The sequence below is a fragment of the Papaver somniferum genome, chromosome 4 (genome assembly GCF_003573695.1).
Source record: "Papaver somniferum cultivar HN1 chromosome 4, ASM357369v1, whole genome shotgun sequence".
Taxonomy (NCBI): Eukaryota; Viridiplantae; Streptophyta; class Magnoliopsida; order Ranunculales; family Papaveraceae; genus Papaver; species Papaver somniferum.
Genome location: NC_039361.1, coordinates 68143508 through 68204455, shown reverse-complemented (window position 1 = coordinate 68204455; position 60948 = coordinate 68143508). Strand labels below are relative to the sequence as shown.

At 37.7% G+C, this 60948-nt stretch overlaps 2 protein-coding genes, 1 long non-coding RNA gene and 2 pseudogenes across 5 annotated transcripts; all 5 read left to right on the top strand.

Moving 5' to 3' along the window:
- Positions 1-9303: 9303 nt before the first annotated feature.
- Positions 9304-14400, top strand: LOC113275802 (annotated as a pseudogene).
- A 1095-nt stretch (positions 14401-15495) lies between these two features.
- Positions 15496-17224, top strand: LOC113273967. 2 transcript variants are annotated; one of them, XR_003322693.1, is made up of 4 exons: positions 15496-15719; positions 15808-15890; positions 16639-16735; positions 17133-17224. It is a non-coding gene; the product is annotated as an uncharacterized LOC113273967 (long non-coding RNA). The 2 variants fall into 2 exon arrangements; XR_003322692.1 differs by having other exon boundaries at positions 15496-15890.
- A 1434-nt stretch (positions 17225-18658) lies between these two features.
- Positions 18659-22121, top strand: LOC113272657 (zinc finger BED domain-containing protein RICESLEEPER 2-like). Its single transcript, XM_026522465.1, has 4 exons — positions 18659-18853; positions 18957-19263; positions 19504-20019; positions 22111-22121. The coding sequence occupies exons 1-4, from the start codon at positions 18659-18661 to the stop codon at positions 22119-22121; spliced, it is 1029 nt and encodes a 342-aa protein (XP_026378250.1).
- On the top strand, positions 21205-27375 carry LOC113275800 (cyclin-T1-4-like). 2 transcript variants are annotated; one of them, XM_026525372.1, is made up of 7 exons: positions 21205-21403; positions 22629-22968; positions 24034-24115; positions 24724-24858; positions 25407-25582; positions 25717-25868; positions 26054-27375. In XM_026525372.1, the coding sequence occupies exons 2-7, from the start codon at positions 22739-22741 to the stop codon at positions 27073-27075; spliced, it is 1797 nt and encodes a 598-aa protein (XP_026381157.1). In that variant the 5' UTR covers positions 21205-21403; positions 22629-22738; the 3' UTR covers positions 27076-27375. The 2 variants fall into 2 exon arrangements, with proteins under 2 accessions (XP_026381157.1, XP_026381156.1); XM_026525371.1 differs by having other exon boundaries at positions 21205-21473.
- Positions 27376-27646: 271 nt separating this feature from the next.
- LOC113275801 lies at positions 27647-32117 on the top strand (annotated as a pseudogene).
- The last annotated feature ends 28831 nt before the right edge of the window (positions 32118-60948 follow it).

The window sequence follows — 60948 nt, the reverse complement described above, 5'->3', positions numbered from 1 at the left end:
ATAGGCGAGGTATACTCGGCTCGAAATACCAAATGTGTATAATCAAAGTCTATATATATAACATACGACTTCTTGTCTCAAAGAGTAGGAGATAGAGTAGATATACTATTGAGTGATAGATAAGTTCAAGTCTTCACATACCTTTTTTTCGAAAAGTTCCACCGGTTCCTTGAGTAGTTCTTCTACTTGTATGATGAATCACCATGAAGTCCTTGAGCTTAACTACACTTTTTATCCTAGTCCGAGACTTAGCTATAATAGACCAGAAATAAAGATTTATAGTTTTTATCACTAACATTGACAAACATGCTTGAGATAGCAACGCATGCGAGTTCGACCGAGCAATGCTCTAACAATATCCCCCTTTGTCAATTTTAGTGACAAAACTATCAATACATATCGAATACAAAAAAAATACATAAACTTTAGTAGCTCCTATTCCACATGTCTAATCTTCAACATTCCTCGAAATCTTCGTCACTTCCAAGTACTCCAATGATCCCAAAGGTTGTAAGTTTAACATCACCGTTGTTGAAGATCCGTAGTTATAACAATGAGAAAACATAGTTCTCGATCATTGTTATACAGTGTCATAGTATTATTACACAACGTCAAAGTTCAATTGTATCATAACTTCAAAAATAATACTATGGTGATATGTATCACTCTCCCTTAGTCAATACTCCATCTCACATGGAAACCACTCCCCCTTACACAAGGATCCGAAAACCATATGTATTTGTAGTGTGAACTACATATTAATTCTCCCCCTTTTTGTCAATAAAATTGGCAAAGGTACAAGAACGGGATCATAATGAAATTTCCGAGAGAGCCATTTCATGACAAAAGAAAAAAATACATACCAACTAATTTAGATGCAATCATGAAGCCGAAGCTAAATGCATTCATCAAGGAGCTTAAAGATACAGGATAACCCCTCTAAAATTCCACAGCCGCACACCCCTCAAGATATGACCATTAAGCACAAGCTCAAAAGAACTCTCCCCCATTTGATGTCTTTCCCGAAGGAACAACAAGAGCGACCTTAATTTCGAAAAAAAAAAAGAAGGATTTTTATTGGACACAAAAAACCATGAGAATGATTTCCTATATCCAAAAACTCAATCAAATTAATCACAAGTAAACCCATGATTAATTTAATCGGAATACGCAATCAAATTAAACACAAAAAATGATCAATTCAATTGATTATGCTCAACATAAAAGAACTTATGGAAACACGAAAATACTCAACTAGATTAATTACAAGAGAACCCATAATTAATCTAATCGGAATACACAACCAAGCTAATCACAAAAGTAATCAATTTAATTGTCATTTATTTTGCTCGACATAAGAAAAACTTACGGAGAAATAATTAAATAACCAAACAAGATGATTAATTTAGTTCAATATGCTCGGTATAACATATCTCATGGAACAACAACTAAGCTAAAAAAATCAACTTGGTTGTATAGTGCTCAACACAAGATATATTACGGAGCCTCACAGTAATACATAAAACATGGATCAGGGACGATCAATACTGCGGAATACACAAGGATTCATTCTATTTTCCATCACTATTTGCATAACGATATTTAATAGACATAATCCTTGAAAACAAAAGATTTTAACCTATCTTCCATAAACTATTTGACTATGTAGGCTTAACTTTGGTATTTGTCAAAAGTCCATTCATTCTTTTATCAATACGTGAATACCGATCACGAACGACTTTACTTTTGACAAAGTATGGGACGAACATAGTTCACGGACGTAAACACAAATATCTCATAACAAATTGCAATATAACAAATCATAAAGATTAATACTGCAAAAACATCATCTTCCAAATAGTTTTTAGAATTTAAACCAATAAACCTAAAAAAAAGAACAAGAAGATGAAAAATAATAATAGCTATGTGTAGTCACAATCATTGCTATTCCATCAGTAGTTATTCTTCCAACTAAATCAAAAAGAATACATACTAGGCAAATATACAAAACTCGGTTTTCCTTGATGATTTCATACCTCTGGAATGGTCCATCGAAATAGGAATCACTGATATCCTTGATATTTTTGACCGTAGAGACCCCATGTTCATGAGTGAGAACATCAGTTTTTCGATCAATAATGCGAGCAAAATGTCGAGCCTTAGCGCAGTCAAGAATAACTTTCTTCTGATTCCTAATCAAGATTTTCTGAGTACCAAGGATTTTTGCATGTCCATCAATAAGCTGGTTTATCTGCAGTTGAAGGTTAGCAAGTTCGTTCTTTACTTTATTCTGAACGAGAATTAAATCCTTGACAGATTCTCCATTCCAAGAGTTATACTCTTTCCTTTCAAGCATCTTCTTCAGAATAAACTCTTGAGCATGATCACTTCCTTTGAGATCATCCTTTACAGTAGGGTTAACTTCTTCTTTGGGAACAATTTCCATCGAGTTCCTTTCTGAAGATTAATGAACGCATATATGAGATATATATATGTTCAAGTGTACACCCTAGATAGAAACCCTAGAGTTCCTTGAGGAGATATGGACGTTCGTGGACTAAGCCATACGCCAAAAGAATAATGTGGCCAACCAGGAAAACTGCATACTGTGTCGCTTTCAAAATTTTCTCCAGCCCTAAAAAGAAAGGTCACAGTGATGAAAGAAATAAATACTAAAAACTCACATCATAAGATATCAAACATACAAACCGATGAAAATCAACTAATTACTTGAGCATCTCTCAAACATCATCCTTGCATCTCTCAAGTTAGATACAAGAACAAAACATTATGCTACTAGGTAGCAGAGGGAGACATGGTCTCACCATAGGTTTTGAGAGAGTAGTTGTGATTTCCACCAGGATATCTGACCTCAACATTTATTATTTTCCCTTGGCAGTTTCCAAATATAGGAAAATTTCTCACAACCCTTCCCGAAGGTTCAAGAAAAGAGGCTTTCTGATTACCGAGTCTAGGACCTCTAGGGACCGGTTCTAGAGGATTTTCCGAAATAGGTCTCCATACTCTAGACTTAGATTTACTAGAGTTTTTCTTATAAGTACAGGACATGTTTTCATTAGCAGCACAAGGATTTATACCACTAGGATGCACAAGCGTCCTGTAATGATTTCTAGGGAAGAGATCATTTTTATAAGATGTCTGGTTTTCTGTGGACATAAGGTTCACTGCTGTAGTCGACTGACTGTTTGTTCCATTGACAGTGAAGCGAAGCAAATTGTGAAGTTTAGATATTTGTTTCCTCCTGGCAAAACAATGGATAGCATAGTGATTCCTTTTTCCACAGAAAGTACAGGTTCGTGGAGGAGAAGCAAAAAACGGCATATGTTTTAACTTCACAGCCCTGTGAGAAGATGGTAAGTTATGAAAACTTTTCTCGACACAATCTTCTCCCGAGGAGTATTTCTTCATGTATTGTATGTCAGGAACAGTTTGAACAGAAGAATTTATCCTTAGGAAAGGGTTATCCTTTTCCAAGGACTTGCACAGTTCATGGGCTAGTGAAAGGGATGCTGCTAGTTTCTCTTTTTCAACACGAATTCTGTCAAGATCAGATGAATGCGTCTTGATCAAACGTTTCTCTTTAATTGAGCCTTCTTTGACCATCTTTTCGAGAACACTAATTTTTTCACGTTATAAATTAGTTTCTTAAAGGAGTTTCTCAATATCTTTAGAAAATGACTCAATAATGTTATAGAGTACACGTTCTCGATCAATAGACTTTTCAAATTCATCGATGAGTTGATCATGATTCTGAAGATCAACAAACTCAGTAGAATTTTTTGCGATTCTGGTGAGCTCCATTTTAGATTTTTCCATTGTGTCCAATGTCTCATTGGAGGAAGAGTGGTCAACACAAGATGAAACAATCTTCCAACCTCGTGATTCAGAAGAATCAACTAAGGAGCAATCGTTTGAGGTATTCCCGAGATAATTTTCATAGTTGAAAGCTTTAGGAGACATCTTGGTATGCGTAAGAGATTTTGTCCTCAGACTCAGATTACTACAAACACAGACTTGTAAGGTCTTGAACGTGTTTGCCTGCTCTGATACCAATTGAAACAGCGGGGGTCTAACAACACCACCCAATATTTCGCATAGCAATTTGTATGGACTAACTCCAATATACTTTGCTAGAGAATCAACTAGATAGTCAAACTCAATCTAGATTAAAGTATATCGAGGAGTTAATATCTCTCTCTTGTTTTGATTTGCTCGAGCTAACAGAAATCAGTGAGTCCTTAATCAAACACAAGGAATAACTTGGATGGTACCAATGACCAATATCCAAGGATCAATCAATGACAATCAACAACCAAAGGTTAGATTACTCTAATTGATGATCTAACACACAAACTGTATTATTTCAATTATAAAGATAATACGGAAATTGAAATAATACAGACACCAGAAATTTTGTTAACAAGGAAACCGCAAATGCAGGAAAACCCCGGGACCTAGTCCAGATTGAACACACACACTTTATTAGCCGCTACAGATACTAACATACTCCAATCTAACTTCAAACTGGACTGTAGTTGAACCCCAATCAGTCTCCCACTGATCCAAAGTACAGTTGTACTCCCTACGCCTCTGATCCCAGCAGGATACTGCGCACTTGATTCCCTTAGCTGATCTCACCCACAACTAAGAGTTGCTACGACCCAAAGTCGAAGACTTAACAATAAACAAATCTGCCTCACACAGACAAGTCTATCAAAGGATCAGTCTGTCTCCCACAGATAAACCCTAAAAGGTTTTGTTCCGTATTTTGATAATAATCAAGGTGAACAGGAACCAATTGTTAATCCGGTCTTATATTCCCGAAGAACATCCTAGAGTTATCAATCACCTCACGACAATCTTAATCGTATGGTAGCGAAACAAGATGTTGCGGAATCACAAACAATGAGACGAAGATGTTTGTGATTAGTTTTTATATCTTGCTTATCGGAGATACCAATCTCAAGCCAATCAATCTGATTGTACTCGTACGATAGAAGATGCAAGATCATATCACACAACTACGATAAAAGTAGTATCGGTATGGCTTCACAATCCCAATGAAGTCTTTAAGTAGTTAACCTGGTTTTAGAAGAATAAAACCAAAGGTCAAAGGAGAACCGACTCTAGTATGCAAACTCGCATCACAGTGAGGTGTGGGGATTATATTTGCACAGATACTAGAGTTCCCCTTATATAGTCTTTCAAATCAGGGTTTGCAATTAAGTTACCTTGGTAACAAAGCAATCAATATCTACCGTTAGATGAAAACCTGATTTAGATTCAAGCTAATATTTCTCAACCGTTAGATCGAAAACTTAGCTTGTTACACACACTTGACAATGCACGCTTCTAAGTTTGTTAATCGTACCCAAACGTATGCACTTGTTGGTTCAAAAATAGTTAACTAAATGGTTAGCCATATGAGCATTCCATATCAACCACATTCTTCTTCACCATAACTAGTTCAAATGATTTCAAATGAACTAGTTAAAGAGTTGTTCAATTGCAAGGAAATCTCATGTACTACACAAGACATAATTGAAGCAAAGGTGATTTGATTCACTTGAATCAGTTCATGAACTTCTATAGCCACGGTTTGCAAAATGCATTCCTTAGTCTTTTTAAGTTTAAGTTCAGAGATCATCTTCAGATATATTACCTTCTCAAGTTCGCAGACTAGGTTTGCGGACTTAAGTTACCGGGAAGAGTTTACAAACTCCAGCAGAAATTCTTGGGTATGAGAACTTCGCCGGTTCGCGGACTGAGTTTCACGCAAATAGTTTGTCAACTCCGGCATAAATTCTCGGGTTTGAGAACTTCGGCAGTTCGCAGACTGAGTTCGCGTACTTGGCTCACGCTATTCTTCCGGTTCTCTTGATCAACAAAGTTCGCAAACTTTTGTTCAAGGAATAAAACTTATACATAAATGTTTTTCCACAAAAATGCTTTTGTCCATGATTGGTTCTGTAATCTAAAGTCTCATTTCAATCATTGAAACATTCTTAGAGGACGTTATATAGTTGTTACAACATTTCTCGTCAAAGCAATTTTCGAGATGATTAAAACGTATCATGACTTTCGTCACATGGTAAACATAAACTTGGTTAAAGATAAAAGCTTACAAACTCATATTTCGAGATATAGATAGGCGAGGTATACTCGGCTCGAAACACCAAATGTGTATAATCAAAGTTTATATATACAACATACGGCTTCTTGTCTCAGAGAGTAGGAGATAGAGTAGATAGACTTTTGAGTGATAGATAAGTTCAAGTCTTCACATACCTTTTTGTCGAGAAGTTCCACCGGTTCCTTGAGTAGTTCTTTTACTTGTATGATGAATTGCCATGAAGTCCTTGACCTCAACTACACTTTCTATCCTAGTCTGAGACTTAGCTACAATAGACTAGAAATCAAGACTTATAATTTTGATCACTAACATTGACAAACATACTTGAGATAGTAACGCATGCGAGTTCGACCGAGCAATGCTCTAACAAAAACAATGATAAATTTTTCTCTTATCTCATTTTTTTTTTTGAATTTTTCATTCTTCTGAATTTTAAAGATAAGAAAAATAAAATACAATAAAAAAATGAAAATAAAACAAACCATTGTCGTGGGAAAAGTACTTAACCGCTTGATTCTTCACAACTTGTATCGTCTCGAAATCATAAAGTTCAATAATTCTCACCTTTTAATTTTCTTTGCTTTCGTTGCTTGTTAACCTTGAACGTCTTCAACTTTACTTGTAGATTTTGATGTCGCTCCCTTGTTGACAATGATGCTGTTTCTATTGGACCCGTTGTTGATGAGAGAATGGTGCTAACTGCAAATCGAACTACAAGAAGGAGGTTTTCATCCATAGACGTCACCCTCATGATTGAAAAAATTAGCACTCAAGAGATCAAAAATAGTCTAAAATTGGTGCGAAGTAGGGTAGCTCACCATTCTACCCGGAATTAACGTACGGTGAAACACCCTCAAAACAAAGCTTTTTAGTCAGCTACAAAGAAGGAGACGTGGGCAATAACTTGTTCAGTACGTTATTTGAACCACATTCATTTAATTGGAACGTAACTCTTCTATCCCAAGTTTTTGCGCCTAACGTAACCAACTCAATCAGATGCATGCATATCCCAAACCCTTCAATCACAGATAAACCAATATGGCTACACTCCAAAATTGGACACTACACGGTGAAAAATGGAAATGAAGTGTTAACAAAGCCACCAACGCCGCACACCACGAGCAACCAACCATCTGCACCATCAGCAATTCCCAAACCTACAAACAAAAATGGAAGGCTAACTGCCCCCAAAAAATCAGACTTTTCTTATGGAAAATCAGTCATGAAAGTCTACCGACCTTTGAGACATTGCATACCAGAAGTATCACACCCACATGCCCAATCTGCAGCCAACACCCAGAGTCGGTGCAACATTGTATTTTTGAATGCGACAAAACAAGACAAACATGGGAAATCGTATGCAGACATTTCAACAACAATGGAAGCATACACAACCCATATAATAGCCTCACCATCCCCCCACATCCATTATCGGCTGCTATTTATCAACAGGGTAATCAGAACTTGCAAGTGCCACATAACCAACAACAACATCAGAGCAGCAGGAGACAACCAACAACATATGCACCACCAAAGAACTTTGATGAATTCATGGAAATGAGCCATAACAAAGACATGTTCACAACATACTGCCATACTCTATGGAACATATATGGCTGGCACGAAATGCAAAAGTCTACAAAAACATCATCCAGACCCCACATCAAACCTTCCATATAACACTCCTTCTCAGTCAGGAATACAAATGGTCCGTTGAACACAACTTAACCAAACAAAAAGAGTCTCGACAAAAGCAAACAACAGCTCCATCAGGTATGAACTCGAACATTGTTTGGGTAAAATGGAAACCACCGCCACATGACTGGTTGAAAATAAACACCGATAGAGCAATGACAACAGCTCCACCAGCTCCCCCCCCCGGAGGTGGCTGGTGCAGGATGGATTTGTAGAAATATGCAAGGGATGTTGATAATGCCTATGGCAGCACCAATTGGGATAACAACAACTTTAGTGGCAGAAACTTGGGCTTTCCTTCTGGCATCCAGAATGACGCTCTCCCGAGGATGGAAGAAGATATATCTTGAAACAGTCTCAACATCACTATTGATTCTATTGAAGAAAGATAGTTCATAGGCACCAAGGATCATTCAGAACATGATAAAGGAAATCCAAGGTCATCTACTACAAATTGAACAATTCACAATCACACACACATAAATGGAAGCGAACCAAGCGGCAGATGGCCTTGCAAACCTAACAACGCAACAACAACTACAAATAGGAAACAACATTCAAATTTACATATGGGATAACTCTTCTTCGGAATTCCTAAATGTAATTGTAACGAATGGGGCGTCTTTACCCCAAAGAAGTTCATAGTATTTAATAATGAGAACTACTCTTTCAAAAGAAAAATTAAGCCCAAATGATGAAAGTATCCATGGTTTTATAAAGATTTACATAGCTAAAAACAAACAAAAGAAATGTGGTCAGTTGACTTGATCTTCTTAGGCTAAGTCCTATGGGCTAGATTGAGCTGCTAGATTGGCAGTTAAGTGTTGCAATTCAAAAAAAAGTGTGTTCTAAAAGTTAACACTGGCATTTACTAGTTCTCTCTTCTAGCATTTGCTCGCAGTTCAACTAGCAGCGAGATTGAAACGCTGAATGATTCAGCGCTGAAAAAGTTACCTCCATTCAGCGCTCACAAAAATCACACGGACCACAAAAATTACAAAATTTGATCTAACGACAGAGATTGAAACGCTGAATGGTTCAACGCTCAAAAAGTTACCTTAACGCTGAATGGTTCAAAAATTACAAGAATCACACAAACCACAAAAATCACAAAACTTGATCTAACGGCTGAGATTTAAAGCGCTGAACCAAACAAACGTTGGACAGTGGTCCCAGATAACTTGGACTGCTAATCTAGCTGATAGATTAGCCATCCCATAAAATTTAGGAGGTTGTCCTAACTGACATGGATTTCTAATCTAGCTGCTAGATTAGAAGATCATAGGACTTGGTCTTATTTTGAAACACAAGATACCAAGTCACTTCAAAATAGTCAAAGAGATTGAACCGGGGTCGTAGGCCCCAATAATACCTAGGGTGGTTTTGCTACAAGTACGATCCATGCGGCCTTCTGGCGTAGTTCCCCAAACAATAAAGAAAGACTAGTAAAGCAAAGTAAACACTGACTTTTGTTAAAAGCTTCATTTCGTAGAGGGAGAGGGAAAAAAGAAAAAGGTTAGAACATTTTCCCTCCAAAACCAGAGAAATTCCTTCATTTTCATCAGCAGAATTCTCCAAGATTTCATAAAAGATGGAAGATTCTCTACCAAAACCAGTTCCTCCACGTGTTGGATTGATTTACGATGATAGGATGTGTGAACATACTGATCCTGATAGTGACTATCATCCTGAAACTCCAAATCGGATCAGAGTTATATGGAAAAAGCTTCAATCTGCTGGAATTCTTCAAAGGTAAAATCGTTCTTTCTCAAAACCCTAGTTTGAACTTATTAATTTCCATTCACTAGAAACTAAACCCTAGTTTGACTGTCCAACTAGCATGAAGGCAAAAGAAGCAGAAGATAAGCACATAGCATTAGTTCATAAGAAGAAACATATCGATTTGATACGGAATGTAAGTTCTCAAGAATTTGATTCTCGGAGGAGTAAAATTGCTTCTAAATTCAACTCCATATACCTCAATGAAGGATCATCTAAGTCTGCTTAGCTTGCTGCTGGTGCAGTTATTGAGGTAATGTTTCTGTCGTGGAGTAGTAGTTTTGCTTTTTTGTTATATATTTACATTTAGATTGCTTCATCATTGTGTCCTCCAGAGTCCAAAGCTAATTTTAGATGTCTTCTTGAGTAGGTTTCTGAGAAGGTTGCTAAAGGGGAACTTGATTCTGCGGTTGCAATTGTAAGACCTCCGGGGCATCATGCAGAACCAAATGAAGCAATGGGATTTTGTCTATTTAACAATGTGGCCATTGCAGCAAGTTATCTTCTAAATGAAAGAGTATGACTAGATTTTTTTGCTACAATACTATGGTTGTTTATTTTTAGTGTACTTTCAAATCTGTAATCTACTTCGTTTGGTTTGTTTTTTTGCAGCCCGAGTTAGGCATTCACAAAATATTGATCATGGATTGGGATGTCCATCATGGCAATGGTACTCAGAAGATGTTTTACGATGATCCTCGTGTGTTGTTCTTCTCTGTTCATAGGTATGTATATTTCAGAGTCTTACCTTTACTGCTTCTAAAACTGTATTAAGTATTTTATAACTTCTCTAATCGTGTATTGATGTGAAAGTGTCTGATTCGTACTTTGTGGTGTTTGCCTGGGGATCCAGTTCAATTATAGTACACCTAGACTTAGCAAAATGAATCCTGATCCTGTAATCTGGCAAAGTCACCTAACCAGGGAATTGGATAGATAGAGCATTTCATGTCCGTTGAAACTAGTTGATATGAACATCCCGAGTAACTCTAAATTTCTCATAATGGTGCTAAAGAGCATCCCAGTAACCTTATAAGCTTGAAGTATGAGTTAGTTCATAATTATGGGTTGAATATGGTAATTGTTGTATCACTAACTAGTGTTAGAGATGGGAGAGTACACCACAACAGTTGAAACTGAGTCGCTCTAGCTGGCTAACAGCGATCTGTTGCTGTCATGACTTTTCCTTAATTGTGCAGGCATGAAAATGGATGTTTCTATCCATCTGGTGGCGACGGTTCTTACACAATGATTGGAGAAGGATTAGGTTCAGGATATAATATTAATGTTCCATGGGAACATGCACGGTGTGGTGATGCTGATTATTTTGCTGTGTGGGAGCATGTACTGGTTCCTGCTGCAAAGGCTTTCAATCCAGACATGATCATAATATCTGGAGGATTTGATGCAGGTCTTTATTACTGAATAAGTGGTTTAGCACTTTAGCTGTTACTCATTTGTGTTATCTTCTAGTCCGTGACTTGCTCTTGTCTTTTTTTCAACTCTCTACATGATTCTTTTACAAGTGCAGAATTTCAGTTTGACATCTACAAGTATTAAAAAAGTAATTAACAGTTATAGAGGGTGAATAACTGTATGCTCTGCTAAGCCAAAAATATATTGCTGCAGTAATAGAGTAGGTTATATGGCCTTGTACTTTATCGTGGTGGAAAAAAGAGAAGGAATAATTTAATCATTGCCTTGTACTTTAAGTTTTCATCTCCGTACCCTCTAGTATGTTTACCAAATTGCGTAGTTCCTGAGGATGTAAATTTGGAATCATGTAATGCTTATTCTTTATGAGGGCTTAGTAGTGTTCATACTTCTCAGTTTCTTGATCTTTTTTTTCATTTTTATTTTGCTCTCTTGGAACAGCTATTGGCGATCCATTAGGTGGCTGTTGTATTACACCATATGGATATGCGGTTATGATGGAAAAGGTTAGCATTTCTTCAGAATCTGGGTATCTTCTTTTCTCTGTGGAAGTTATTGTTGACTTACCGTTCTTGAACATAAACAATATATGTTACATGGTCTTGACAGCATTGGAAGAGTTACTTTTGTGACCAGTTAGTTTAAAATGCTCCCGATGAAAGTTTCTGTACTATCCTCATATGAGCTCCTTTTCAGTCCTTTGTTATTACTTCTGTCTTTCAAATATTTCAGTTGATGGAGTTTGCTCAAGGAAGAGTTATGATGGCCTTGGAAGGTGGATATAATCTCGATTCTTTAGCTAAGTCTGTCCTTGCATGTGTTCAAACTTTACTGAAGGACAAGTATGCTGTTGCCTCTTGTAAGGCTTACCCATTTGAATCAACGTGGCGTGTAATACAAGCGGTAAATTGTCATTTGCTCCTACTTCTGTGGACTGTGCTTTAATTTTTTTGCATTAATGTTATATTGGCTTACTTAAAAATTCCACTTTCAGGTTCGTAAAGAGTTGAGCCGATTCTGGCCAACTCTTAGTGGCGAGTTACCGAGGAACTTATTTGTAACCACTAAAAAAGCACCTGTAGTTGAGGTGATTTATTTCCCTTTTGATTCTTTTGTGCATGCACTTTGACCTTATGTATCCTGGTTGCTAGATAATCTCCAAAGTTGGAAAGACATGCGGGTCAGTATTTGGTTGATATGGAACTAATGATCCTTGCTGACCAACGACACTCGTGGATTGAGTGCTTAGTTCTTGAATTAAGTTGTTTTAGTGCAAGAGGTTTGTAGGACAAATCATAGTTAAGAGTTTGGCAGGTATTGTTTGTATTTTTTCACACTTTATTCTCAGGATATGATTTTAATTGTACAGTGGTCTTAAATTTCAGTTGATCTCAAGTTCTGATTCTGATGCCGAGAATGATGAATTCGCATATGCTGGATCAGAAGCACAATGTTCTGTAAACTCGATTGAGGTTGTTGAGGATGTTATTGCATCCCTTTCAACACTAACTGTTGATGAAGATAACCATAGTAAAGTACCATTACATCTCATTTCTTATTCATAGAGAAAAACAAGAACAAAAACAAGCTAAGCAGTAATTTTAGCTACAGTTAATAGAAACTTTTTGAACACTCCTCTCACATGAAGCATGGCAAAATTAACCATGCTCCATGTTACTGTCCAGATCAAACGGTGTGCAGTTCTGCATCTTGGAGATCAATCTTTTCTAAGGTTGACGTTTGGTACGCGAGCTTTGGATCAAATATGTGGAAACCAAGGTTCCTTTGCTATATTGAAGGTGGACAGGTAATATGCTGGGTACTGTGTGCAATTTCAAGATCAATGTGGAATTCATGTGATGCAGTGGTGTTAGGACGTTGTTGTCGGTTTGTGTGTGTGTGATAGGGCTGTGAGTGTTCTGCAGAATATTCAAGAGGCTTCTAGTCCGCTCTTAATTGTATTCTGTTTACAAAATGGATATTTGAGCACGCACTGGCAGTACCAAAACACCAGACGTGACATGTATTCATGTGAAATAAGCCAATGACTTTGTTTTGCTACTTTATATTACATAATGTCAACTAACCTTGCAAAACAAGGGTCTCATATTCTGAAATGCTTTATAGGCGGAATTATGCAGGCGCCATGTTCTGGTTCAATGGATAAAAACCCACCAAAAGAGATTATGTGGAAGATTGTACCTCATCGTTTCTTTATCGGGCGATCTAAAACACGTACATGGGGTGCTGGAGGTGTTGCTTTCCTCCATCCTGAAAGTGACGATAACAGTGAATCCTACATGTGTTTATACAAGATAACGTATGTGACATTGTAAATTTTCTGCGGAAGCAAAATCTTTCATTCTGTGCTATGTAACTGGTGGTTTTATTCTACTCTTTTCTCACCAAAATGAGGCTCTAGTTTCTTTCCACATAACACCTGTGTATTTCTGTGGCTATGCTTTGGTCTTTGCAGGCTTGAGCAGTTCAATGATGTATTAGTTCAGGAGAATCGTTTGCGACCAGTGGAAGCAATCAATCCTTTGTTTGACTTATCAGATTTAGAGTCTGTTACAAAGAACAAATCTTTGAATTCTAAAGAGCTCAAGGTGTGGTCATTATCCTTTCATGTTCAGTTTTGTTGAGTTTGCTTGATGCCATCATGAAAATGTCTCAAGTCACTGAGACTAGTTACCCAGTCCAGTTGTCAACTTTGTTGGTACTTTAATTACTTTCTGATTCTCTCGCAGGATGGCTGGTACTCTAACGTTGTTTGTTTGGGAACAGAGAGAGAGCTTCCTATATTGACCATGACGTAATCATTCAAGATTTATCCTTCTTATTTCCACCACTGCTGGATCAATAGTGCATCATTTGCATTAAAGAATGTTCAGAATTTAAATGATATTATTGACCCAATTGTTTTTTTCTTTCTTTCATGCAGGTGTTCGATTTTATACATTGAGCTCTTTAAATCAGGGAAACTTCCATTAAATGCTCCATCTAAAGAATACAAGGATGTCTTAGTGAAAGGCTTGGTTGAAGGGAAACAACTTCCGGAGGAGGAAGCTGTGGCTTACATCAATGATGGTTTTACTAGACCACTTTGATTGACTTAAGCTGATTATTACTAGACCACTTTGATTGACTTAAGCTGATTATTATTTTGTACATCTTGAAAAGAAAACCAATCTAGTTGTTTGACAACATATTAGAAATTTATTACCTGATGTGTTTAAACATCATTATATTGTAAAGAATGATAAAATCAACTGCAAGTCTACAGCAGAAACAGGCCTAGATCTATTTATAGTTATAAGTGACTTTGTGTGCATAACGGCATAACCCTAGTTTTTTACTAACTATACTCGAACAAAGAATTAACTCCTGCTCTTCAAAACAGCTGAGGTTAATGACCTTAATTTAAAAAAAAAAACATTTTATGACTTTGATTTCTGAATGACTTTTAAAGTTTTAAAGCAAAAAAATTACCTTTTCGACATAATTTTTGAATGACTTTTTACACACAAAAAAGTTACTTTCTTATGAAAAAATTAAAGGGTGTTTGGATATTAAAAATTGAAATGCGGGTTTTCAACAAAAAGATTCCGCTTTACAATTTTCTCAATTACTTTTGTTTTTAGACGTTATTTTCAAAATTCATTCCCAATTTAACTTTTGATTTTCTTGCTTCTAAATATATGAAACAATTCTTTGTGGGATGGCATGGCTGAGAAGTGCCTGTGAATGTCTCCACTCTCCACAGTGCTCAGCCTAAGAGCGAGTCTTATGGTGGAAGAGTTCCATTTTCCATGTCACCTCAGCATTTGGAATTGTGGATGGAAGCGCAAGTGTAGTGGTGGAACAACAAAAACGCTAATCTTAATAGCGTTGAGCGCTAATCAGAATAACGCTAAAAAAAAACTATTCAGAATAGCACAAAATGCTATTCAGAATAACACAAAATGCTATTAAGATTAGCGCTTTTTTCTCAGCCATTAGATTTTCAATGACTCGTTTTAAATCTACGGACAAAAAAAAGCGCTATTTTGAATAGCGTTTTGTGCTATTCTGATTAGCGTTGAGCGTTATTTTGATTGGCGTTTTCCGTCTTCTAGTGCGCTATTTTGATTAGCGTTTTGTGCTATTCTAATTAGCACTCAAATGGATTCCACGTAAGGGTGCACAGGAACCGAGCCGGACCGACTGACCGAACCGGAACCGATGGAACCGTACCTGATTTTGGACCGAACCGAGGTACAAGGTACAAGTACCGGTTCCAAAAATAGGAACTGATCTCTGGGGGTACAGGTACACGGTCCAACACATGAACCGTCCCGTACCGGACCGAAGTCCCGAATAATTATGACCGTTAGATTTAGGGAACAAGGGATCTGTCTCAGCCATTGGATTAATAGGGGGTATATAAGCTCACTGTGAGAAGGAGAAGAAATTCTTAGGGTTTCAGTTCCCTTAATTTTTTCTCGCCTCTTCTCAGTACTTCTCTCTGAGAAGGAGAAGAAATTCTCCCCTTCTTCTGATCTTCATCTTCTCTGTTAACCTTCAATCAAACGATTAAAAGTTCAAACCGTATTACTTCGTCTGTCTCTTCGTTTTTAATTCCGGTGTGAAGAAAATTAGAAGAACAATTCCGGTGGTAAGTAATTTTTAATTTTTTGATTTTAATTTTTGTATGCATGTCTGTGAATCTGTGATTGAGATTAACGGATTTTTGTTTTCTCTAGCGAGTAGCGGCTTAAAGGATTTTCTTCATCTCCCACCAAACCTTCATAGCGAGTAGCGGCTTAAAGGATTCACTGCAATCACCGTAAGATCTTTTTCTTCTTCATATGGATGTTGTTTCTTTTACACTTCTGAAACTAAATCTAGGCTTTTAGTGTTCTGTCACATTTTTGGATGATTTTTTTTGCTTTTAGATCTTTGATTCATGAGCAGTAGTTTAGCCGTGAAGATGGAAAAATGCTATTCTAAAGCTAGGGTTACCTAAAATTTTTTGTAATAGACTAATAGTTGTTTTTTAGTTTTGTGAATGCTGATAAAATGTTAACATGGGTGTTGAATTTGACTCTGAGTATTTAGTTTACCATTCTTTTGATTGAGTTAGTTTAAAGGCTATTGATGAATGTTTTTGAACAGTTATTATGAATCATACTTGAAATAGAAAGCTAAATTGTTCACTTCCAGAGGTATTTGTATGGATTTTCACAAGTAATTAGATAACCAGTTCACAGAACCTTGTGTAGCCCACTCTTACCTCTGTAAGTATTCTTGCCTTTTGTTTCCGTGTCTCTATTTTGGGTTTGTTGAATTCCTGGCTAATTGTGTTTCATTAGCTTTTAATTTTAATTCTGGGAAATCGAAGTAGAACAGGCATTTTATCATACAATTTCAATGCATCTTTTTATAATTTTGAGCTTAACCACCAAATTTAGTGTTCCTATACGAGTTTTTAATTGACTGTATAAGATTGGGTCAGTCATTGTTAAGAGTGGCAATTTATAAGCAATGAGTTGCCAGATTTTGCTGATCATAAGCTACATTACCCCACTCTACAGGCCAAAGATTGAGACCAATTGAGAGCAATTGCCTGACAAGTAAAATCAAGGTACATTATCAAAGGCAGGAGCCGCAGGACTGCATCAATTGCACAAGGTAGAAAAATCCTGAACTTTATAATTTCATAACAGTAGAACATTTTTATCTTCTTCTATAGAATGGGAATCATTGTCTAAAGAATTTTATGGAACGCATTGTACATAGCCTCTTTCTGATTACTGAACTTTATGTTCTTTCTTAACTGCATGTCACACAAGTACTAGAAGCACATGTTAAACAGATTTCACAAATTACTAAACTTTAAATGTTCACATGTACTAGTTCACAGTAAATGATTGAAGCACTATAAATGATTGTCCACTGTTTACTAGATTACATGTTTTCTTCTTCTTATTCATGTACTAGTCCACTTTAAGGATTGAAGATAGTTAAATTTCATGTACTAGTTCACTGTTCACATGTATTATGTCTTATTCACTGAGCTCAAATACAGGAAGTGCCAACTTTGTCAGTGATGGAAATATGGCGTCATTTCACTCGGAGAAATGTTGAAGAACCCTCTTGCAATTACTGTGGAAGGACTTATAGGGCTAACATGTCCATAAATGGAACTTCTGCCTTGTGGAATGCTTAGAAGTTGCAATAATGCTTAGAAGTTGTAACTTATGCAGTTATGCAGTTATGCTTATGCTTAATGAAATTATGCTTAGAAGTTAGAACTTATGCAGTTATGCACTTATGCTTATGCAGTTATGCTTAGAAACAATGTTTTTAATATTTATGAACTTTTATATGTATGAAGTATGATACAATGCCTTTATTTCCTTTGAGGTCTTCATTTTATGCAGTTATGCTTTATGCATTTATGCTTCAGTTGAGTTCTTATTTCATTTCTTGTTTCATTTCATTTCATTTCTTGCAATTACTGTGGAAGGACTTATAGGGCTAACATGTCCAGAAATGGAACTTCTGCCTTGTGGAATGCTTAGAAGTTGTAACTTATGCAGTTATGCTTATGCTTAATGAAATTATGCTTAGAACTTATGCAGTTATGCATTTATGCTTATGCACTTATGCTTAGAACAATGTTTTTAATATTCATGAACTTTTATATGTATGATACAATGTCTTTATTTCCTTTAAGGTCTTCATTTTGTGCAGTTATGCTTTATGCATTTATGCTTCAGTTGAGTTCTTATTTCATTTCTTGTTTGATTTCATTTCTTGTTTCATTTCATTTCATTTCTTGTTTCATTTCTTGTTTCATTTCAGTCATAAGCTGTCATGGATGCATCAAGTCAAGCTCATGAAACAGCTACTCCTACACCTACAACTGCTACACCTACCACTGCCACAGATACAGTTGTTGGATCCTCAATGCAACCAACAAATGAAGCAGCACATCCAGATACAGCAGCAGTAGATGTAGAAGCTACTTCTACTCAAACGGGTGGTAGTAAGATAACTTCTAACGTTTGGAATTATTTCAAGAGGTTAAATGTTCAAGATGCTGCATGCAATTACTGCAAGAAGGTGATAAAGGCTCATACTGGAAAGAATGGTACAAGTGGAATGTGGAAGCACTTCAACAGATGCAAGCAGAATCCTAACAAGCCAAAGCCAAAAGGACAACAAACTCTGACATTAAATCCTGCAGCACTGGGTGAGGATGAAGGTCAGTTAGTCTGTACTAATTTCAGTCAGGATAAATGTAAAATGGCAGTTGTTGAATTTATTATAATTGATGAGATGTCATTTAGAGCAGTTGAGGGTGAAGGTTTTAGGAGAATGATGCATGTCTTAGAGCCTAGATTTGTTGTGCCAAGTAGAATGACTATTTATAGATGTTTATTAGACATGTATGTATTAGAGAAAGAAAAGTTGAAAAATTACTTCAAGTCAACCAAGCAGAGGGTTAGTTTGACAACAGACACATGGACTTCACCAAACAATTTCAACTACATCTGTGTAACAGTTCACTTTATTGATCAGCAGTAGAAGTATCAAAAGAGAATTATTATGTTTTGTGAGGTTAGTGGTCACAAAGGAATTGACATTGGTGAGATGTTAGAGAAGTGTTTGTCAGATTGGGAGCTTAAAGATGTGTTTACTGTCACTTTGGATAATGTGAGTGCCAACAAGGTAGCAATGGATTATTTGAAGACTAGTATTGTTTCAAAGACAGGGGCAGAAGAGAGAGATAAGTACTTGCATGTAAGTATATGTATATGAATATGGGTCATATGACTTATTTATTTATTTTACTTTCTACTTATTTATTAAAATATCTAATACTTGTTTGAATTCACCTTTTCAGGTAAGGTGTGCAGCTCATGTACTTGCACTTGTGGTAAAAGATGCTGTGAGGGTCTACAACAAATCAATTGCAAGAATCAGGTCAGTTGTCAAGTATATAAAAGGTTCTCCATCTAGGTTGGCTAAGCTTAAGCGTTGTGCAAAATTAGTTGGAATAGAGTCTAAGGTAACATTGATATTAGATGTTAAGACTAGGTGGAACAACACATGCTTGATGCTACAGGCTGCAGAAGTGTTTGAAAAAGCATTTATTAGGTTAGAAAGGTATGACAAGGAATATCGGCAGTTGTTTTATTACCCAAAACAGAGTGAGAAAGATCTACCTGATGCTAATGATTTTGATATTGATGTTAATGTTGGTGAAGAAGAAGAAGAATTTAGTGAAGAAGAACAAGAAGAAGTTGAGGTGACAGGGAAGAAGAAGGCACAAAAGAAGAAGAAGAAGGTAGTAGTGAGGAAACCTGCTCCATGTGAAGAGGACTGGATCTTTGCCAGAGGCCTTGTCAAATGTTTGAAAGTATTCTTTGATGCCACTGTTGCATTTTCAGCCTCGACTAAGGTAACAACAAACACTTTCTTATGGCAATTAGTTATCATATATGAGCAACTAGTTGAGTTTAGATATAATGTAGATGAAGATCCTTTTATTGCTACTATGGCTGGAAAAATGTTTAAGAAGTATAACAAATATTGGGGTGATTATGCAAAGATGAACCCTACAATCTTTTTTGCCATGTTGTTAGATCCTAGAGAGAAAGAAAAAGGACTACAATTTGCTCTTGATCTCTTGTATGGGAAGAGTTCTTCTAAGGTTGAATCTGTTATGAAGCTTGTTAAGTTGGATTTTAAGATTCTATTTGAAGAATATAAGGATGTTTATTCAGTTCATGAGGAGTCAAGTAGTTCTATCCAGGGACAAGCCAAAACAGTGGTAAGTAAACCAGTGACAGGGCCAAGTCGTATGAAAGAGTTGATGTCAAGGAGTAAGAGGTTCAAGAAAGGCCCAAATGATGATGAGGGAAAAACAGAGTTGGACAAATATTACATTGACGAGTATGAACAAGGTGAAGGAGAAGATGATGAGGAGGAGTTTGACTTATTGGGTTGGTGGAAGACCAACAGTACAAAGTATAAGATACTTGGACATATGGCTAAGGACATATTAGCCATTCTTGTGTCTTCTGTTGCCTCTGAGTCTGCTTTTAGCACAGGAAAGCGAGTCTTAAGTCCTTGTAGAAGCTCTTTATCTACAAGGACAGTTGAGGCATTGCTTTGCACACAAAGCTGGCTAAGGAAGCCAATACAACTTGATCTTCTATCTGATTACATACCAGATGATGATGTTGAAATTGAAGAAGGTAACATATTACATTATTACTTGTGTTTGGCAGTAATAGATAGTCTAATGGTTACTAACTGCTATTATTATTTTTTTGCAGCGTTACTTGGTCCTATCAACAATGATGACACCACAAGTGTTGCTGACATGGATTAGAAGATCAATATTCAAGGCTACTGCAGCACTGCTAGACTGCTAGTTGTTCTTTTATCAGATTTTCTCATTTTCAAGACTTAGTGTGTGTCTGTGACTACTGCTACTTCTTTTTTAAGATTTCAAGACATTGTTTGTTTGGTTTGCTATTAATATTGCTACTTATTAGTTGTTGCTTTGAGATATTGAAAAATAGGTAAAAAAACAGGTAAAAAAGTAAAAAACAGGGCAGTAGGTTTCTGTTTTTTTTTTTTTTTTCCCTGAAATGGAACCGGAACCGGTACCGACCGGAACCGACCGGAACCGGTCCATTTTTTTGGTACCGAAGGGTGTAAGGTACAAGTACTCGGTCTCGGCAAGAACCGAGCCGAACTGTACCGTGTGCACCCTTAATTCCACGGGACCTTCCACAAAATCATGGAACACTGCTTGGATTTTTCATGGAAAACACCAATTTGGAAACCACTAGACTTGACATTCCACAGTTTTTCCACACTTGAAATGGCTTGAATTCCACAAGACTTGCTCTAAGAACACAAGTCTCCCTCCAAACTGCACTTTACTCTGGTCAATTGTATATTTCGCCTAAGTTCAGGGGCTTTATAAGTGAGACATGTCAATCAGGGGGTATATCTAAAATCTTTAGGGGCTTTAAAAATAAAATAGTATAACCAGGGTGTATATACCAATTAACCAAAACATAATGTGCTTATACAAAACATTCAGTTGTTAAATATTTACGAACTCATCTACGTTTTTAGGTTACTTTCTTTTTCCCTTCTGTCGAAGGATTTTTTTCTTCTTCTTCGCAGAACCACTCAGAGGTTTAATGGCGGCTCATAATTAGGGTTTATATATCATCAGAAGATACTATTTATTGGTCTTCTGAGATTTATTTATTTGTTAGAGTCGAGCTTGGAACAACTGCTATCGAAGATTTGGCTGCGACAGATTTTGTAAGTTCGCCGTTCTGGGTTTTATCACTTCTTTGGTTTATTGACTTGCGGCGATCTAATTCCACATCAGGTTAGAAAATTTAGCCTTCTTTTTTAATTGATGGTTGAAAATCATGTTATCTTCAAAGTTCAGATCTTAGGGTTTGGTTTTTTGAGTGGGTATTTGAATTGAAGTTTTCTAATTGGATATATGCTTATTTGTTTCTTTTAGAAGATATAGTGTAAAGGTTGAATTTTGAACTTGTAAATTTATGATTTAGGTTTTCATATCCTTATTACATGGTAATATAATACTGTATTTCATCCAATTTGGCAATTTCCCTTCGAACCGCAAATGCTATGATAGTATTATGTGTCTGGTTTTATAGGAATTTTCTCTGTATCGAAAAGCTAAATTTTCTAACCTGATGTGGTATTATGGGTATGCTACAATAATACTGTTTTCAAAGAGATTCTTCATTCTTCGAAGTCATTTATTCAGCACTTATAACTAAATAGGTAGCTATGAAGAATCATAAAGCTGTGTGAGTTTAGTTGTTCATACTTATGTTACTATATGTATTGGTGTGAAAAGATCAAGAGAATACTTTGTTTTATACTTCAAACATTGTAATTCGTAGTATGGGAATGTATGTTCTAAGAAACTAACTTATCTTACTGCCAGAAGTTGTCTTTTTGAAAATAATGTCATTGCGTTATAACGTTAGGAATTCTTTGAATTTTTTGGAACCCAAGCTTATAAGAATATTATGATGCTGCTTCTAAAAGACATGGTAATAAAGATAAAATTAACATCTTAATGGATCATCTGTTTCGTAGAGGCTATGAAAACTTAATGCCCAAAGTTTGGAGAAGGTTGAGAAACTCAATCACCAGAATGTTTTCTTTAGATAGACTTGGGATGAGTTTGCTCAGGCCTACAACTTTGGTTTCAAGGCTTTTAATTAGTCTCTCTAAAAAAAAGGCTTTTAAGGAAAATTCTCAGTATGGGTCTAAATCAGGGTCAAAATTGGGGGTTTAACAGTTAGAGCCGATTTGTGAACCTAGGTTTGTGGTAGAAGAACTGGTTAACTGATTTCAATGTTTATGTTCAATTTTATTTTTACTTCAATAGTGTCCATGTTGCATATGCAGTTGCAATATAAATGACACGATACCATAAGTGGTATTTGTCATAAACTCTGTCAGGCCAAATTTCTGAGATGTCTCCCGGTCAATGTAACAGGAAGTTATTCTCGTTGCTCTGTAATACAGAGTCTGTATGGTTTGAGCTGTAAAACCTGCTTCTAGCAGTACCTGGCGTTTTTGATGTTCTAGCTTTGCAATTAGATACAAATGGCTGGTTTCTTGCCTGGGGATCCTTCGCTTCACGGAATGATGGAAAGTGGCCCATATAACCTTCCCCAGGATAGGCAAGAGGAAGGCGGTGGGCGGTGGTATCTATCTAGGAAAGAAATTGAAGAAAACTCTCCATCTAGGACTGACGGAATTGATTTAAAGAAAGAGACATATCTGCGCAAGTCGTACTGTACATTTCTACAGGATTTAGGGATGCGGCTGAAAGTGTAAGTTTTCCTATCCTTGTAATTTGCTTATTGTAAGTTCTAGTGCTCAGTTTTTGCTGCACCCTTTAGTTTCTTTCTGTCAGTTTTTCTTTTTATTTTAGCTTCCTGTGTATAGTTGCAAAAGTTCTCTTTCTGCTCGATGAGTCTCAAAAAAAATACAGAATCCTTTAGACTTTCGTATCTTAAATTAGAAATATGCATGTCTCTGCACATTAAATGCTGAGGTCGTATTGATAGTTAGGTGTAAGACTTATGTATAGTTTCACAAAAGTTTTGAAGGTTATATAAGGAACTTGGAACAATTGTTTTTATCAATGTTATTAAAAGCTCTGTTTTGATGAAGGTTAACATAAATAACTAGGGGACCTAGGCCACGAGCTTAAATACTGATGCAATAAGAGGTTCTGCGGGACCGTGGGTTTATCTAGTGTAGGTTTCTTATACATTTTAGGTTAAAGCTGAAAACATTTGACAGTAGACATTATGATAGAGAGCTTAAAAATGTTTGAATCTCTGAGATTTTTATTTTTTTTTTCTTTTGGTTTCTTGTTCTTAAATAAGTAGTACAAAGAATGTTCTTCTTTCATATGTTAATTAAGAAAGATATTATGTTCTTAAGTAAATAGTAAAAAGAATGTTCTTCTTTCATATGTTAAAGAAGAAAGATATTGTGTCTCTCCGCATCTTAATTCTGTTAAAACATGTGTACTGTATATTTCTGATTGCCACTTTATATATTTCGGTTACTCAGGCCCCGTGTAACTGTAAAGACAGTGATAGTACTTTGTCATGTGTTTACATTTAAAGTAGGTGGCGCATATGATTTCAGATCTATGCTGAAAATGTTGAGACTTGAGAGTATATTACAAAAACTCTAAAAATGTCCAAATGCTGATTTGTTTTTCCTCTTTGTCCATTATTTCAAAGAAATGGGGAAAATACCATTTTCTTCTCAACATTAAGAACAAAGATACTGTGCTCCTCAGCATGTTAATGAGTGAATAATACTGTTAAAACATGTCTACTGATTTTTTTGACGTCGGTTTACATGTTTGAGTTATGCAGGCCCCAGGTAACTATAGCTACAGCTATCATATTTTGTCATCGCTTTTTCCTTCGCCAGTCTCACTTAAAGAATGATAGAAGGGTGAGTTATTTTGCTTAATTTCAGTAAAGTTATTGCAGCTCATGCATGCCACATGATGAGTGAATATATTCGTGGAATCAGGCCTCAAGGACAATTCTATTTGGTTCATTTTATGAGCAAGCTCTTAGAAACCTTTTTCTGTGGTGACATAAAAACAAGTTCACTTTAGGAAAAACATATATACTCTGCAGCCTAGTTTGCAATTTAATTATAATTTAGTGATAGCTCAGTACCTGGCACTACATAGAAAATATTTTTATTAGATTTAGTTAGTTTGATATTCTAGGCTTCAAGGATGCTAATTTCTGAAAGCACAAGATGCATCAAATTAAGTAATTACCGTTTTTCAAACCAAATTAAATTTAAGGCTTTAAGTATGAATTTTTTGTTTCAAGGGTCTGGTTAATTTCCAAATTTTGACCACAGTTTTGTGTCCCTCTCTTAGTGTATCCACTTTTGCATTGGTTTTTTTTATAAGAAAGGGATGGGTCCAGATTCTGAACATTTTTAGTGTTGTCAAGACCCATATACAGAATGTTGTGATGTTGCTACTACTTCTATTTAGTCAACTGTACTTCAGTGCCTAATTATTGTTAACATTTTTGCAGACCATCGCAACGGTGTGCATGTTTCTAGCAGGGAAGGTTGAAGAAACTCCTCGACCGCTCAAAGACGTTATCCTCGTCTCCTATGAGATCATGCATAAAAAGGATCCTGCTGCTGTTCAAAGAATCAAGCAGAAGGTACCATTTGTGGTGCTTTCAACCACTTTATTTTTGTACCTCCTCATTCTGGCACGTGTCAACCCGAGGTCGTTTCTTACTTGATCAATATTGTGTAAAGATTTTTTACCCTTCATAGGCATACTGAGTGCCGGTAATTTTCCATCAAAAGAAACTAAAGGTACCTTGCTAGTTAGACCTTAGGGATATTTCATTAGTGGCATACTTGTACACTGTTGTACATGAGAGGAAGGGGTTTGCTTCCAAGTTTATATCTTGGACTGGCAAATTGATTCATGATTCTCGTAACCGGTGCTATGAAGTTTTGTGCTTACGATAAACTCAAAAGCTTGCATTACCTTGCACATATGCATATTACTCGTCTGCGACGATTAGTATAGGTAAGAATTATCATTGTCTTGATGAAGGCACGAAGCAAATGATGCCCCTTTGCACTACTTCAACACCTAGTGTGGCATATACCCTTACAGGACGACTGCCTGGTACCTTTTAAGTTTCTTTATGTACTCGGCTTTTCAGGTCACTCATTTCTGGATTCTTGAATGCAGGAAGTGTATGAACAACAGAAAGAACTGATCTTAATTGGAGAAAGGGTTGTACTTGCGACACTTGGTTTTGACTTTAATGTGAACCACCCTTATAAACCTCTTGTAGAAGCTATCAAGAAATTTAAAGTTGCTCAGAATGCCCTTGCCCAAGTTGCGTGGAATTTTGTGAATGACGGGTAAGATAGAGAGCTCCTTTACCTTTCTTTTATCACGTTCCTAAGAATGAAGGCATGGCTTTCCATTGATCTCGCCCTCTCTTTCTGTATATATCTTGTTATTTTTTCTTTTCTCACTGTAAAGTGTCATGCAGGCTGCGGACATCACTATGCCTTCAGTTTAAGCCCCACCATATTGCAGCTGGTGCTATCTTTCTTGCAGCCAAGTTCCTCAAAGTAAAGTTACCGTCAGATGGTGAGAAGGTTTGGTGGCAAGAATTTGATGTCACCCCACGCCAGTTGGAAGGTTGGTTTTCTTATCCTTTTACACCAGTAATGAGCGTAGACTGGAATGTGATGGCATAGTTAGAGTTTTAGGGTTTAGACGAAGTGATTGATTATGTCTGCTATTTGGGTGTGTAAAGTGTTTTTGTACACATATTATGGTTATTCAGACGGTTAACATTACAGCTCTCTTTCGCTTTATGGCAGAAGTAAGCAATCAAATGTTAGAATTATATGAGCAAAATCGAATGCCACCTTCCCATGGGAGCGAAATGGAAGGAAGTGCTGATGGTGGGGTTAGTCATCGACCCCCAACAAAAACTCACTCCGCCAGCGAAGAACTAGCATCAGTAAATGGTCATATGCAAGCTACTGGGGTATCTACAGCAAAGTCAGGAGCAGTGCCAACAAATCGACCAGCATCTGACCACTCATATGTCGATAATGATTCTGATCCTGGGAGGAATTCACAAAATCCAGGTAGTGACCATTGCAGTGACGTGAGAAGTGCTGTTTCAGACCATAAAGTGGACGGTGATGTAAAGGATCATCGACTGCTTGAACGGGAAAGTGTGGAGGCTAGAAACAGATCACGTCAAGCAGAAGAGCAAGAAAGGAGTACTAAGGTGAATGCTGAAACAATGGAAGCAGGGGAATGGAAAAATGATGATACACAATACAAGAGTAGTAGAGTTTTGAGCAAGGAAAGCGGTCATCCTCTAGGCCAGTCACCACAGGATGCCATCAAAAAGATTGACAAGGACAAACTGAAAGCAGCTATGGAGAAACGGAAGAAATTACGCGGAGATGTTGCACGTAAGATGGACTTAACTGATGAAGATGATCTGATTGAGAGAGAGTTGGAAGACGGTGTTGAGTTGGCTGTTGAGGATGACAAAATCAAACGGGAGAGGAGGCAAAGCTGGCCTAAACCTTCCACGAATAGGTCTGACCTTGAAAACACTAGTTATGGGCATGATCAGCATCACGAGGATATTGGAGATGGCCAGTCGTCGCATGGGCATGACATTGAGAACGTTGAGGAAGGAGAATTCTCCCAGTTAGAATCTCCAAGATCTAACAACAGCAGGAAGAGAAAGGCAGGAAGCAGCCCACTGCCAAACAAGCATCAGTTGGACGGAAAACAGCAACGCCATGATTACAATGGGCCAAGCTATCACCATAGTCACACTGAAAGGGACCACAAAAGACAAGGGAAAGATCACTGAGAAACTTTTCATATCTAATTTATGTGTGAAAATGAGTGACATTTTAAGCTGTATGAACCTTATGCTTTGCTGTTCATGTTTAACCAACTCTCAGATGAGGTTCAAAGTGGTGGAGCATAGAGTCTGTTTTGAGAATGATCCCTGCGAATACTCAAAACCCTTGGTGTCCTTGCTTAGAAGGGCTTACAAGGAGAGGGTCAAAAAGGCAGTGTAAAAGTAAGCCGAGTAACAAAGGGGTTGTTAAGTTATATAATAAGAATTAGAAAAGCATCAGCAATATAACTTATTCATTCGGTGTAATCTGATTCTTTTCTATTCTTCATTGGGTGTAATCTTATTCATTGGGTGTATTCTGATTTGCTCAGGAAAACCCCTGAAAGTAGTAGAGCATGACTGACCAACTTAATCTTAATTTACATTTGTGAGCTATATTAGTGAATGACCGCGCAAACCTTGTGTGCGCCCTACACAAATCCCAGCTCTAGAAATGCAAGAGTTATGATTCATCTTGAGCTGTAGAGGGGAGTGTAAAAAGTCCAGCTTTTAAAAGAGAAATCTAATGATAATGTTGGCATTTTGCATGCTTAAAAAGTCAGCTGACAGTGAAGCTTATCTTATTATGGGAAGACTGACAGAAGATTGTAAGCGGAATACTCGACTTTTGTGGGAGCTTTACACACTAAAGCGAGTTTCCTTTATCCCAGCGACCAGCATCCTGCCTTTATTCCGGGGGAAGATTCTGAAATTAAACGACATTTAAAATAGACTTCACACTGTCCTTAAGAAGACATGCAGCATAAATTATTAAAACCCATAATCATAGAAGACCATAGAGAAACATATTAAAATTAATTAGAACATGTTTCTTCTGAGCTTATAAATCACAGAATAGCTTTCAACTGGAATGCATAATTGTTAAAGAAATCTCAGATTTGTCACTAAGTGGCTATTGCTGTTGTTGGGTTCTCAAACTCGTAAAAATATCGCAAGTAAGTAATTTTCTGGATACCCATTTCTTTCTAGGATTACATTGATACCAGTTATTCTTACTTGTGAGCTTAATTGTGCTTCAGTTGATAAGTAAAGAAGTCATCTGTAATCCAATCTATATGGATTTTTTGAGTTTGATTATAATCATTGTTTCATTTCTGTCTTCTGATTATTCTGCTCTTGTTCATTGCAGCTGTTTTATTTTTGTTCCTTTTATTATGGTGAGGTTCCATGGATTTATTCTGTTGTTACTTCTGAGCTTTATAAGCTTTGGAGGAGCTGAGAGAAAACTTGGCGATCAGCCTCTTGCTAACGTTGCTATTCATAAGGCAGTGGTTGCACTCCACGAGTCGGCTTACGTCAAAGCTTCTCCATCGATTCTTGGATCTAGGGTAACTTCTGATTCATATGTATTGGTGCCTTTTACTTTCTGTTCTATAAATTTGAAATGAATTTATCTGTTTATGCATAATTTTATTAGAATTCAATAGACAAATGCTTTCACTTAGATGAGATAGCTTTAATTGCAACTCTCTAACTAAAGCTAGTTCAGTCCAATGGCTGATAATTTAGTTTCTTTTAGGACTAAATGTTGAATTCACCCACTATAACTCCCATGGTGTACTTCAGCAAGCTATGTGGAAAATTGATGAATGTCTGAATTGATGCATATCTTATTAATTGTTGCAGGGGGGAAATACTGAATGGGTTACTGTTAAATTTAGCTCACCAAACCCTTCAGATGATGATTGAATTGGAGTCTTTTCTCCGGCTAATTTTAGGTAATACAATATTCTCTTTCTAGCCAGGAAAAGCTCGCTTCTAGTGAGCAGAAGAATTGACTGATTTGTGAGCCCAAAACCAATTATATCTCGCAATTTGCTTCCGTTTTATTTGTCTGTAACTTCTGTTGTTTTTTCTCTTGCTGTTAATTTTCAGTGGAGCCACTTGTTCCCCTGAAAATAAAATGGTCAATCCTCCCTTACTATGCACCTCACCTGTTAAGGTTTGTACATTGAGTACTGTTTTTTTATTCCTTTTTTCTCTTTCTCCCGAATCTTACCCCTCGTAAGCTGTTCCGACATGGTTCATATGTTCTTATCTTTTTTGCAGTACCAATTTGCGAACTACTCCAGCCCAGACTACAAGAAAAATGGGTCTGGAAAATTGAAACTACGGTTGATCAATCAGAGGGGAGACTTCTCTTTTGCATTATTTTCAGGTGGCATCACGAATGTAAGTCCATTGTTAGCACAAAATCGCTCCCCCGTCCTATAGTTGGCTCTCCGTTTGCTCTACATTCTTATATTCCCTTGCTTTCTTGTCCTCAACATTGATTCTTTGAGTGCAAATATTTGTTGAGCTCTAATGTTCCTCTGATGCTTCCGGATGTTAGACAATTAGCTGATTCCCGATTTGTCCATGTAACAGCCAAAGCTAATAGCAGTGTCGAATACAGTACAGTTTCAGAATCCAAATGCACCTGTTTACCCTCGGTTGGCCCAAGGAAAAGCATGGAATGAAGTAGGTTCACTCGACTCTTACAGTAAATATGGTCCTCAATTAGTTTTCTGTAACTAATCACCTGACATATATTATATGTTATCCTAAGTTTGAATCCCGATATCTTTACAGAATTTTCAATAAAATACCCTCTCTATACTTCAGATGACCGTAACTTGGACTAGTGGATATGGAATTGACGAAGCAGAACCCTTTGTTGAATGGGGTCGACCGGGAGGAGAGAAGATGCATGCTCCAGCTGGCACATTGACATTCAGCCGTAAAATGATGTGCGGTGCGTTACTCTCAACCTTCACTATTTTTAGTTGCACAGTTGAACCCTGGAATCAGATATATCATTTCCATCATCTTCATATGCAGGTGCACCAGCAAGAACTGTCGGGTGGTGTGATCCTGGATTCATACATACAAGTTTTCTGAAGGAATTGTGGCCCAACTCAGTGTATGTTAGATTACTTGTTTTTGTTGAGTTGTCATGTTCTTCTATGAAGCAGAGTTGAAAAATGGTCTTTATGAATCCAAGTCTAGGCTGCCATTTACTGCATTAATAAACTTTGGCTTTAAACTTCATCCCAAAGTTTATGAAGTGGTTTCATAGTAAAATGCATCAACTAATAAGTGGTGGCATGTTCAATGTCATTGAGATTGAATAACATATATCTCTCTCTATGAACTCTAAACTTTAAGGTGTCATTGCGTTTTGTGCAAACTGGGACATAGATTGTTATGAAGGTAATTTGTATTGTTTAAGTGCATAATTGTAGGGTTTTTGATGCAGATATTCGTACAAACTGGGACATAGATTGTTCAACGGTACTTTCCTTTGGAGTCAGGAATACCAATTCAGAGCATCTCCTTATCCTGGTCAAGACTCCGTACAACGTGTTGTTATTCTTGGCGACATGGGAAAGGTTTGATCTCCATCTCACAACTTCACTTCTTGAGATCATATTTTGTTGCCTTATTGTAGTTTACCGATCTAATGGGTACTCTCTTAGATGACTTTGTTTATATGTACATATAACCCTGATTAATGCATATTTATTTGTTCAGGCTGAAGCTGATGGATCAAATGAATATAATAACTACCAGCCTGGTTCACTTAACACCACCAGGGAGATTGTTCGGGACCTGAAGAATACTGATATAGTGTTTCATATAGGAGATATATGCTATGCAACTGGTTACCTCTCACAATGGGATCAGTTTACTTCACAAGTTCAGTCTATTACCTCGACTGTCCCGTACATGATTGCAAGGTTTGTCATCCGACTCATCCCTCGACTCCTTTTATATCTATTGCCTCTTAGATAGCTTCATTTGAATTTTCTTGAATGAATTAAGAATATAAATTATGATGTTCTCTGTGCAGTGGAAACCACGAAAGAGATTGGCCTGGAACATGATCCTTCTACGGGACTATGGATTCAGGTGGTGAATGTGGTGTGCCAGCTGAAACCATGTTCTATGTTCCTGCTAAGAACAGGGCTAAGTTCTGGTAAAACATTTTAAGACAACTTCACAAGCTTGATGTATGCCATGATGAGCAGTATAACTTCCCCTATAACCTATAATGTTTACTTGTCATTTTTCTCTCTAGGTATTCAACCGATTATGGGATGTTTAAGTTCTGTATAGCTGATACAGAACATGATTGGAGAGAGGGTACAGAGCAATATAAGTTCATCGAAGAATGTTTCGCGTCCACTGATAGACAAAAACAACCATGGTTGATCTTCCTCGCTCATAGAGTCCTTGGATATTCTTCTGCTACCTGGTATGCTGAGCAAGGATCCTTTGAAGAGCCGATGGGAAGAGAAAGTCTCCAGAAACTCTGGCAGAAGTACAAAGTCGACATAGCCGTGTATGGCCATGTCCACAACTATGAAAGAACATGTCCAATCTATGAGGTAATAATGTCCAGCAGGCAGCAGACTGAGGATTGTTTTATTGACCATCTTACTCTTCGAATAAGATGCTGAATTTTTGTTTGTGTAAATTTGCTGAAATCCACCAAAAGCACCACATACAAGATATCGCCCTTTTGTTAACATGTATGAAGTTTTATGTCAGAAATCAGACCACTGAGCATCTGTTTTCTTTTTGCAGAATATTTGCACCACTGATGAGAAATCGGACTATCAAGGTCCTTTAAATGGAACCATTCATGTTGTTGCTGGTGGTGGAGGTGCTGGACTTGCGAAATTCACCACCTTAAATACCAAGTGGAGTGTGTTCAAAGACTATGATTATGGCTTCATTAAACTTACCGCGTTCGACCATTCAAACCTTCTTTTAGAGTACAAAAAGAGCAGCGACGGAAATGTTTATGATTCTTTCACTATATCTTGAGATTATCGAGACATCTTGGCTTGCACATTTGACAGTTGCCCAGCCACTACCATGGCTGCTTGATGTATGTAATTTTGATGAAAGTGATTTTGGACAGTTGGGGTTCACCGGGTGTCCAGATAATAAAAACACCTTCACAGAGGAAGAAGAGTTTTTCTTGTATTTTTCCTCATCTATCTTCATGCGTTCAAATTTTGAATTGACATATCTCACAAACTAAAAGACGTTACACTATAATTTTTTTTTAAAAGACCTGCTCAATGTGTACAATGAAACTAAGGGAGATTGGGTAAATACGGCTGCCGCTCCTTTGACAAAGTCACCTCCGTGTCCAGCAAAACATTCTTCTCCTGCTCCAATTCCTCAAATAGTCTTGCGATCTTTGCTTTCGCTTTCTCGATAACATCGGTGAAAGGGATCTTATCCTCAGTTCGAGTTTTCAAGCCACTTGACGTTGAGACCATGTTCTTCAGCAGCATTCAGGTTGAACTCCCAATCAAGAGCTATGTTGTAAAAGGCGCTAGGCGAGGCGAGGCACCAAGCCCATCGCCTACGGCTTAAGCGCTCTCTAGGCGCCCAAAAAAAAAATTGGTCATCACGCCTCGCCTTGGGGCCTTTTTTCCCTAGGCGCTGGTCCAGGGCTTAGTGCACCTTTGGGGCTTAAGCGCCAAGCGTGCTCGCCTTTTACACCAGCAGTAATGGCACTTTTCGGTTTGGTACCTATATCATTAACAATACCTAATATTACTTATACTCGCATGATCAAGAACTAAGCATGCTCAGGTTTCTTAGTAGTAGCAATATGGCCATATGTCTTTCGTATCTCTTGGTATAAATTGGCATACCCAATAGGAATGCTAAATCCTCCAACTAATTCATGATGTTCGATCGACTCACTGAATGGAGGATCAAAAGGAACTCCCATATGTGGATACTCATGCAACACCATGCGAGTATCATCTCTTGGAATTATGTCTCCATTCCCTCAGAAGTAGCATTCCCATGAGCTTGAGGTGCAGAGAGAGGCTCACCACTCACTCGATTCAAAACAGTGCTCTCGATGACTCTGTCTTCCCCGGTTTCGCTATATTGCACCTGGTATAACAATTTTATGAGCAAGAATGCTTTGAGTAAGAAATTCAGATTCAAACATAAAATTCATAGTGCAAGCGAATCAAACATGTTTATTCTTCGAAAGAATCATTCAAGGACGCGAGTCGATAGTCTAGGGGTTTAGAAATACATTTTCTAACAAGAACGTACTGAAACTATTTTACACTGATGAACTGAAGATAATCGGTAAAGAATCAAGACATGGGTCATATGCATTCTCTTCGTATGGGTATTATGAACATATCCAAATTTCAAGTTAATCGGATGAACGAGCTAAGAGCAGTAAGTCAAACATTAGGCGACATCATTGCTGGAAATTTTATATAATTCTCCCGGAACTTTTATGTTTTGCTGATTTGGACCCCTAAACAAGCTCAAAACTCAGAAGGCTTCTTTGATATTGATGGGAAATTGTCTGAGAATAAAGAAGTTGGGGTAGACCATCAAAACGGAAATCGTATGAAGATTTTATGGTGTTTTTACTATAACTATTATTTTCTGTATTTTTTTTTCTGGAAACGAGTAGCAGCGGGATTCCCCATTCATTCATGTGGGTTTCTATGCCAAAGGCATAGAAACTTATATTATAACAAAGGCATGTAAGATGAGGACTTACTTAAGAGGTCTCTAATCCTTTGAAGCATTGGCATTACTGAAGTTATTGGAATCACCATTCATTCCATTCGGTTCTGAATCGTGATGATTTCCTTCTTCATCTTCCTCCGAAGATGATTGAGAGCCGCCAGCGCTTTGATTATCCATAGCTCTTTCATCCTATAAAAAGCAACCAAAAATATGAGATTTTCTCTTCAAAAGAATTGCAAAAAATCAAGCAAAAAGGATGCTTACATCGACTTCTTCATCTTCGGTTTCGGTTCCCTCTTCTTCCTCAGATGATCCGATGATCTGAGTCGACTGTTCAGCTGTGGAGAATCGAAGACCCTCTATACTAGAAGGAGCAAATCCCTACAATGGAGTAGCAATATACTACCTCCGTTTTTGGAAAAAATATACTTTCACTTTTTCATTTTAACCTAAAAATAGACCAAATTGAAAAAGTGAAAGTAACACTTTTCCAAAAACGGAAGGAGTAATTTATTTCACGAACTCTAAGACGAAAAGAAGTCGTCAGGCAAGCAACATATAGAGATGACTAACCGAAGAAGCAGGTGGAGGCTCCAGAACATTAGATAGCATTTTATGGCTTTTGATTCTCTTCTCATTGCTCTGGGGACTTATACCAACTTCCGCAAAGTCACCACTATTTCAGGGCCTTACGACACGCTCACTCTACATTTAAATCAACAAAATAATTAAGTCATAAGATGTTATACTTCTCTGAGAATTACAAAGAGAATACTCAGTTGTGAAGATTCTGGGAACGTTTTTCTCTTATCATTACTGGGAAGCGGTTTCAATCGAGAACGATCATCCATCTTCTCTGTAGCAGGAGCACCACGTGATGGAGGTGCCACCGCTAACACAGTGAAATCATAAAGGCGCTCGTGTTGCTGATTCCAGAAATTTATGTAACCCGGAGTTACATATGTGTCACGCTCACAACTAGGAGACAAATATATACTCCCAGCTACATGTGTGCGATCCAAATTAGTCATAAGATGATGAACCTGAGGCTTGTCGGATCTGAAAGGAGGAGCACACTGATCAAGACCCATTTTCCTAGTAGCTCTATCAGTGTTATATTCTTCCACGAGGTATTCTTGTTGCATGACGAACACGAGATGCCTAGGAGTACAACTCATCATAAAAGTTCTCTCGCCATCAGTAAAATATGTACCAGATTGCATCATCACATCTTCTTCTCCGGCAGAGGTAGTCAACTGAGAGACATAAGGATGAATCGGGGCCCATGGGTAGAAATCGAACTCAGCTTCATTATTCAGCAAGTCAACATGGCGTACTTTAAAACATGGCATCTTGTTGGACCAACACATTATCCTTGCATTATCTTCTGAAAAGGCATGACGAGAATCAACATCTTTCTTCTACAAAAAATTGCGAGGAGTAGGCGCATAATTGCTCAAGTTCTCCCACAACCACGCTGGATGAACATGATGTTAACATATGATTCCACTTTCATGTATCCATTGGAGATGCGGCTGTCAGTGACTAAGGAGTCTAAATGGGAGTACAATGAACCAAGAAACAAACTACCAATGGAAAGTTTTTCACATTGAGCCATCTTAACTGCAAGAGGAATCACAAATGCTTTCAACTCGGAGAAGCCGTCTTCGAACACATCTCTAGACAACCACAATGACAAGAATGCAGCAATAGTCAATGTGTTATCATCAGGTCTGGCCGGATATTTTTCCATCGACATCCAGTGCTTCGACCACTGAGAATAACAATTCCCCACGCCATTGATTTTAATCATATCAGCCCTTAAAGCTATACATATCTTAGTTTCTTCTGCTGAAATTCAATGGGAAGATTACAAATAACTGGCAGATGAAGTAAAGCAACAACATCCTCCAAGGTGATGGCGAGTTCTCCCCACCTACATATGAATGTGTGAGTAGGAACACACCATCGAGAAATAAAATCCACGATACCTGGCATATCGTGATATATGAAGACTTATCCAGACGCTCTAATAGCTTCGGTGACTTGTGCATTGTTCAACATCTTTTTGACATGGTCATGACCAAGCATATGTCTCGTCCATTCAGAAAAATCAGGCAAGGCTTTTCTAGCAATCCTAAATTATATGACTGAAGCAGCATAATGGCCTCCTTGCAGACGGAATCGATTTATGACTTTCGGAGAAACCATCTTTACTTTATCACTCTCTCTGGGGTTTACAAGAAGATGGAAGTTATGGCCTTGGGGAGACTTTGTTGGTCTATACTGAACCATAAAGAATTCATCATCCATGTTCGGAGTGATCTTAATCATACTCTCATCTCCAATATTGGAAGCACAATCATAATTATCCCCTGACATCTCTACAAATCGATTAGGCATGTCTACATCAATATATCATGCAAAATAAAAAACTCAAAAAAATCGGCAAGGTGTCTAAATTGAAGAGTGATGATTTCAGAGGATGATTATATCGCAAAGTTGCATATATCGATTAACAACAACGTAGACGAAAGAAAGGTAACAAAACCTCGTTTAATTGGGGGTCCCAAAAAACAATTAGGGGCCTCACACTAGAGGACAAAAAAGGTCACTCAAACCTAATTTCAATAACCCCTTATCCAAATATTTTAGGTAATGGCTAATCTACCCTCATTTAATTAGCGATAATCTTATTTATTAATGTTAATCTTACTTAATTAGAGTTTAATCATTTAAAAAAAAAATTATTAATTTTTTTTGTTTACCTTTTTCTTTTTTTTTTTTGCTTAGATTTGCATGAAAAGTCGTCATGGTATTGTAGAGTCGTTAAAGGGTCGTCAGGGAATTGATTGTGAATATGACGACTCTAAACAATCGTTATTGTATTTGAAGCGTCGTTATTGGACAATCGTTATTGTCTAAAAAGAGTCGTTATCTTCTTTAAATAGTCATTAATGAGAGTCGTCATTGTCTTTGAAATGTTGTTATTGGACAATCGTTATTGCCGATAAAAGAGTCGTTATCTTCTTCGAAGAGTCATTAATGACAAAAATGAATTAAAGGGTCGTAATAGTATTAAATATGACCATGACGACCCTTAAACTCTTTATTATCTTTGAAGGGTCGTTAATCTAGAGTCGTTAATTTTGAAAAAAAAAAAAGCTTAAAAAATTTAATAGGGTGACACGTGGCACAATCCTAAGGGTTGGGGTAATCTAATCTTTTCATTATGTTTAGAAACCCCTTATCCATATCCTATAGGTGGGGATAAGAATCTATGGCTCCTAATTGTTTTTTTGGGCTCCCAATTAAACGACGTAACAAAACCCTAATTGTTACCTGTTTACGGTTCAACCAAAAACCAGTGGTGATAGCACAAGATTTGCTTCTACAAGGACTTTCTCTTTGTTGTACCAAAGATGATTAAAGCACCTACGAAGACGTTTGAAGCACCGAAAGTCAAAAATACAGTATTTTGACCTAAATCTTCATTAATTTATAAGAAATACTAAAATAATTTTTCTTTCCATGGATGAAACATCATGTTGCAGAGAAAATAAAAATAAAACGTGAAAATCAAAGAAAAAAAAAGCAAACCTGGTATGTGCCGGGATTGGTCGGAATTCGGCTAGTGACGTTCGTTGGCGGTCGGAGTTCCGACGAGATTTTTTTTGCTGCTGCACTCATCGGTGGAGAGGAGAGGAGGAGGAGAAAGTGATGGTCGGTCATTTGGTGGAAAGAATAAAAGGGTTTCACTCCCTTTTATAGCCCTTATATTTGGGTTTTCTAATTTCGGACAAATTAGGATTCCTCTGTCAAGTAGCGCCCGTATTATACATGGGTCAACATGGTCCTTATACCACCAAAATCAGCGCCTTGTCATTTTATGCTCTCCTTAAGATGCCCAGTCATCATATAAGAGCTCATACGTCTGACTATTACTCCTTAAACGATCATTCAACATGATTGGATCAAAAATCCTAGTAACATCTGACAACTAAGCCTATTTATTTGTTTTGCTTATGTCAGTAAAAATCACCATCTATATGCATACGGTGGAAGATGACAGTCCCACTGTTGATGGTGGATTTTCAACAAAGGTCAAAACTGTAAAATCATGATACTGCATGTTTATGATATGTCTTCAGGCATGTGACGATTCATATTTTGCGAAGACATGATGAATATGTTTTCTGAAAGGGCTCCACTAGCTGAGCGTTCGATGCCACACATTTCATCATGACTTCTATGCAGAATAACATAGTTGGGCGGTTCTCTGTAGATTGAGAGCAATAAAACCTTCAGGACGTCGGTGACACTCACTGTTCCCTGACTACATGAGAGAGACCCACCTCTACATAGAAGAATAATTGGGCGGTTCTCCGTATGATTGAGAACATTAACGCCTTCAGGACGTCGGTGACACTCACTGTTCCCTGACTATGTAGAGAGACCACGTATAGATCCAGACGGTTATCCGTAGATTGAGAGCAATAACGTCTTCAGGACTTCGGCAACACTCGTTGTTTCCTGACTATGCACTTTATAGAAAGGGTATGACGCTTTAACTTGCTAATATACCTTCTGCAATAGATTAATTCTTCCATGACATTCACCACTGAATTCCTATAAGATAATCTATTTTATCTCATCATTCCGATTTCATGATCGAATCCACGGCTGATCTCATGAAATTGTGATCAATAAATTATTACTCCGATTTCATGATCGAATCCATGGCTGATCTCATGAAATGGTAATAGATTACTCCGATTTCATGATCGAATCCATGACTGATTTCATGGAATGGTAATAAACACCTATTGCTCCAATTTCATGATCGAATTCACGACTTGATCTCATGGAACGGCAATAAACAAACTAGCTTATCTCATTACTCCGATTTCATGATCGAATCCACGGCTGATCTCATGAAATGGTAACAAATAATTTTATTATTCCGAGTTCATGGTCGAATCCACGGCTGATCCTATGAATTGATAATAAACAATTACTCATCTTTATTTCTCAGTTTCATGAATTGTTCTCCACTGAATTTCATAAACTAATAACAAATACTCAACAACTGGGCATATGGACCATCACTGAATAAGCCCCATAAAATAGTGCCAGTGTACTCGACAATGATGCACGACCAAGCACCCGAATGCACAAACGAGCATTCAAAAATATGAATAAATGAGGAATCCTACACAAAATAGGACAAGACAATAATAATAATAATAAAACGCCTTCCACCGACTTGTAACATACACTCCGTCGTCTTGCTAATAAAACGCCCTGAGTGGCTATTTATAATAATAATAGTAATAAGAATAAAAATAAATAATAATAATAATAAATAAAAAAATAAATAATAATAATAAAATAATAAGAGGCGCCCATGGGCCGGGCCCACCGGCTGACCGGCCGTTCCCTAGCCGTGGCCGGTCCCATGCCTCTCCCGTTTATTTTGTTATTTTCATGAACTCATGAAAACTCCTTCATTCTAGCAACTTTCCTTGTTTGAGCAAAACTCATGGTTTCTCCATATTTTCATGGTTTCATGAAAAATAATAATATAATATAGGAAAAGGTGTTGCGGCACCGAGCAACATAGCCGGCCGGCCATGCCCTATCCGTGTCCGGTCCCACACCTTGCAATCCATAGCCTTTATAATTATTATTTCCCTAATCTCATGAAACTCCTATGTTTCAACAAAATTCATGGTTTCTCCATAGTTTCACGGTTTCATGAAAAAATAATATAAAATAAGGAAAGGTGTTGCGGGACCGGGAAACATAGCCGGCCGGCCATTCCCTAGCCGTGGCCGGCCCAACACCTTGCAATCCCTAGTCTTTTATAATTATTATTTTCCTCAATTCATGAAACTCCTCGGTTTGAGCAAAAATCATGATTTCTTCATAATTTCTCAAATTTTGCTCAAATCATGAAAAACCAAAAGCCAACATGGTCACATGACCGGATAGCCTCTCACGGCCATATTAAGTGTTAAAATAATCCTATTTTAATATTTACAAAATATTTATCAAATGAGCATACATGCTCATTCCGGAAAAAATCAAGAATTTCAGTCAAGATCAAACTCTTATGAAAATCCAACATGTTGCTCAAACGCACACCAGAAAATACTGAAACTCTCAGGATTGAGATAAGGTCATTGTGGTGACACGGGAATGTTCTCTTGACCGACCAAGGGCGGCTCTAAGGCTTGCAACGATCCGGTCCCACACATTTTCACAATTCTGACCTAATTTGCTCAATTGCTCATACTGGGCCCAAACTCTTTTCAACCAACCTGGAGTTTGCTCAAACGACCACCAGCTGGTCCCACGACCACCAAGAGCCGGTTTCATGACTTCTTGGTCAGTTCCCCACTTTTTTATAATTAGGTTTTATCACCTAATGCTGAATCGAGCAATATTTCAATAAATGATGAAACCGTCATTTAATCATCATTCTTTCACAAGTTGGCCAACTGAAGACCCTACATGCTCACTCGAGCACTTGGGAGCCATATGGACGCCCATAATCCCATATGGTCGGTCCCTCTAGCACTCATAACCTATTTTCATCGATTCATCAATTGATAGATTATTGATTTAAGATTAGGGTTTTGAACAAATGCTTCACGAATCACAATCCTGAGTAAGATTCAAACACTAATGAATCTCTGTTGATTCAGCAATCAGCATCTGGATTAATTATAATATTCGATAATCTACCAATGTTTTGATTAATATTTTATTAGGTCATATCACCAATAGATAATTCGTCGAATTGAGCAATACTTTCTCAGTTGCTCAAATATTGATCCAGCTATCAATGTTTAGTAATTTATCAGTAATTCGTCGAATTGAGCAATACTTGCTCAAATATTGATCCATCTATCAATATTTAGTAATTTATCAGTAATTCGTCGCATTGAGCAATACTTGCTCAGTTGCTCAAATATTGATCCAGCTATCAATATTTAGTAATTTATCAGTAATTCATCGAATTGAGCAATACTTGCTCAGTTGCTCAAATATTGATCCAGCTATCACAATCCATCATCAAATTCACAATTTTTGCCAACACGTGCAATATCAATATCATTCAAAGAACTACACATGTTCAATTCATGAATCACTAAGTACTCGTCACTCATGCCCGATTAAACAAAATCTAGACTCAATGTCTAATCAATCAACAACTAACTAATCAATACACGTATGTCATGCAGACTCCACGATTCGTGAGACATCAATCACGTTACATTGGGGGATATCAATTAGGGTTTTGGTCTGGCGGCCTACAACATGTGGATTCATCCACAATGAGAAATGTGAGTAAGTCTTGCCAACAGTTGAGGGAGTTAGCAAAGTAGTGGGTGAGTGATCAACCAAGTATCCGCACGACCTGGAACTGGTTTCACCACGATCTCCCACTTTCCCACTCTTTCACTCAGGAAACCGCCACACTTACAAGGATCAAGGTCTTTACGCAATATAAATAAGTCTCTGAATCCATGATTGATGAAAACGAAGGTTGTCTACACAGAATTTCTCGAGTAACTACTCTCAAGAATTCATCAATCAATCAGAACTTATTCGAACTCATCAGTTCACCATAATTTGCAGAAACCTTCAATACATCCATAATCCTTGATCATCACTGATCCCACATAATTCTCAGCTTCCCTCCTACAGATCAACCCATCTCTCTCTTTGCGACCGAATTGACTCTGGAACGGCCATTGACTTGGTTTAGGGCGGAGTCCTACAGATTGATCTCTCGAATCTAAGCACTCCCTTTGCAGTGCATCTGTGTGAGGTTAAGCAGTTTGCTCGGTTGAGGAGTCTCGACAACACGCTCGTCTCTTCGCTTCCCCGAAAAACCAGTGAATCGTTTTTCCCTATCTACAGATTGGCGACCACAGTGGGAGATTAATCTCTCGGTTGCAATCTCAAACTTTCACAAAATGGTTGATTTTAAGTCAGGTTCAGTTACAAATACTAACACAAACAACGCTAGCACTAGCAACAATGGTGGTACTCCAGAAACTACTTTTGCTTCCAACATCGGTACTTGTGATGCCACTCCTCCTCAAACTAAGATTGGAGAGCATCCCCTGTTAGGCCGCTCTCCCGAAGAAATCATAGAAAATCCACCTACGATAGCTGATCTCATGAAGGTGCAAGAAACTCTCGCCAAAAACCAGATTGACATGGCTGCAATACAGAAATAAATGTGCAATTATCTCAAAGCTCTCACTGACAAGATGTCAGAGAAAACTCAGGAAAGGGGAAAATCCAAAGAAACGTCTTCAGCTGCTGATCCTGAAGTCACTCTGATCCATGTACTAGACGATGATGAAGTCCACAAGGCTGCAGACAACCCACCAACGAAGGAACCTGCAGGCTTCATCACTCGTGATGACCTGGAACGCTTCATGAAGGATTGAGGAAAAGACAATGCACCATCAGTTCACCGTCATCAACCTCCATATCCTGCTGCTACGAAAAGAATTCCTCTCTCAAATGGATACACCTCTCCAACGTCCACACTGTACAACGGAACAGGGAACGCTCGAGAACATGTCTATCGATTCTTAGAGGCACTAGGAGAGCACAAAACACAACCATGTCGTCCGTCTAAAGGAATTCTCGAAATATCCAACAGGCCGAGCATACACATGGTACAAAAACATTGCACCTGGGAGCATCACTAGCTGGGAGAAATGGTTAATGCTTTCTACCGAAAATACTTCTTCGTCTCAGAGCATATTACTCTCTCTGACTTAGGAAGAATGTCTCAGAAGAGCAATGAATATCTGAACGATTATGTGAAGAGATTAAGAATCCAAGCTTTGGATTATCATGACCCGAATGTCACTGAACAACAACTGGTGGACTTGTGCATCAACGGAATGATCCTGGTTTACAGAGCCTTGCTAGAAAATCTCCGGTTCCAGACTTTCTCAGAGCTTCATGAAGCAACCAGACGATCAACGACTACTGCACCTACTTTACTGGAAAGATAAAAGTATGCAAGTTCGAGGAACCTCGAAGCATCCGACGCCTAGTCAACAAGCAGTACAATCTCCAACCTTCCATGAATTTTTCTAAAGGGAGAAAGAGAAAATCCGAAGTGCAGCCACATAAAAACGCTTCTCCAACATCCCAAGCTCGAACGGATAACCAATCTTGCACAATCCTCGACCCGGCATCAATGAACGGGGAAATGATCAAACGGGGACTCAAACTTCCATCTTCCCACTGAAGAAGTGATCGAGTTACTGGAATTCTGGGTTCAAGATGATGCAATCTACTGTTCATCAGAGAGAGACAATTGAAGAAAAATGGAGAATCCCAGGTACTATCACCTTCATAGATTCATCAATCATCCAACAAGTAACTACAACATTTTGAAGCACATCTTCAAAGAGAAGGTTGATCCACAATAGATTCAACTGGGGACTGAAGTAGTACACACGGAACTTCTCCCAATCAGAACCTTTACACTCGCTGAATAACCAGTCAAAGAAGCAGTTCAATCGTTGATCGAGCATATCTGTGAAATTGCTCTATCTGTCTAAGGCACAAAGGAAAGAAATGTTCACAACATCGAATTACATTGTGTCAGACGTCTGTCTATCCCGGAAATACTCCTTGAACCTTCATCCACATACAAGAATATGCACGATTAGGGATTCCTTTCTACAGTCCATCTTAGAGGAAAAAAATTCGGAAGAATGTTGATCGATGCTGACACCGCCATCAACATCGTTCCACTGAAAACCTCAGATCCGCAGGCATCACTCGACAAGAAGCTACTCGTGATCCCATCTCAATCAGATACCTTAAAGCTCGAAAATACTTACGGATACATCATTCTCAAAGTGAACATAAGTTCAACAAATCAAGTTCCACATAATCAGGAAGATCCAGGATATGACATGTTTTTAAAACAAGCGTGGATCCATGATGAAAAGATGGCTACTGACAAAGCGCCTTTGGATGCACATCTCTCCAACAAAGAAAGTTCTGATCCAAAATATTTTGCGGACATTCCATTATCAGAGCACTTGAGGGAATTTCGAACTTTGACGAGGTTGAAGCAAGAACCTGCAAAAGATGCATAGACATTCATTAAGAGGTTCCACACTCGGGAAAGCCTCATTCATTTCATGTCCGTGTCATTCATTTCCTCACATGCTATCCTAGCATGGGGACTCAATTGCTAGCAACTCTGCAAGACGTTATGAATGGTAGCTTCACAGCGTTAGTACTTTACCAAGTGGTTGAATCTGATACTTCTTCGAGTCGAGCATTGAGACATTCATTACTAAGATGATGTCTGGCAAAGAACACTTTGGGCGTTTCTCTATCCTTGCAGGAAAGTCCATGAGTTCCACAAAATCAGAAAGCTCTGATGTCTGCACAAGTGTTGAATCCCACTATCACAGCGAACGGAATGCTGAATAAACAGAAGATACACGAGGCTAAGACGATCAAGCCTAATACATTCGATGCTTCAATGCTCAAGCATATAAGAATCCCTCGAATTGTACTCCCAATCAAAGAGTACACCTTCGATAGTAGCGCCTCTGTCTTCAACATAATATCTCAACGGTGACATACTGATTCAACAACGACACGATCAAAGTGCTACAATCGATAAATCTTCACGATCCCATGATAATACTTCTGGAGCGGATGAAGCATTATTCATCGATGGCACAAACTCCTTCAACACACTGGGGACTTGATCTTATTAAATGAAGTCCGTTGCTGCTATCTTCCGCAACAACATCAATTCCCTAACGAAGACACTGTGGAGAATTCGGGTTGAAGTCCTAGTACACCTTCATGTTAGGAATGCTCAACTCACCAATCAGTTCGTGCATATAAAGGGGGAGCAAAGACTATGTTGATAATCTAGCCTTTTCGGTCTATGGAGCAACTCCAACCATAGTATCGGCATCAATAAGGATATGTGGAGGAACTCCATTCATAGTATCAGCATCAACAAGAACATCTGGAGAAAGTTCAGTCGCGATCTCAGCATCAACAACGGTCTCAGGAGCAACATCCTCATGACAGGGCTTCATCAACTAACCATTCTCTGAAGTGAAGCGGACTTCCCCGAGAACCAAAGCTTACACGAATGGCGGGCACAATTCAAAGTCTTCTACAAGATGTTCTCATCACCTCTACAATGAGATACAACACACTTCAGTCCATGAGTTTACAAAAATGCACCAATGGGTGAGGAATGGGACAATTCTCCTTGAAAAACGATGCTCGTCTATGTCTCTTCTATAACATACCAAAAGGGTGCATCAATCGGACATACGAGCTGAAAGATATGGCCTTTACCGTCAGGTCTACGAAATCTGAAAAATTTGTACGAGATTACAAATTACAAATGTGCACGCTTCGTTGGCTGAACTCTACAACTCCAAATTGAGTGATTCTTTCCTCATGTGACAACTCAGTCTCTTAGCTTCAAAAGGTGGGGTCAAGCACCAAATTCCGACACTGTATGAGGTTCCTACAGCTTTCAGAGCATACAACACGCAAGCAAAAATTCTTATACGGGATTCATAACTTCCACAGTCGATCGATGTCCACCAGGTCTTTCCACTAAGTACTTCATCAAGGTACCTCGAACTTCAACCACCTAGGTCATTACATAAATTTTTCTGCATGGGTCCTCTATCCAAGTCTTGCCAGAAGAAGAGAAAATGAAAAGGAGAGATTTAACAAAATACCGGGGATTGACAGTCCACTGATCATGATGATAAGTTTCATAGTCCAAGACCCGTGGCACCAGACTCTCATGTGATAATCATCATCATAAAAGGAATGCTACCACTGGTACATGCAACCACGGTCATTACATCACCCCCTCTTGAGAGCAACCTCAGTTATGGTCTCGTGACCAGGGTTTCAGAAATGATGCTTCTACGGCTGACAGAAGCAAGATGGCACTGCAAGCACCATGCTCATGTATCAATCAAGGGGTCCTGATCTCAAATTAATCAATGATATTAAAATCCTTCACCAACCGTTCAAGACACAAGCGAATGGTCTAAAGACACAACAGAAGTGTTTTACAACAAGCTCGTCTGAGATGATTTCACACTATCCCGCACAAAGCAGCAATCTGGGAAAAAATGGTGAAGAATCTAGGGGCAAACCATATATTCTCTTCGTATGGATGTCACCTACAACATATCAAAAATTCACATTGCTTGGAGAAACGAGCAAAAGGATGTGGCCAAAACTTTAGACTACATGACAGCTGAAAATTTTCTGAAAACCTCCTCGAAGTTTACTGTTTCGTCGATTTCGGCACTTAAACGTGCTCAAAAGCCGAAAATATTCCGTGTTTAAGCTTGGAAATTTTCCGAGGATGAAGAAACATGTTTAGATCACGAAAATTCGACATCGTACGAAGATTCTACATCATTTTCAATGAAGACCTGAAATCTGAATTTTCTGATGACGAATTATGACGAAATTCTTCATTCATCTACTTCTGAATCAGAAGCTATGCCTTCCGCGCGAGATCGAACTTCATCTTCAGCCGCTAGTCTCATTTGCTGAAGCCGGCGGCGTTTGCTGATAAGCTGCAAGCCTTTTATCTTCAGCTTTCCTTTTCAGTAATAACTCATCTCGTACATGCTTCTCTTCTGCATCCGCTAAAGCTAAGAAAGCGTTGATTCCACCACGGACGACTCCCAGATGATGATCGAGAGACATAAAATGTATCATCTTTGCAGCGTCTCTGAAAGGTTGGTTCACCTCGGCATAAACATCTGCAGAAGTCTTCATCTTTGACTTGATATTTCTGGAGCGTTCCCCGGAAGAACCAGGAGGGTGGTTGTAACTAGAAGTCACAATTATCTGAGGCGAAAGGCATAGAGTCATGGATATACCAATAACAAACACGCAACAAAAATCGTAACCATCCAACTCTTACCTATTTACAATTTCACTAGTTGTAGTGATCATAATCTCGAGAATTTGTTCGCTCCTTCAAACCTGCAAAGACGAACAAAATTCGTTATTCAAAACCATAACGTGATTTTCATAAAACTGTGAACAATTCACGAGACTTCCATCATGTGAACAATTCATATAAGTTTCACCGTGTGAGAGACTCCTACCGTGTGAACACTCATTGGTTTTGTGCATACACTATCAGATCACAAAATCCATACAAACAATATTTTATCGAAAATTGTTTACTTCTAGCAATTGCTGAAAATCAAAATTTGATTTCATATAAATTTTCACTGTGTGAACATTCACTGGTTTTTCAAAAATTGGACAGACGTCCATTCTACAATTGTGAAAACTCACGTACAGACATTTTTTCACCGTGAATAATCTACTTTCAACAATTATTCAAAATCAAAACATATATATATTTTTGCTCCCTCTAGCGAGCATCCGTCTTTGAAACGAGAAGTGTATTTTCAAAAATTTATGAAAGATCACATATCGAAAATAAATTTTTCCATGAAAGCTGATAGACAAATTATTTTTTTTGCTAACAGACGCAAGTCCATTCTAAAAAAAAAAAAACTTTTCTCTCGTACAAGCATCACCTTTGAAACGAGAGTTTATTCTCTTTTGTGAAATCTCACATATTAAAAAAATAAATTATTGGCTTTCGTGAAAGCCAATAGAAAAAATTTTTATTACTATATTTTGTTTGTTTCTTAACTAACGAACGAACGAACGTCTGTTCCTAAAACAAGGATTCATTTTTTGGCTCGGGCCCGCAAACATTAAACCGACCAAAACAGAATGCCCGATCGTCCAAATCAGAAGTGGCTCATCTCTCCGTGCTCATGGATGACCCTCTATCATATTATCAGGGTCCTCACCCGAACATTTTCTCATACATAACACCATTGGATCAAATCTGAGAATTTTGAAAATACCTTTGTGCAACTGAGTTCAGCCACCGATCTCGTCGACTGAAAATCACCATCCAATGCTTACTGCGGAACATGACTGTCCCTCACTAAGCAGGGGACTTAATGTTGATGGTGGATTTTCAACAAAGGTCAAAACCGTAAAATCATGATACTACATGTTTCTAATATGTCTTCAGGCATGTGACGATTCATATTTTACGAAGCCATGATGAATATGTTTCCTGAAAGGCCTCCACTAGCTGAGCGTTCGGTGCCACACATTTCATCATGACCTCTATGCAGAATAACATAATTGAGTGGTTCTCTGTAGATTGAGAGCAATGTACATGAGAGAGACCCACCTATAGAAATGTAGATTAAGGACGTCGGTGACACTCATTGTTCCCTGACTACATGAGAGAGACTCACCTCTACATAGAAGAATAATTGGGCGGTTTTCCGTATGATTGAGAGAATTAACTCCTTCAGGACGTCGGTGACACTCACTGTTCCCTGACTATGTAGAGAGACCGTGTATAAATCCAGACGGTTCCCCGTAACGTATTCAGGAATTCGGCAACACTCGATGTTTCCTGACTATGCACCTTACAGAATGGGTATGACGCTTTAACTGGAAAATATCCCTTCTGCAACAGATTAATTCTACCATGACATTCACCACTGAATTCCTAGAAGATAATCTATTTTATCTCATCATTCCGACTTCATGATCGAATCCACAGCTGATCTCATGAAATGGTGATCAATAAATTATTACTCCGATTTCATAATCGAATCCACGGCTGATCTCATGAAATGGTAATAGATTAATCCGATTTCATGATCGAATCCACGGCTGATCTCATGGAATGGTAATAAACACCCATTGCTCCAATTTCATGATCGAATCCACAACTTGATATCATGGAATAACAATAAACAAACTATCTTATCTCATTACTCCGATTTCATGATCGAATCCACGGCTGATCTCATGAAATGGTAATAGATAATTTTATTATTCTGAATTCATGGTCGAATCCACGACTGTTCCTATGAATTGATAATAAACAACTACTCATCTTTATTTCTCAGTTTCATGAATTATTCTCCACTGAATTTCATAAACTAATAACAAATACTCAACAACTGGGCATCTGGACCATCAATGAGTAAACCCCACAAAATAGTGCCAGTGTACTCGACAATGATGCACGACCGAGCACCCGAATGCACAAACGAGCATTCAAAAATATGAATAAATGAGGAATCCTACACAAAATAGGAGAAAACAACAACAATAATAATAATAATAATAATAATAATAATAATAATTTGAGCGCAACTTGTTGTGCGACTCCCATCAAAGTCTTTGTAAATATAACTCTTGGTTTTATTAATAAATGCCTCAATGGATCCTTTTCATAATAATAATAACATAATAAGAGGCGCCTATGGGCCGGGTCCACTGGCCGTCCGTGCCCTAACCGTGGCCGGTCCCATGCCTCTCCCATTATTTTTCTTTATTTTGTTATTTTCATGAACTCATGAAAACTCCTCCATTCTAGCAACTTTCCTTGTTTGAGCAAAACTCACGGTTTCTCCATATTTTCATGGTTTCATGAAAAATAATAATATAAAATAGGAAAAGATGTTGCGGGACCGGGAAACATATCCGGCCGGCCATGCCCTAGCCGTGGCCGGTCCCACACCTTGCGATCCCTAGCCTTTTATAATTATTATATCCCTAATCTCATGAAACTCCTTCGTTTCAACAAAATTCATGGTTTCTCCATAATTTCACGGTTTCATGAAAGAATAATATAAAATAGGGAAAGTGTTGCGGGACCAGGCAACGTAGCCGGCCGGCGATACCCTATCCGTGGCCGGTCCCACACCTTGCAATCCCTAGTCTTTTATAATTATTATTTTCCTCAATTCATGAAACTCCTCGGTTTGAGCAAAAATCATGATTCCTTCAAATTCATGGTCACATGACCGGCTAGCCTCTCACGGCCATATTAAATGTTAAAATACTCCTATTTTAATATTTACAAAATATTGATCAAATGAGCATACATGCTCATTCCAGCAAAAATCAAGAATTTCAGTCAAGATCAAACTCTTCAGAAAATCCAACGTGTTGCTCCAACGCACACCAGAATATACTGAAACTCTCAGGATTGAGATACGGTCATTGTGGTGACACGGGAATGTTCTCTTAACCGACCAAGGGAGGCTATAAGGCTTGCAATGAGACGGTCCCACATATTTTCACAATTATGACCTAATTTGCTCAATTGCTCATACTGGACCCAAAATCTTTTCAACCAACCTGGAGTTTGCTCAAACGACCACCAGCTGGTCCCACGACCACCAAGAGCCGGTTTCATGACCTCTTGGTCGGTTAGGGATGTCAATGGATATTCGATATCCGGTATCCGTTTCCGAATATCCGGATTCCGTTAGGTTAATATCCGACATAACGGCTATCCGATATCCGATACCCTTAACGTAACGGATATCCGTTTATTAACATAACGGTACCGGTTAAGGGAGTTTCCGTTAGGTTAATATCCAATACCGTTAGTGTATAACTATATCATAAAATTTTCGGAAATTTTCGATACCTAATACCCTTTAGGTTTACTCTTTAGTCATTTGATTACGTCTCTCCTAAGTAAATATCGGAAATTATCGAATATTAACGGAAATTATCGGAAATTATTGAATATTAACGGAAATTATTGGAAGTTTTTTGTATCATGAGTAGATAACGGAAATTAACGGAATAATATCCGATATCCGATAGCTTATCCTTAACCTTATCGATATTGAATTTTTGAATTCCGACGGATATTATCGGATACCGGATATCCGATAATCTTTAACCTTAACCTTATCGGTATTGCCAATATCCGATGGATTTTTATCCATTGATAACCCTATGGTCGGTCCCCCACTTTTCCATAATTAGGTTTTATCACCTAATGTTGAATCGAGCAATATTTCAATAAATGATGAAACCGTCATTTAATCATCATTCTTTCACCAGCTGGCCAACTGAAGACCCTGGTGCATGCTCACTCGAGCACTTGGGAGCCATATGGACGTCCATAATCCCATATGGTCGGTCCCTCTATTACTCATAACCTATTTTCATCGATTCATCAATTGACAGATAATTGATTTAAAATCAGGGTTTTGAATAAACGCTTCACGAATCATCATCTTGATCAAGATTCAAACACTAATGAACCTATGTTGATTCAGCAATCAACATCTGGATTAATTATAATATTCGGTAATCTACCAATGTTTTGATTAATATTTTATTAGGTCACACCACCAATAAATAATTCGTCGAATTGAGCAATACTTGCTCAGTTGCTCAAATATTGATCCAGCTATCAATGTTTAGTAATTTATCAGTAATTCATCGAATTGAGCAATACTTGCTCAGTTGCTCAAATATTGATCCATCTATCAATATTTTGTAATTTACTAGTAATTCGTCGAATTGAGCATACTTGGTCAGTTGATCAAATATTGATCCAGCTATCAATATTTAGTAATTTATCAGTAATTCATCGAATTGAGCAATACTTGCTCAAATATTGATCCAGCTATCACAATCCATCATCAAATTAACAATTTTTGCCAACACGTGCAATATCAGCATCATTCAAAGAACTACTCATATTCAATCCATGAATCACTGAGTACTCGTCACTCATGCCCGATTCAACAAAATATAGCCTCACTGTCTAATCAATCAACAACTAACTAATCAATACACATATGTCATGCAGACTCCACGATTCATGAGACATCAATCACGTCACATTGGGGAATATCAATTAGGGTTTTGGTCTGGCGGCCTACGGCACGTGGATTCATCCACAACGAGAAATGTGAGTAAGTCGTGCCAAAGGTTGAGGGATTTAGAAAAGTAGTGGGTGAGTGATCAGCATAGTCTCCGCACGACCTGGAACTGGTTTCACCACGATCTCCCACTTTCTCACTCTTTCACTCAGGAAACCGTCACACTTACAGGGATCAAGGTCTTTACGCAATATAAATAAGTCTCTGAATCCATGATTGAGGACAACGAAGGATTACTAGCTACCAACAATTGTATACACAGAATTTCTCGAGTAACTACTCTCAAGAATTCATCAATTAATTAGAACTTATTCGAACTCATCAGTTCACCAGAATTTGCAGAAACCTTCAATACATCCATAATCCTTGATCATCAATGATCCCACACAATTCTCAGATTCCATCCTACAGATCAACCCATCTCCCACTTTGCGACCGAATTGACTCTGGAACGGTCATTGACTTGGTTTATGCCGGAGTCCTATAGATTGATATCTCGAATCTAAGAACTCCCTTTGCAGTGCATCTGTGTGAGGTTAAGCAGTTTGCTCGGTTGAGGAGTCTCGACAACACGCTCGTCTCTTCGCTTCCCTGAAAAACCAGAGAATCGTTTTTCCCCATCTACACCCATACTAAGCATGAGACTTAATATTGATGGTGGATTTTTGACGAAGGTCATATTCGTTAAATCACATCGGAAATTATGTATCTTTGATCGGTTCAGAATTATAAGAAATTTGTATCTTTATAAGAGGTGAATCACAGTTCTGTAATATCATGACAGTAATAATATAATTAGAGCCTGATGAGAAAAATAAAGTTAATTCTGATATTTATTTTGGTCTTATCGAAACAAGCGGTTGTGCATACACAATCGGTTCAACAAGGGAATTGAGTATCTTAGCCGGATTGTTGAACTATTAGGGAAAATTTCTTCGGGAAATTGTTTCTTTGATAACATATTGAAACTATATTACTTTGTAGTTTCGGTTTTAGTTTTAATATTGGTTATCTAAAATGGTATGTGAAACCTTCGTGCTTATCTCTTATAGGTTGTTTAAAAGTCTTTTAGATTTGTAAGGTCCTTTTGGTTTGTCCTTTATTTGCTCGAACCTTTGTCATTTTGTGACAAAAATGGGGAGAAATATATGGAGTAAACGAGTGATTTTTAACCACTAAGAAAGGAAAATTGTGCTTAAACGTTTATCTAACGAAAGAGTAAAGCATTGACTAAGGGGGGAGAAACATATCATATTGGTGTGTAGTATTTAGACTACAAAAAGGGAATAACAAAGATGTTCGAATTGAATGTTTACCTAGCTTGCCTTTACGGGGGAGTAAAAGCTTTTGTTATTAAAATGTCAACAACAACATTTATTGATTGAATATATGCAGGTTATTGTACTGTTGAAACTTGGAATCAAGCGTATGACAAATGAGTTATTTTGTAATTCATTTAGCTCCATATGTAATAAGAGTTTCTCACTAAAATTGACAAAGGGGAAGATTGTTAGAGCATAGCTTGGTTGAACTCACCAAGCGTTGGTATGTCAAGTTTGGTTGTCATATTTTAATTATTATCAAAACTCACCTAGAGTCGCTTGATTAAATATTAGATTCAACTTCATTTAGGTTAGACTAGAAAGTCTACGAATATTGAGACGTACAAGTATTACTCCAAAGACATTAATAATGTGAAGAAGTAACGAACTACAACGACGACATCACCCTTCAACTTGAGGTTAGTAATATTGACTTGAACTCGTTTAAAGGAAGTACATTCATGAACTCGTTCCGTGAATCGAAAGGGAAATCAATAGGCTTATTGGTCTGGATATTCATTGCATATCTTTTGATGACCAATATGTGTGAGTTGGTAGAACCGAGCCTAACTAAGGTTATGTATCTCGGTATAACTGATCACAATGTCTAGACTTATGATTTGGTATGACCGGTCCTGGTAATTGACATAATCGATCCTAAGTAATCACCATGAGATGGTATGATCGATCCTTGTAACTGGTGTGACCGATCATGAGTGTTATGTGATTGATCCTTGTAATTAGTGTGACTGATCCTAGTGACTGGTGTGACCGATCAAAAGTAGATACCATGTGTAGATGAAACTGATCCTTGTAATTGGTGTAACTGACCCTAGTGACTGGTGTGACTGATCACAAGTAGGTACCATATTTAAGTATAACCGATCCTAGTGATCGGTATAACCGATCCAAACCCATGTATGTGACTTAGTAGGACCGATCACAACTAACCATTACGATTTGATATGACCAATCACATAGTAGTCTTGGAATACTGGAAAACCAATTCTAAACTTTTTTGGAAGGGTGGTATAACTGATTCCAAGAAAGAAAATCCATGTAAATATGAAATAAGGATTTGCAGTGAAAAGATGTCAACATACTTTGAACACGAGCAGTAAATCTTATCATTTATTGTTCAAAGATATTCCTTGGTACTCAAGGTGATTTTGTGCTGAAATAAATTAAGAATATTTTAATTAAGGTTTTGGTTTTATATACTTTAATTACCAGCAATTAATGCATATCTTTAGAGAATAAAAATTAGTAATGTGTATTTACTAATTGGAGATTTTCTACTGGGAGATTTCGGGAAACATTGGACCAACATTTATCGGAATTATGAAAACCGAATTTGGGCATTCATTGCATATCTTGAGAAAAATTTTGGTTATGGAAATTCCTTGGTGTCCAAACATCCTTGGTCTATAAATACCTAAGTTTGCATTTCTAGCAACCATCCTAAGAGTCAGGAAAACTTCATTTCTTGTTGTTTCTGGTGGAGCCCTCTATTCAGAGAAGAAACTATCCTAATTAGGTGAAATCTCTTACGACCGCTCGTTTCAAGACTTCTGTGGGATCAAGAAGCTCGACGAGTACTGTTGGTGGGAAACTAGATAATTGCAGTGTTATTAGTTTTTGATTTAATTTGATTGACTAATGGTTGTTGAAATTTTAATTCCACCTAGTTTTTTTTATGCTTGAGAATCTTCGCTTCTGATATAAGATCCACTCAGACTAGATAAAAGTATCGACCAGATATTTAGAGCCGTTGTTAGATCTAAATACATCTTGTGATAATCCATTGTTAACAGACTCCGTTCTGTGTGTGATTGATCACAAGAGATTCAAGTGGTGTTTTGCAGGTTTTGAAGATAAAATAAGATGTGAAGACGAAGAAGATTTCTTATTAGTTTTTGTATCTTGTGGATTTAGTGCACAAACCTTGATCGACTGGGATCCAACTAGAATCGATTTACTTTGATAAATCTGATTGATTAGTTGCGTGAGACCGACATTCTCTATATTTCTCTTTGAGATCTATATCGATTGAGTGCGATTCTATACTTGACTATTTCAGTTAATAAAGTTAGATTGATCTAACCAGACAAAAGAGTTTATTAGATTATTAGATTGATCTAACCAAACAAAGGAGTTTATTAGATTAAATGGAAGATCCTTTGTCAACGAATCATCTATATCTTATATCAAGATTGATTAGAGTGGTTACCAAACATATTCTTTCTTTGTTGTTTGGAATACAATGCGAAGGACTTGCTATTCACGTGCGTGACTCTAGAAGTCGAAGGTTCAGGGATATCGAGGGAACTAAGTAGCTAGGGGTAGTCTGCTTGGTCTCAACTATACGAAATTGGTATTAGATTTTGTATAACGACTTAATTCTGAGAGTATTCAAAACTGGACTAGGTCCCGGGGTTTTTCTGCATTTGCGGTTTCCTCGTTAACAAAATCTTGATGTGTCTTTACTTTGATTTCCGCATTATAATTGTTATTATAATTAAGTAAAATACACAAGTACGTTAACTCCGTAATACTTGATAGTGATCCTATAAATTTTGGTTATTACCGAACCTATTATCAAGTAACACACTATGTTGTTGTATTGTCTCGATCTCGTATCCATAAATGATCACACGAAGTGTGAACCGAATTGTGGTATTGTCTCGACTTTGTCCATAGACGATCACATTTGGTAGAGGACTTATAGGTTAAAATAAAAAGATTTTGGTGTATTTGAGTACCCTCGTCTTTTTAATCGGTATCAGAGCGGACAAACATGAAAAGATCTAACAATCTGTGTTTGGGGAGATCCGACCTATACGATTTGAATCTAATGGCTAATTCAGTTAAGGTAGTAGCAGGATTTGACTACTTCAAAGACTCGTGGTGCAAGACAAGAATGAAGTATATAATACTCTTATTCCTAAATTTTTTAGGAATTGGGATTATATGTATATATGTTTTTGTTGACTTACATAATCCCTTGGTTATCATAGAATTGAATCTCACGGTATTGGATATTAACAAGTTTAGTAACAATGATACAAGTTTCTATGTGACATCTTTTGTCTTGAAAATGCGTAAGATTCCACATGAGATTTTTCTACATATGAACCATGACTATTTTGTTCTTGAAAATATGGAATCTTAAATATATTTTGGATTTGTTACCCAAATATATATATGTACATTTTCAGATCTAAGACTGTCAATGTGTCGCTGATCAGGATGCGATTTTGGAATCTTTATGATTATACAAATGATGATTTTTCAGTTAATAATTCTATTAACAATGGATTGCTTCATACACCCAACAACTGTTTTAATGAAGCAAGTGATATTTTAAAGTATTATTGGATTTGTAATTCTAAAGTTATTTTTTTGTAAATATCTTGTTATGTTCAAATTTGTTATTGTATACTCTATTGGAAAATTCTTGAGTGAATTTCAAAAAATATTATCAAGTTCTGGTAATTATATAGTTAATAAATACTTGGACATAAATATAGAATTGATCCATAATATAGATCCGGTCCAAGAAAAATTTGTTTTCCAAAAGAAAGACCTTGTTGCGAAATGGGTTTTATTTCCTCACAAAATATGGTTTCCGATTTTTAAAGGATTTCCTAAAACTAGTTATTTCCGAAATTTAATATCTCCACTCCCTATAAAAGAAGATTTATTTTGTGTTGTTTTTACAAGCATCCTGGGAGAAACCGTTCAGAACCGTAACTAGGATTTTCCATATATCTTCAACATTTGGAAGTATGAGAAAGAGGAAATCAAGAGCAAAAACGTCTGAAACTGACAACCCGGAGTTGAATCTATATATTCCTTTTGGTGAAATTGAGAAAATCAACCATCCTCACTTGATCAAAGACAAACATGAACTTACAAACTTTATGGATAGTACATGTTTTTATAAATATCAAACTCTAAAAGGAGTTAATTTCATTGCTGAAAAGAGACTCGACTCAGATGTTACAGAAAGTAAATATGTGAAGTTTGTTCAACACCGAAACTGGGGGAATTTGTTTGGATTTTAAAAATACTCACCTGATATAGTAAGAATCTTCTATGCTAATATTCATAATATTGATCATGAGAATCTTACTTTTAGCACTCTTGTTGGATATACTTTTCATCAATTCAATAGAGAAATGATTTCAAAGATCATTAAGTACAATGTGAAAGGAAATAACTTGATTACTGGTTTTGAAATTGATCATGCTAACATTTTAAAACGTCTCATTGGAAAATCTGTTGACTGGAAGAATGAAAGAATGCTAACCAAAGAGGTACCCTTCTACTTTAGGGTTTTCCATAACCTTGTAATAGAAACTCTTTTTGCTTGCACAAGAGATACATCACAATGGGATAAGGAATTTGTTGAGTTTGTATACTTTCTCCTTGAAGGTGACATGCAAATTGATCTATATGGAATGATAAATCAAATGATCAGTATTTCTGAATCCATCACCACCACAGCGTTCTAAAGAAATCATGGATATCCCTGTCTCATCATAAATATTTGTGAAAACACAACGGGGAATAATTTTGGAGACGAGAAATTCACTAAAACTGTCTCTCAGGGAATTATCAAGCAAATGAGTAAAACTCGAAAAGAAAAAGGAATTGTTGCTTCAACTGCTCAGATCTATAGCAGTGGAGATCTCTTGTTCCATATCTTGCGTCTTGGTAGACAATTGAACTGTATTCAGAAACAGCTAGCTTTCGCTACTCGAAAAGATCCAGAAACTCTTCAAGGGATCTTAGATATCAATGATGGGTTCTTAAAAGAGAAGTGGACCAAGAGTCAGAACTAGAATGTGATGAACGATTGATAAATAAGGAGTAATCTGTCTTCTTATTTAAGTAAAATAGACTAATCTATTTTTATGTTTAGCATAACATATGTGTTTCGGGTTTTCAACTTGCTATTGACACACATTAATTAAAACCGATTCAACCTTTCTCTGGTAAAGGTTGCTTTTATTGTTGTACTTTTGTTCTTGTGAGAGGATGACAACACACTGGGGGAAAGTTCATATTTGAACTTGCAGCTTAATGATATATCTTTCTGGGGAGTAGTGGCTACGGAAATTGAGGTAAAAAATTTGTTAGTTAATTTTTTTCCTGTTTAAGAAAAGCCTGTTTATTTTTCATATATTTTTCTTTTGCTTAACAAAATTTAGGTACAATTCATATATTCCACTATGTTGTGTATGTATTGTTTATGTGATTCAATTGTTTCCAGTTAAGAAAAACTGTGTCAATTTACTTGGCTTATTGTTTAGTATCTTCTTTATTGTTGGGTATCATGTGTTTTCGCTTAACAGACTTCGGTGCAAAAACTGATTCTGCTGTTTTTGGTAAATTTGGGTGTGTTGATGAGAAACAAATTCAATCCCTAAATACTCTTGAGTTAGAGAGATCAATCTGTAAGACTTTGGCCTAAACCAAGAAATGGTCGTTCCAGATTCAATTCGGTCACAAGGTGAAGGAGAAGGGTTGATATTAGGGAGGGAAGCAAAGAAGGTGTTTGAGATCAGAATGTTGAATTATGAAGGTATGGCTGTTTTATGACTTGTATCAGAAAATGTTTTCTGGCTACTTGTGTTGATAACACTTGTGTTCCTCTTTTTAAATAGGTTGAAAATCCTATTTATACAAGTCATGTTCGAGCACACTCTGATCTCGTAGGAAGTGGAGGTGATTTAGGCAATGGAGAAGTGGAGTTGTGTGAAGAGTGGTGATCACCACGTTTCCACTATGAGGGGAAACTGGTCACGCCTTCACCCACTATATCATTGTTGTTAACCATCCGTTCTTCCTTGACATGTTCTCGTAATGGGTGCATTGCAAGCCGCACGCTATAAACTTCCAAACCAATACCCAGTGAGCATCCCCCAGTTTGTGACATGTTTGCTGTCTCGAGTAAGTGGGTCGAGTCATGGGACTCGTCGCTGAAAGCAGCACACAATGCTTTTAGGTCAAATAATAAATTATTTGTGAAACCAATATTTATAAAACATCACTTATAATCGATGTGTATGAAGCATCGCTTTTAAGCAAGCAGCTGAAAATAATCGATGTGCTAGAAGCATCGCTGTTTTTGAGATCGATCGAATCAGTCACGGATTGAGCGTCTTAAAAGTAGCACAACCGGCCATTTTTGGGTGATCGTTTGAGGACCCTACGGGCGAGTCATCACTTGGTCGATCGGTCCCTGTGGAGGAGGGATGGTCGGTGATCACAATGATGCTTTGTTAGTTTTCTAAAAATAAATCTACGCCATCCAACTAGGCTGGCGAAGTTGGATGGACGAGACAATTTGCGGCAGTTGTATATTGCTGTTGACGCAATTTTAGGGTTTTAGGGGCCGCGTGGCCAATCCTCTTTTGGGCGAGTGATTCGAGGCGCCGAGTGCTAGTTCGAGTAGGTCGATCGACCACGTGCAAAGGTGGGTTGCCGATGAGCATGATGACATCTCCTGGGCCATCTAAAAATAGATCTAATCTAATCGATTCTGCTGGCTAAGATGAATAGTCGTGATCGATTTGCGGCAGTAACATACTGCCGCAAGCACCAATTAGGGTTTTAAAGCAGCCGCGTCCGCCCTAATTCAATCGAATAGTTTGATGTGTCATTGACTTGTTATGGGCAAGTCGATCGACTGGGAAGAAGGTCGGGCCGCCAATGAACGCGTCGGAGTCTCTTTGATCGTTCAATATGCGATCTACGCCGTGTAACTAGGACGACGAAGTTGGACGGATGTGATGGAGTTTGAGACCGTTTTTGCCGGTCTTAGCTCGTTCGAGCTATTTTTAGAAATATAAGCACCCATGTTTGGGTTGACGTTTGAAGCACTTGTGAATGAACAAAATAGGATTCGATCAACTAGGACAACATTGGGCCCGCCGGTGGTTAATACGGTGATTGCCTAGTTCCGTCAGGAGTAACCTAGGCTTGCTAAATCGCGTGGCCAAATTGTGTGGTCGTGATCATTTTTGGGACTGATATGAACAGTCTAGATTTTCTTTAAGGAATTTAAACGCGTTCGATCGCGCTAACTTTTAATTAAAAGGTGTGTAAGCACGCTAATCTCCATGTCAGAGAGTGGTGAGCCTACACGAGTGTTTTAATGCGGATTTCAACGCTGACACTTCTTGAGATTCGTGCTACTCTGCTGTGAGTGAAAATTAATCGTCGTGTCATGCCATCATTGAAAGTTCAGCTGGGGAACATAGCATAGGAAAATACTAGGCGGGCCATGCATTAGTAAATAATGCGATAAGTCAAAATTTACAGAATATCTGGGATTGTTGCTTCATGCACCATTCTAATAAATTTCATAAATATGTTGAATTGCTCAATATATGTAAGCAAAGAGGTCTGAACACTCATTACTTTTAAATGGCCTTTATTCCTTTGCAGGATGACATCGCATTAAATACAGGATTTTACAATTTTGACCCTGAACTGAAAATCACCATCAACATTAAGTCATATACTTAGCACGTAACAGTGACATTGTTGCGGGGTAAGCAATAGATGGTGACATATAAGATGGAACAGAGACGAAGAGAATAAGCTTACCAGGAGAAGTCGACCATTGGCGCCGTGCAGGGCGGCGTTGCCGCGGCCGTGGGGCGGTGGGCCCGGCTGCCCTTTCCGTGTTCGAAACAAAGAAGGTTTCCTTCTTTCGTTAGAACTCCGCCAAGCTTTCATGTATAAAAGGATGCCGACCCTCTTATTTTTTTATTTATTTATTTTCGTTCGCTCCAATTCCCATCCTCAGCATTCACCGCCGCCGTTAGCTGTCTCGTCGTTGCGCGTCCGCCAGCAGCAAGGTACGTGCTTCCTCCCATTTTCGCTCCCAGTTTTTTTTTTGTGGGTGTAAACCCTAATCGTAGCTTTCATGAACTTAGGAAATTTATCCCCATATGAATGATATCTCTTCGTTAGCAATATTGTAGTGAGCTTTGAAAGTAGCATTGATGACAACATTACTTGAATTGTGAGTAAAAAATTATGAATGCCACCGTTTGATCCTTTCTCCACCATTTTTTTTGAGTGGGTGAAGACCCTATTGGGATCTTCTGCATGCGCTCGTCCCACGACCAACAAAATGATCG

What these genes read in the sequence shown, in the direction of transcription:
- LOC113272657 (XM_026522465.1), top strand. Translation starts at nt 18,659, where the DNA reads ATGTTTTGTGAGGTTAGTGGTCACAAAGGAATTGACATTGGTGAGATG. An exon ending in AGAGAGATAAGTACTTGCAT is followed by an intron (nt 18,854 to 18,956) that starts GTAAGTATATGT and finishes TCACCTTTTCAG; the next exon opens with GTAAGGTGTGCAGCTCATGT. An exon ending in GTTTTATTACCCAAAACAGA is followed by an intron (nt 19,264 to 19,503) that starts GTGAGAAAGATC and finishes TTGCATTTTCAG; the next exon opens with CCTCGACTAAGGTAACAACA.
- LOC113275800 (XM_026525372.1), top strand. Translation starts at nt 22,739, where the DNA reads ATGGCTGGTTTCTTGCCTGGGGATCCTTCGCTTCACGGAATGATGGAA. An exon ending in TTCAAAGAATCAAGCAGAAG is followed by an intron (nt 24,859 to 25,406) that starts GTACCATTTGTG and finishes TCTTGAATGCAG; the next exon opens with GAAGTGTATGAACAACAGAA. An exon ending in CACCCCACGCCAGTTGGAAG is followed by an intron (nt 25,869 to 26,053) that starts GTTGGTTTTCTT and finishes GCTTTATGGCAG; the next exon opens with AAGTAAGCAATCAAATGTTA.